Consider the following 72,089-nt stretch of genomic DNA (forward strand, 5'->3'; position numbering starts at 1 on the left):
AAAAAAAGAAGAAAGAAAAGAAAAAGTATTATTATTATTTATTACATTTCCAAAGCTAGACGTGCAAGCTTGGGAATGGGGGACAACTGATAGAGAAAAATATAAACCTATGCTACCCTCGATAAGATTGATTATATTTCATTATCAAAAATAATGAAATCAAATCTGACGTGGTTCAACAAGTAAGAATAATCCTACTATAATTAGAGAAGGTCAAAAGGATTAAATCATATCCAGACAAATCTGATAATAAATCTCCTATGATTTTGCACAAGCGGAAGATAAGGTCAACCATCGATATCAGCGGAACGATTTTGATTCCAATCGACAGCCATAAATAGGGCATCAAGCCATTAAAGAAGGTACGACGTAAAAACTATTATTAATCCCTGCCTTCTTTTTAAACCTCCGTGACTAATTTGATCGTCGGAGAGCTCTTGGCAGGCACCACACCGGTGCCGTCAAGGTTTATCGATCTTCTCCTCTCTTCCTTGCAGGAAAACGGTATCATATCGGACTGCGCAAATTTCAGCCTCAACAGTAGTATATGGGAAAACATTACATATCCAACAAAATAATACAATAGGAAAGACTAACAGATTAAGCTCTTCCAATAAATTAAAAACAAGCTACCAATGGGTCGATTAGTTCTACAAATAATAAAAATAAACAAAAACTAATCCAATCCAAACATGCAACTTTGCCATAATATTTCTTGCTCTGCTTCTTTGCCGAATTTTGGAACTTCCATCCTTTAATTTGGATCTGAGATAGAGCCGAATTTTGGAACTTCCATCCTCTAGTTTGGGTCTTAGAGAGGCGTAAATATATAGAATATTTTTGGAGGAAATGAATTCAGATTTTGGGGGAAGTTTAAATTTCAGTCAAACTCAATTGAATAAAGCATTTCGTATAAAAATGGTCTACAAGTAATATGTATTATACAAAAGTCTAGTAAGTACCATTTTAACTAAAAGTGCCATATCAGCCTTTCACGTTCCAGTGAGAGAAGACGAGGAGAGGATTTTTTCCCCTTTTTAAGAAGCACACCATCCACTTACCTTTGTTTTTATTTTTATATTTTTTGTGTGTATAAAATCAGAGAGTATACAGAGAATAAAACGAAAATTACAAGGGCAAAATCGTACTTTCAGTGTCCTCACCGTGTCCTGTTGTGGGGGTCAATTTCAACTTCATCGTGATCAATGGGTCTGATTGAACCTCCCGAAATCCGCAAGCTTTCTTGATCTGTTTGCACAGAACGACGCCGCCGTCGACGGGTGAGGCTTCACCGGAACCCTGATCTCGCCGGGAAAGGATATCTCTGGCGGCATTCCCTTCTGACTCCACTGCCGACTAGGGCTCTCACGCACCAGCGGGACTCAAACAAAATGCCAATCCGGAGACATTTCGGGAGTGAGTCGCCCGCCCACCGCCGCCTCGCCGGACCTGTGGCGTCGCTTTTATCGGCGTCTGCTTCAACCTCTGAGGTGACTCTAACGCGAACCCGCTCGATCCATTGCAGCATTCCTCGAGTGAAAATAGCCGCGGCTACTTTTTCCGGCGAAACGTGAGATTGCTCGAAAACCACAACGAAGACGCCAAATCTGCAGAGTTCGAATCGGAAACCCTACTATCCAAGTCGAGTTTCTCTGATTTGGATCTGAAGAGATTAAAGAAGCGAGTTGTGCTTCTTCTTGTATGAGCTGGCAATGACGATGGCACCCGTGGGGCCACTTGTGGAGTGCTATAGAACCGTTAATCCGGCAGGCTGTGATGCTGGTGGACGTGGTGGTTCGAGACGGCGTTGTCAGATTTTCGGCGACTCATACAAGGCGAAACAGAATGCCGAATTAGGCAACAAAGGGTTTTAACTTTTACTTATATTCCAAATTATTTTTTTGTGCTCTAACACATACGAAATGACTTATTTACCCCCACTTGTTTAAATATAATTTAATATAAAATATCTATAACATTAATTTTCAAAAATACCCCTACAACAAAACCCACCTAATCAGACTCTCTTTCTCCTCTCCCTCAATCAAAAGTCATCTGCCAAATCCATTACACAGTAATAAAATCATCATGGATTGCGGCTATTACAGTGCCACCTCAAAACCGCCACCACCATCCCTATAACAAGTGAAAAAATTCATAAATAAATTCCTAATCTAATGTATAACACCATGTACACAGATATTTGGATCAATATGGATTGCCATTAAGGTGGGATATGGGGTTGTATGGTTGTTGACTGGAGGTGGCGGTAGCGGGGCGAGGTGGAAAGGGGGTTGTAGTCGAAGACTGAGCAGGTGGTGCCGGATGCTGGCATTGATGGCGAGGATCTAGGCCATGCTGAGGACTGTGGCGGTACCGGCTTGGAGCTCCGTCGTGATGGTGGTGTTCCGTCGGCCATTGCGCGTCACCTTAACGCATCACCATTTCAGCAAGAATCACCATCGGAGTCGCAGCAGACAGACGTCCACCATCACTAACGACTTTTTCTCTTAGACCACAGTGGAATGTCAGATCTACTTGCACTAACACTAAGGGCGCGTTTCTTCACACGTCGCCTATGGAGCTGTAAATTATGGTCTCGCTCTGGTCAAATCCTGAAGTGTCGGTGGTCTCTCTATCTCATAGTGCTAACGTAGTTGTGGTTTCTCATAGTGCCGCCACCGTCGTGAACCTCCACAAGCCGCCGTCGCGCCGCTTCCTAAACCTTGCCGTCGTCTCAGCTGTGAACCACCTTTCTTTTTCCACCGCTGAGTTAGTGTCGCCACCGCAACCGCCGTTCCAATAGATGAAACATAGGATCAGGAGTTTTAATTGGTATCGAAATCTCACTGCAGTACCAGTGGCCACACTCAGCTCGGGCAGGAACGATGAAGGCAGGCGTCGAAACAAATTGAACAACAGTCGTCAGAAGGAGGAGTGTTGGAGTCTCTGTAACTAGGATAGGGTTTGGATCGAAACTTCTCATTCTTTCACCTCATTGTTTCTCTCACTAGATCGTCCCTCCACAGCCTCCACCCCACTCAATTCATCCACCACCTCACTCTTTCTCTCTCTAAAAATGAAATTTTTATAATTAGGAACAAGAACGAAATAAAGGATCTAATAAACCCATCACAATTTTAATTTGGCTCCTCTGGCTATTTTGTATGTGTGTGTATATATCTATATACATATATGTGTGTAATTTTGTATATATATACATATAATAAGTTTGGCTGTTTCCTATATCTATATAGATTGGGGACGATAATGGTATAATGAGGAGGAGGAAGTGGAAGTAGAAATTGTATGTGGGGGTAGTTTAGTCACAAAAATAGTAAATGGAAGAGCAAAGGGCAACATAGTCATTTAACAGTTCAAAAGTATTATAGCCCGCCAAAAATTGACAATTGGGGTCTAAGTGAAATGTAAAATCACTAATTCAAATATAAGTGAAATCTAAAACCAAAATGTTAATCTAACTGTAAAATGACCTAACCTCAGGGGGTCTTAATGTAATTTACTCTAATAAAAATTAAAAATTAAAGGATAAATGCAGAATCGTGTGCACGAAGTGGGAGACGGGGAAAAGGGGCTGGAGTTTTAAATAATAATAAATAAATAGCGGGAGTTCAGTGCGCTAAAATTCAATAAAACATTAATAAGGATCTTAAAAACATTATAGACTAAAATAATAAGGAACACGTAGCAAAAAGTAACTAATTAACAACATTTTATTGTGTAGCTTGTAAATACAATGTTGTTAATCGTCATTTTTCTTGTAGTGGTTGTATTGTTTCTTACTTTCGCATCTGAATCCGCTATCGGGTCAATCTTCAGTTCAACACAGGATGCACTGACTTGAAAAAGCAGGGCGTCCGGGTTTGAATACCTTGGACGACGAGTTTTAGGTGCATATCGTGCTTGTGTTGCCATGCTCTATTTAAATACTTCTTGATAACATATTTTGATTTGATAACATGTTTGTTTGCTTATGTGGTAACTTGTTTAGAAGCTTACTTTGACTGTCTAAGTATATGATGTTTACTCGTTTACCTTAGCACGTAGTACCTGCTCGTTATTTTAGCATATAGTATATGCTCGTCTGTCTGAGTACATTATATACGCTTGTTTATCTTGACATAATTATATACAGCATATCGTCATGCTTTACGTTCTTCTCCTGTATACACTGACATGTCTTACGTGATTTTTACTACTTGTGTGAGTAGATAGTCCGTTGCTATGTTGTATATTAGTTGTTTCCTTTTATGTCTGGTTTTGACATTATCACTTGGGGTTTGTCGCATCCCTTGGATGCATTCTTGTTTTACGAGTTTCTTCCTTGAATAGGAGAAATTCATTCTGTAAGGGCTCACGTCGGGAGCCTTCTTGTCTTTTTTGTTGGTTGGGTGTTTCAAGACCTTAGTCTGACGGTTGATGCGAGTAAGGCTCATGTGAGCGTAGAATTGCAGTCCTTGTCCGGTGGAGTGAAACACGGGCTAGGGAGGCCCCGTTTCATTTCCTTTTCTTTCGTGGCTTCACGACGTGGTCGGGGAGTGTCATGGGTGTTTTGCAATGTAGGAGCTGCTGGCTCTACTTGTACTATGGATTTAAGGCCTTAAGCGTAGCGGTGCCTATGACATTGTTTTCAGAGTTCTGGGATTAGCTACCCCAACTCTCGCAGATGCCTGGTTCCCGTAGTGCTTTTGGTAATAATCATTTTCGACATTGATGTCTTCGTATCGATAGGTTTTCCGAGTTAACCTGGTTGGGGCAGGTTATGAACTAGTGCCTTATACTGTCACGCTACCTTACCAAATAGTGTGTTGTGGGCTGGTGCTAGCTGCCGTCGATGTTACCTTACTGACGAGTAAGTGTGGGCGGGCGCTAGGCATTGTCATTGCTACCACGCATTTGAGTACGTTGTGGGCAGGTTCTGGTCGTTGTTCGTACTGCCTTGTCACTCTCTTCTTTTATTGTGTTTCAACGTTTCGTTGTCTTGGGATTCTCTCAGTGGTTGATGTTGAGTTAACTTGTCGATTCGTATGAGGTGTTGTCTAGGTTCGTGGTTTCGCGTTTCTTTAGTTGATCTTAAAACTTTTGTAATTGTCCTTCAGTGCTTTCTGAGCTGTCCTTTGGTTTGAACTTGTGTTCGGTCCTTGTTCTATTCTTTTTTCGATATGTTCCTAATTTCGGGGACGAAATTCCTTTAAGGAGGGAAGGTTGGAATAACCCAGTCATTTTCCCTCATTTCCTTTTTCTCAAATTTTACAGATAAATTTTTTCCGTTTAATTTTCTTTTCTGAATTCTGTTTCTCATCACTGGGTGTCTTCTTGAGTGCTTGGAAATGGTTTTCGAAACTCTTTCATTTGAATTGACAACTTCCTTTAACGATCGAGTCATTTCTACATTTTCACTTTTTGGACACTATTCACTTTTCGTCTTTTGCCCCGTTTGTCACTTTTTGGCACAACCTCACTTTTTGTGCTCGGAGTTGATTTCCGACTTTACGTACCTTCATCCTCAGTGGTTTCCACGAAATACGTACCTTTACTTTTGTAGAAAAGTACTTTGGTTGCTCCCGGTGTTCATAGGGGCATGGGTGCATAGTTCTTCAAAAATATTTTCTTTTCTTGGGGTGTTTTTCATAAATATCTTTTGACGATATTTTATTTTAGGGGTTTTTAAGAAAATATTTTTCGGAAGATATTTTCATTTTGGGCCAGTTTTGTAATTAACTCTTTTTTGTAGGGGCCATTGTGCAATTAGTGAAAGTTATTGTAAAATACCTCGTTTTGAGCCTAGATTCTCATACGGGATTCATTTTCACATTTCGTCGAGTCATGTACTCTTAGAATTTCCTCTCGGTCATTTTCCCCAGTTTTAGGGATTTCTAACCCCGATTGCCGCCGAACTTGTTCGGGGCATATCTCTCTACTCGGTACTCAGTTTTCGATGTTGTTTCTTCCGTTATTCATATTTTCTTATTTCGGTTCTTTTTTGTTCACGGAGTTTTGTTGTTTAGGTGCGTCTGCTCAAATTCCACTTTTCCGGACCCGGCGGGGCATTTTTAGCGTTTTACTATAAATAGAATGTCTTAAAGTGAAAAATCATTTTTTCATCGTCTTCTTCCTCTCTTTGGCCGATAGCCATGGGAGCCTAAGGGGCTACCACTACTCTTTCTTTTTCTCCACTTGATTTCCTTTGTATTTTGCCTTCCGCCTTACCGTTTATCGTAGGCCTCGTCGTGCTCTACCTTTCCCCCTTATTAGAATCCATTTCCGACCACTTTTGAGTTCGGGTTTCAAGTTCAGGTTTGTATTTTCATGGTACCTCAAAGGTTAAAGTTGTTCCTCTCATTGTCCCCGACATAACCCCGCAGTATCGTCGAGTCAGAGTACTTTTCTTTCGGTGGGGAATTGAGATTTGCATCTCAAATTAAGGTAAGGGATGTCTTAGGTTTATATCTTGGTTATATTGAGTGCATTTCATGCTTATACAACTTAATCACATGCCTTTGTATTAAATCTAGAAACTTTATTATTTATTTTTCTCGTATGAGATTTCATTCTCCTGGTTGGTTATAATTTGGTTTAAACATGTGGCATGATATTAAATTACACCTTGATATGATCATTGACATATATTAAATTGAGAGCATTTGGACAAGTCTTGAAGCTTTTATTTAATATTTTTCTTGAATGAAAATTTAATTCATGTGGCCTTATCTAGCTTGAAATCAATATGTGATATCATATTATATTAGGCCCTAGTATACTCTTTAACATATGTGAATTTGAGAGTAATCGGAGGTGTTTTAAAATGTAGAGATAATTATTTAATTTGATTAATTAATTTATTCCAAGTGTACTATTCACTCTATTGGATTTCCGACTTGATATTATTGATGTGCATGCCATATACTTTCACATATATTAAATAGGGAATATTTTATTAGGTTTTGAAATCTTTCATTTATTATTTTTCTTATATGAAGGTTTAATTATCATGGTTGTAGCTTGCATGGAAATTACTTATATCATGTTATTAAATCAAGTCTTGGCATGTTTTATAACATACTTTAATTTGAGAACATTTGGATGAGTTTTAAAATCTAGAGATTTTAATTAAAAGAATTAATTAAAACATATTCAATGGTTCCATGAGCTTGATTAAGTTTCTAACTTGGTATTCATGATTTCCTTGACAAGTTCCTTCACGTGTATCAAATTGAGAATAATCGGATAAGTTTTGAAATTTATATTTAATTATTTTCTTTGTATAGAACTTAATTCACATGGTTGTAACTTGTATTTCATGAGACTTTTAGTTTTTTTTATCATATATCGAGACTTTTTGTAACTTGACTTCATTAATGTGTTTAATGAACTAGCAAAATTGTCTTGAATGATTTAATTATCCATGTATTACTTAGTAAATAATTAAATCATTAATCTTATACTTGTGGTATATTTACATCAATGGGTTCCTTGTGCTATAAATACTAGTTGTAGTCTATGTAGATGCATATTACGATTTCTTGACATTTCACGTGCCATTATAGTTGAGGACTTAAGGCATGACTTGTGTGTTCCAAAATCTTGGTTGTGCATGGAATGTGGTTTAATGCATTACTTGTATCTTGCATTCTTGGTTGCACAACTTGTTAATTTTGGAACTTAGGATATCAATCAAGAATTGACATGGCTAAGACTTGGTTCTAGTACGGGAGATAGAGAGCTCTTTATATTATAGTGCGCACTAGGGGAAGGTACCCATGGGTTAGTAGCCCTAAAGTGATCCCAAGAGTACGGTTTTAATCCGGGTGATATCCGAGTATCCACATTATTTGATTTAAACCCTTAGATTTCAAGTGTTCTCTCTTGAAGTTCTAAGATCTTGTCGTATTTTATGGAATATTCCAACCTTGTTTCATTGCATAGATTTTATGCTTCATCTTTGATTTCACTCCTTAAATGTCAAGTGTTGTATTCCTTAAAGATTTAAGACCTTTTCGTGTTATATGGAATATTCTAACCTTTTTAATTGCATAGACTTTATGCTTTACCTTGATTTCATTCTTTAAATTTCTAGTGTTGTATTCCTTGAAGATTTAAAACATTTTCGTGTTATATGGAATATTCTAACCTTGTTTAAATTACATAGACATCATGCTTTGCTCTTGATTTCCCTCTTTAAATTTCAAGTAGTATTTCTTGAAGATTTAAATCTTGTCGTGTTATATGGAATGTCCTAACCTTGTTCAATTTCATAGATATCTTGATTCATGTTGCTTCATGTTGATACGATTTAGGAATGATCCTATGTAAGCATCTTGACTTAGATTCTAGGTGGCATGAGCCCCTTTAACATGTTTCACATTAAGGTGATATTATTGTAAAATGCTAGGTCTATGCATACTCATTTCCTATGGATAGCTTTATATTACTCACCCCAAAGTTACCGAGGACATATTTCAGGTACAAAGACTTGGTTCATGATACTCATCATTCCTTGGATGACTTGTAGCTTTTAAGTTTCCATTTCATGCAAATGTTAGCATGAATGTCATTTTGTAGCCTTATATATCAAAACTTGTATATTTGATTCCATATATATAATGTGTACATAAGTACACCTTTTATGATGCATTTGACTTGTATGAGATGAGGCCGGAGGCCAATGACATTTATATTACATCTTATATAATTCTTGATTACATGAAATGTTATAAAAACCTTAAAAATTCATAAGTCATTGCTTCCTTTCTTTTGCATCGGGTGTGGGAATTCTGTTTTTATTCTTCCATAGAGTCTCATTAATCATGTATGAAGTGTGACTAAGGGCTAAAAGGTAATTTGACTCTATTTTATATTTTTAGCTTTCAAAATTCCGATTCCAAGTTCATTTTTATCATTTTGGCCGTCGGGGGGTCGGATTTTGAGTCAGGGCTTCTCGGGAGCCGCGGACCATTCCCGTGCGCTTAGAATCATTTATTACACTTGCGTACAGATTCGTTTCAACCTAAAATGCATTTAGGGTCAAATACATACTTGGTGCAAAGTTGTATTTTCAGAGTTTTTAGCCCTCTTCTGATCTAGGGGAATTTTGGCCATTTCACAGTGTGTTTTTTTAATTTTTTTCTGAGTGACTGGGTAAAAAATTTTATTTTGGGAGGGGTTTCTTCTTCGTGTTTTTCCAGAAAAATTCATTTGATAGTCCGTTTTTGCTCTCAGATGTGGACATATACTGTAGCAGCTTTTTGGCCCTCTTGACCTCTTCTGATCTAGGGGTATTTTAAAGATTTGCAGTGAGTTTTTTTCGTTTCTTTTCGCGCTGTCAGATAGAAAATTCGATTTTAGGGGGGGGGGGGGGTTTCTTCTTCGTGTTTTACCATAAAAATTCATTTCGGCTCTCAGTTCTAGCTGAATCTTTTTGTTCCCTAGCATGTCATGGTGCTTGTCAGGATGCTCGTGGTGCCTCGTCTCGACGTCTTGGCGTCAATTTTTGTTTTCACTCGTTCTCTTTCTTCCGAACTCCAAATCGGATGAACTTTTTTTTGGACTTGACTAATTTTTCGCTTTCTTTCCAACGATGTACTCGGTTGCACCCGGATCTTTCTGGATAATTACCAATTTACCCTTTTAGCCTTAAATGCTCATTTTTCTTTGTCATGTCGTTTTTCCTTCGTCCGGACTCCAAATCATGCTATTCTTGAGTCCATCTTGATTAGTTTTTCACTGTCTTTCTAGCGGTGTACTCAATGGCACCCGAATCCATATTTTCAAAAATGACTATTTTGCCATTGGGGCTATTTTTGTCAAGTTTTTCTTGCTTTTCGCTTCCGCTACATTCTTTTTATGAAGTCACGGATGTGTTTCGGGAATGATATACATTCTAGGTACGTCATCTTCATATAAAATGACTATTTTGCTCCTGGGAGCTTAATTGTTAATTTTTCGATCTCTTACTTACGCATCAATACTCATTGAGTTCCACGACCTCATGGAAGGTCATCAAAGTGTCTTAGAGGTGTGTTATGCCTTGGGAGACCGTTCAGTACATACCAGCGCTTTTAAAGAAGCGCTGGTAAAGGGTTATTTAATATATTTTTTTTTCCCCATATTGTTTTTGGGAAAAAAAAATCTTTACGGCTACTAATGTCATCCCAATAACACAAGTCTATAAAAATACCATCCAAATTGTTTTTACATAGTACAACCACAAGTTAAACCTACTGCCAATATGAAAAATACTATCGAAATTGGCTAGTAAATGTCAACCAAAAAGCGAAAATGTTATACAACCACAAGTTAACCTGCCAATATGAAGATACAATCCAAATTGTCTAGATAAAGCTACTAAATGTCACACAAAAGAATTAAGAATTTTTGACAAATGTAGTACAAGTTTTTCAAAAAGAACCCATCCACGGCGAAAGAAATTCAGAAAGCACATCCACTCCCCCATCTTCAGCTTCAACTTCAACAAGTCTTCTTTCCCATTTGATTTGAATTACCCTACATTTTTTATAAATTCATTAAGCGCACATTATAATAAATGGAAACTTAACATATAAGAGAAATTAAAAAAGTTCATAACCTTAATTGAATTGGCATCACGATAGAAAATGAATTTGGAGGTCTAGGAGGAGCATTTAAAGAATCAGAATCCTTCAAAATAACAAAACAAAATACATAAAATCTTGGCATAAGTAAACATATATTTAGTAAAGAGTAAAACTAATAATAAATATACCTGTCTACTACAATTTTGTTGTTGCATCTGCATTAGTCCAACCATTAGTTCTCACTGTAAAAGATTGTTCATTATTAAACTTTCCCTATTTCTCCTATCACGTCCTTGGATTCTAATTATAGAGAAAAACTAGAAAACCGGGAGTAGTTAACATTTACTAAAATGTTTTGTTCTATGATCTGTATTGAAATTTTAGGTTCACTGGTTTTTGCTCTTTCAGTTTTACCTTTTTCTATATATGATAGATTTCTAGAATGATCTGCAAGTCAATGGAAAAGCCTAACACAATAGAAGTAAAACACTAGTTTTGAGTTCTTTGATCAACAGCAGCACGACTACTTTGGCAATAATGTATTGTTCATTGATTGTTGACGGTTCTAAGATGAAATGTTATGTACTATCTGAGTACGAGATAGAGTTGCTAACTGATGCTTTTTTTTTTCTTTTTTTCTAAGCTTAAGGCTTTTCTGGGAGTAATTATTGCTCATGTATGAATTAATTGTGTTTGATGTGTAGTCAGCTCTATGGATTTATCTATGTCCTTCTAACATAACCCTGGTGTTTTCAATATAAGAAAATTCTAAATCCTACTAAATAGAGGAGCCATTGTTTTAAGCTTAAAATATAGTCATTGAAGTTTGCTCATGACTCTGCATACCAGTCAACGTGTTACACACACACACACATTAGCAGTCAGATTTTGCATCTTGGACTATAAAGGATGAATTGATGAACATGTGAGAAATAAAGGAATGAACAATGATTATTGATATATATGTGTGTGTGTGTGTGTAAAGATTTATGTTCTGATATAGAGAATCAGAATTTGACTACAAAGAGGAAGTTCCTCCTTACATGAAGGGGCATGGACAAGTGACAAGGCTAGCACAAAATCCATGGAGAAACTTTAAACCTACCTACCAATGATCCAAATCCATCCACTGCCCCACTAGTTCTCCCCACAAATGAAAGAAAAGAAAAGAAAAGGATTTAGATTTTCATGCCAACTAAACAATCATAGGAACATGAACACTTCGAAAGTAAAATGCAAACAAAGGAGCCCCATCGATCCTATATGATAATAAAATTTCAAGAAACAAAATTAAAAAAATCCTTTTCTCTTACATCAAAGGGTCCCACCCCAAGTCCCCATTTTGGCCCCTATCAATCCCATTTTTAGGTTAATGGCTGATATTCAGCTATGTCATATTTTTTCATCAAATAAACAATGACTAGAGATTTTTTTATTTTTTTATTTTTTTTTTTCAGTATACAGTTGAATGTTCTGTATCTCAGCCGTAGCATTTTATGATCTGTCATGTAAATTTTTCAGTGTCTGAGAATTGTGGAGTAGTAGCATGTATTTTCTTATTTTGTCCTGCCATCATTTTTGGATAGTTTTGTTTTTTTGTTCTACACTTTTAGAGAATGATATGTAATGAAACACCCAAAATTTATTATTTCTTTCTATAACTAAAGATGCTGAGAAAGTTATATCTGCAAGATTCATCATGTTTATTTATGCATTTCCAAATGATGAAATATGAGAGTGCAGTAAGTTACAGTGATTAGAAAATATTTCCTTCTTAAAGACTATGTTTCAAAAGTGCTGGAAGCATAAAATTGTAACTTTTTTTTTTTCCCAATAAGCCATAAAATTGTAACTTCATTGCTTCATTGTGCATGTGTGTGTGAGAGACACAAAGAGTGATTGAGAGAAAAGTAGTTAATGTCACAATCTGAAGTCAACTAAGAATAGAGAAGCAAAGTATAGATTTTAAAAGTGAATTCATAGGAGCGAACATGAAAATTTCTGTTGGATACTTGAAGTATAGATTTTAAGAATAGAGAGGGGAATTTAAATGAAAATTTTTGAACTGAATATTGGATTTGGTCAATACAGGTTGGGGCTAGAAACCTACTTTCAAAGGTTAATGGCTGCTCAGAATTACTTCCGTCTATTACTTATGGTACAACTTTTTAATGTACTTTTCAGAAAAGGAAAAAAGAAACAGAAAAAACATGTTTCTTGGTAGTATGACTTGTATTTTGGCTTTATAAACCTAGCAAATGTTATCAGTGTATGGTGTAACATGGGGATGACCAGTTCTTTTATGGACGTTCAGTCAGTATGGTGGTGCATGAAAACATGTATGTGCTATGTATAAACTGCAACACATAAAATTAAAACCCAAAAATTAACATCACAATACTAATATGTTTGTTGTAAATGCATTTTATATGATTATAGATTTCAATCAACAAGAAGCCTCCACATAAAATGATCCTATACTCCCATGCTTTTCAACAAATGCAAGAAAGTAAATTGCCTCCACACGGGCCGATGATAAATAATGAAATTAAAATGCCTCCACACGGGCCGATGATTTAAAAATTGGTCACTTCAAGGCATGTGACCCCCTAATACACCGCAAAGAGTTTAAAAATTGGTCACTTCAAGGCACGTGTTCTTTTTGCAAAATGGAAGCATGAAAACTTACAATTATCTCTGAAGCAGCAGCATCAGTAGCACGTGACCCCTTTTTTGTTCACTCACTTTTTCCACTTCACTAACCATTCGTTTCATTGTCAGCTTATTATTTATCCCTCCTGGAAAAGCAAACAAAAAAGTGAGAATTCATTTAAGAGAATGCAATCAAATTGTTAAAAAAAGGCAGTGCACAATCCAAGAATCTTTTTAGGTTTGTACAACTTAACCATCTTGAATTTTTTCATCATTTTTATGGATTTTTAATAGCATAAGCTTTAGTGCTTCACCACTTCTGCAAAATTACATGATGGATTTTACTATTTTTACTATTTCTATAGGTGAGTAAAAATAGGTGATCAAGGTGAAATTCACCATCCTGTGAAATTTCACACGGCATGAAACTGGAAAAAAAAAATTAATAAAAAAATTAATAATAATAATAATTTCTTGGAGAGAATTTTGATTCTTTGATGTATTAATCTTTTAAAAGCCTAAAAAAAAACATATATATAAAAAGAAGCAAAGCTTCTAATGTACTCTGTCCGTCCCACAATAGTTGTCCACATTGGGAGGGAAGGAGATAGTAATAGAGAAGTTAGTTACAGAGTGTGAACAACATGATTCGTGTTAGTTATATAAGTAATTATTATTTTAAAAAAACCAAATTTTATATAAGTAATTATTTACTTTCCTTATCTTGTCTTGCAATAGTATTATATTTCTCCCATTTTCCTGTAGGAACTCTTATGCAATTTAACAAAAAAAATAATAATAAATAAATAAATAACATTCTTATGCAGTAACAGAGACTGATCAGACTAGTCCCGTCAACTCTAGAGAATTGTTCGTAAAATGTTAGGAAAGTGAAAGGTTGCTTCAGTTGGAGATACTTGTGTTGAGAAAGGAAAGGAAAAGAAAAGGGAAAAGGAAAAGGAAGAAAATAAAATAAAATGATTCCATCTATTTTTTCAACATTTGCTTTAATGTCCTTTCTTGTCATGGGTCCCTTCTCTTTAGGAGAATGTCTTACATAGATATATAGAAAACTTGCATTCTTTTGTTGAGGTGACCCCAATGCATGAAGCCATAAATTGAGCTTGTTAAGTCAAGAATGAATAAGCAAAAGAAGAAAGAAAAAAAAAAGAAAAAGAAAAGGGATACCAACTAATGATATCCTTATGTGAGAAATCATGAAGTGGGTATGTGTCTATGTTGTATGTGTGTGTGTGTGTGTTGGGAGAGATGGAAATTAGAAGGTGAATGCCAAAAATTTTTAAATCTTTTCATTTTTTCATTTATGTTCAATAAGCACATAAAACACAAACAGATTCTAATATTCAATAAGAAATTAGTATATAGTTTATTTTAGCAAGCATAAATATTACTCGAAAAAGATATAAAATGCTGAATTCATGCGATTTTTCATGATGAGAAAAATATCATAGTAAAATATAAATGTTAAAAACGTGCACACATACTACCTGACATTTTAATGGTGGAAAAATGAATTGTTATAGAAGATGGACACGAAGATTCATCTACACATGATAATGTCATAACGAACCAACAAATGCTCTGTTGCAAGGAAAGAACATTTATAGGGAGTAAGTAACAATGTTTGCGCAAGACATTTTTGTTTTGGTTTTTTTAGGTAAGGATACATGTGATATGAACAATAAAAAAGTATGTACAAGTTCAGGTATATCATTCTTTCCATGAGATTTTTTTACATGAAAAACATTTTCTGATATAAAAACATTTTATACCAAAACCAATGGGGATGAGAGAGAGAATCTGGAAAGCAATAAACAAATTCAACTTCTCCCTCTATATATACACATATATATATATATAATATAATCACTAAAAAAGATATACTACTCTTTTATAACATGATATTAATCTAAAAACAAAGCCTTCAGAAATCCTATGAAATGGACAGACCCTACAATAATTTGGTCATGACTGGAAAAGTCCCAATACATTTCACTTCATCCTTCACAACCTCTGTCAAAGTTCAAGTTCAACAAGCATTTCGGAATGAATTTATTTTTCGTAATATTTTAATAAACTAAGAGAAAGTGAAATCCAATGTTAACAGGCAACTATCTAAATTGTCAGGTATAAAGGATAGGAATGGTAAAAAGAACAGATCTCTAATAATACTCATTAATGTTGGAGCTTCTGAACAATATATATCTAGAATAATTGTCAAAGATTAGAACAATTTAACCAGCTAATGTGTCTGGCATGCGATGGATTGCGATATTGTTGGTAGTACCAAAGGATTGCGTTCCAAATCAGGGCACGATGAGAAGTCAAATTAAACTTTCAGATCAACAGATTCCCAAAAAAAAAAAAATAGAGAAAAGTAAAGAAAAATTCAAAGTCCAAAACAAAAAAGTTCAAACAATCAAACATAGGAAGTTAGGAGCACACCTTGTTTAGACTTCAGAAAGCTGTAAGGAGGAGGCAAGGAGCTCCAAGGCTTTTGCGATGTCCAGTGGTTGGGGGCAAGGAGCTAGGGCTTTTGCGAAGAGAGTCGTCTGCCGACTTTGCAGAAATAAAGCTAGGGCTTTGTAACTTTCCTACTAGTGCACGTTGACAAATATGGTAATTTCATAATTTAAATTTTAAAAAAATATATACAAAGGTAATCAAAATCAGAAGGCGAACAGTTACTAACCTAAAAAAATTCTTGTCCGATCTGTTAGTGTAGACGAGGTTTTGGAAACCCCAACGACGACTCTTTCTCTCTGTGTGTGTGACTTTGTCTCTCTAAACCAAGCCACCAGTTTTGGAACGCTGACCGGTGATGGAAGGAGAGACCGGTGACGGAAGGGCGAGAGAGCGGCTGAAGGTGTTAGGGTTATTGCAAAATGAAATGGGAAAGGGGAATAAAGTGTTAATTGGCTCTCAAAAACAAAGTAGTTTAGGGCCCAAAATCAACGGAGGGAAAAAAATGGAGGGAAGGGAAAAAAAAAAAAAAGGAGGGAAGGGAAAAAAAGGCTAAAGACTCAATACTAGCGCTCCTAAAAAGAGCGCTGGTACAAAAGACCCAATACCAACGCTCATTTTAAGAACGCTGCTACTAAAAACCCAATACCAGCGCTCCTTTTAAGAGCGCTGGTACTAAAGACCCAATACCAGCACTCCTACAAAGAGCGCTGGTACTAAAGACCCAATACCAGCACTCCTAATGAGAGCGCTGGTACTAAAGACCCTATACACCCTATACCAGCGCTCCTAAAAAGAGCGCTGGTAATAGTGCACCTACACCAGCGTTCTTTGAACGCTGGTAAAACCCCAATCTGTTGTAGTGGTTGTCTTGTTTCTTACTTCCGCATCTGGATCCACTATCAGGTCAATCTTCGATTCAACACAGGACACACTGGCTTGAAAAACCAGGGCCGTCACAAGATTTTTTTTTTTTTTTTTACCTGTAAAATTTTTTACCAAATAGTATTTAGTTTGCAAAACAAGAATTACTGACCTTGATTAGTTGATTTAGAAAAAAATTTAAAACAAAACCCATACATACTAGTTAGCAGTTGCAAAGAGAGGGGGGTAAGCTTGAGAGTTGAGAGACAGCGGCTGAAGCTTGCAAACTACGAACCCGAACTGGAACAATCAATTGTCTAAAGAAACGTTGTTGTATATGGGTTTTGAACTTTTGATTCTTGTAGATTTTGTAGTTTGTGATTGGAGAGAGAGAGAGAGAGAGAGAGAGAGGGGGGGGGGGGGCAAGTTCAGAGTTGAGAATGAGAATAAAGATGGAGGCTGAAATGATTAGCCCTAACAATTTTTTTTTTTTTTTTTTTCCTGGTGGTCCATCATCCATTGAAAGGCTAAGCAAAAAAAAAAAAAAAAAAGTATGGTGTTTCTTCTGGAAGCAAAGCAAAATAAAATTAAAAAACTATTTTGTCAGTGAAACCCATTTCAGTTGGGTAATATCCAACTTAAGATGAATAGGGGTTGAATGACACTTGGCATGCCATTATTGGGCCACGTATGGACAAACTTCATCGAACCTAGGTTGGATGCAAGTATTGTCCTCTTTTGCACAACTTTTTTATTTCTATAATATATTTGACTTACCAAGAAAAGAAAATAGAAATTAATTTGTCCTTTGGTTTCATTTTGGAAATAATTCCCCGCTTTCAGTTATTATGGTTACAGTCTTTAACCAATATAAGCCAGCATATAGGTCGCAAGATTTATCAAGGTCTTTAAGGCTCCATTTGGTTAAATGGAAATAGAAATAAATTAAAGAAATGAAATGAAAACTTTTTGAATACTTTAGTTTGGTTAAAAGGAAAAGAAAAATATATAGGAAAAATTACTTTTCATAACCACCTAACTTTCTTATAAAAATTTTCTACAAAAAAATTAATAAAAAATTTTGATTTCTTGAGAAAATGTTATGAACTTAGAATAATGTCATTTCTTCTATAGTAAGTTTCAATGTTATTGTAACCATAAAATGTTTATTTCCCATAATTTTCTTTAAAAAAAAATCATGTTGATCAAATGCACAATGAAAAATTTTCACTTTCATTTTTTTGAATACTTTTTATGCTAATCAAATATTGCAAGATGAAAATTTTAATTTTCTTTCATTCACTTCACTTCACTTTTTTTTTCCCTTGGTGCTTAATGCTGATCATCGACAACAAACATACACAATAAAATGCTTTTTACCTTCCAAATATAATAATAATATAAAAAGCTTATAGTTTGAACATGGATACTTGCTGATCAATTGAGTAGAAGGATTAATTTGCACACTGATTCATTGTAATTGGGAAGACCTCAGCTTCCACGTGTTCATTTTATTTTTAAATTTCTAAATTATTTTAGTTACCACTAAACAAAAATTTCCCCCTTGTCTGTCCTATTTCTCATGGACGGAATGTAATAGCATAGTTAGGTCCACCATTGCAAGTGAAAGCACTAGTTGGGCCATCATAGGCATAGCTACAAGCCAAAGGACACTTCCCTTCAAAGTACTGAGTGTAGTTCGTTGGTGGACAAATCGCTTCTGTGTTATAAGCTCCAGTGCAACAATACTGTGGCTGATCAAATGCTAGGCATGCAGTCTTGCAACTAATTGTGGCACCAGCCAAAGGACACTTCCCTTCAAAGTACTGAGTGTAGTTCGTTGGTGGACAAATCGCTTGTGTTATAAGCTCCAGTGCAACAATACTGTGGCTTATCAAATGCTAGGCATGCAGTCTTGCAACTAATTGTGGCACCATCTGAATTTTTCACCGCAAGATCCGCTGGATAATCAGCATTGACGTCGGCTGGGCAGGAAGAGGGGCTGCAGATGCCGGATCCACCTTGTGGGGTGATGGAAACCGGCAAGTTGAACCCATCTACTACGCTAATGTCGTAAAAATCTTGTCCATTGTTAGTTGCTAGGGCTAATTCTATTAGGGTTGCTGGAGGAATTGCACTGGCACCATTGCAACCTATCTGACCGGAGGCACAGTCGGCAGTCTGACAGCTGAACTTCCCACTTGCGTCCGTGGGGCAAAAAGTCCGTGCCCAAAACTGGCCGGTCCACGGGGCGGGCACATTGAGAGACGATGAGACTTTAGATGCTAATTCGAACCCCGTTGACAATAATTGAGCGCCGCCACCGCAATGAGGGTTCCGGGCCAAATAGTGTAAGAGCAGTTGTTTGTGAATGTGAATGTGGTTGAGTGAGCCTCTGTAATACAATATATATAGTTAAATCTTTTACCTTTAAAAAAAGACGCTAAATAAAAATACTATGTAGAGCATCAATGCAGTCAGTTCAAATCAAAACTATTTAGGTAAATACTTAATAGGCTTCACATAAATATTTTTTTTAAGACAGAAATATATGTGTACCTATAAATCAATATTTACACACATCAAGCATTTGAGTTCATAAAAGATTTCTTATAATACAGAATAAAAAGGTTAAAGGGTTCAACTCCTTTATAAGTTTGAATGTGTGAGTTTTTCATATAAAATGTGGATGAGATTAATTTTGGTCCACAAGTTGGAATCCTTCTTCTTCTTCTTCTTTCTTTTTTTTTTTTTTTTTTTTTCGCCGAGTCCACAAGTTTGGAATCCATAACAAGAAATATCAACTTTTTCATACAAATTAATTTTGGACTTAATGTTTGAGAGATAATGACACACATCATGAATGTGCACCTACTACAATATTATTCACACACGAATATATGTATATATATATAAATAAGTCTTGATCTCTTGCTCTCCGTGCAGCAAAAAAATTAATTTACACTTTTTATATAGATTGTTCGATTAAATTTAACAGTCATTTTTCAAACTCACTCATATTCTTTGTTTTAACACAAAACCACTCTCACCCTATTCGTAGGTTTCATATTTAATTTGACCATTACTACCTTTGTAGCCATAAAAGGTAATTACCAAAATAAAAATAGAAATCTTTGAAAGAAAGATAATATCAATATATATTACTAAAATTTGTTTTTCTGTAGCTGTTTATTTGAAAAAATAATAATAATATCTATTTATTACCAACTTTTAATTTTGCAATCAAACTTAAGCAGAATGCAGTAGTTTGATATTAGAACATTTTCCCAAGAAACATCTTGTTGTCATGCTTACTGTATATCTTAGTGTTCAATGGTATGTGCACTATTTTGCATATGCACATATTAAAATTCAAATAAATATACTTGTCCAATATAAGTAAATTTACAAACAAATATAGTTTCTGGAATATTGAATTGATAGTTGGAATTGAAATTGAATAAATTTTCATTTAAAGTTTGAACAAATTTTTTTTTTCTATTTCAATTTTAAAATGTCTCGGTGTCCTCAAACTAGCTCAATTAGATTTTGAGGAGTTGCGTTTGGCAAAAACTCTTGTGTTCAAAGATATAAAAATTGGATAATGCAATAGCAAAGATTTTTCTATTTTTATTTTGGTAATTACATTTTATTGCTACGGTGGTAATATAAAATTAAATATGAAAATTAAAAATAGAGTGAGAGTGGTTTTGTGGTAATAAGAAATGATATAGTTGGGTTAGAAAAACGACCATTAAATTTAATCTAATGCTCCATATAAAAAGTGTGGATTAATTTTCTTGCTGCACGAGGAGCAAGAGATCAAGACTTATATATAAATATAAATATATACATATATACATATATATATATATATATATATGTATGTATAATATCTGAAGAGGAAATATAAAATAACTTAAAAAATAAGAAAACAAAACTTACAGGAATCAAAAAATGGTGACAAGGGCAAGTACGCCGAGAAAAACTCTAGCATTCATCATTTTATTTAAAAAATGTAATAGTGAGTTCTGTTTTGTGTAGTAGTAGTATAGGGTTATAGTGTTATAAATATAGGGTTTGTTTTTGGATATTTTAATTTGGCATTGATTTTTTGTACAAGATTATTAATGTAATTCGTGACCGTGATCTAGGAAGAGTTCAATTATGACTGGAATTTGAAATTTTGGTCATGCGTGAACCAAGTGGTTCTCATTTTGTCAAAAATACTAAATTTGACCAATTAATATAATTTTTTTTTAACATATTAGCTTGATTTGCGGAAGAAATTCCAGCACAAGCCATGCGATGTGATACGTTCATGAATTAATGGAAATATGTCGAAAACAGCAGACAATTTTCTATTTTTTTGCCAACAAAAAAAATATAAATATATAGATTTTATGATATTGTTAAAGTTTAAAATAAGATATTATTTAATTTAATGCAAATATATATATTTAAAATAATAATGTGTTATTGTTTTATAACTCTTTTAATGTTGGATGTATTAATCCATTGAGCTATCGCTCTTTATATTGCATAACATGTTTTTCAGAAAAATAAAATAAAAAATAATATATATTTATTTTTGTATAAATAACAATAAGCTATTATTAAATGCACCTAAACTTTTTAAGTTGGTTAGACACATGCTTCTCCCCACATTATTTTTATTTTTTATATAATATTATTTAAAGGGATAAACACTTGTGTTATACAAAATGTAATAGTGAGTTCTGTTTTGTGTAGCAGTAGTATAGTGTACTTATAGTGTTAATATATATAGGGTTTGTTTTTGGATATTTTAATTTAGCATTGATTTTTTTGTACAAGATTAATATGTAATTGGAAAACTTGACCGTGATCTAGGAAGAGTTCAATTTTGACTGGAATTTGAAATTTTGGTCATGCATGAACCAAGTACGTGGTCCTCATTTGCGCGGAAGAAATTCCAGCACCAAGCCATCGTAGTAGACGTGAGGAAAATCTTTAAACATATTAATTCAAATGGAGAAATAATACCAAGAAACCACATGCCTTAGTGAATAGTGAGGAACATCATTTTCAAGAAGTGTTTTAAGATTATCTATATTTATATTTATACTATGTTAGATGTATTTAGAGGGCATACTTGGTTAAAGTTTATGATATTGTTAAAGTTTAAAATAACATATTATTTAATTCATGTGTTATTATTTCTTCGAAGATTATAACTTTTTTTATGCTATGTTTGGTTGGTAGGAGGGACGAGAGAGGGAATAAAATAATATTTTCTTATTTGGTTGGAAGTAAGAGAAAAGAGGGAGGAAATAAAGAAGGATCCCTCCTTTATATTTTTGTATCGGCCCAAAATTGGGTGGAAGAGGAGAAAGAAAAAAAGTAATAAGTGATAAATAAGTATTTTTCATTTCTAAGCTCTCTAAAAATTTGGAATAGATATAGAATTTTTAAAATTTTAAATAATAAGGTTATATTAATAAAAATAATATAAATATCATATTTCCGTCCTTCCAACCAAAAAAGAAAAATTATCACCCCTCCCATCTAACCAAATAAAGAGTGAGGAAACATTATCGCTTCCCCTCTCCCCTCAACCATTTTTCCTTTCCTCCAATCCAACAGAGTATTAATGGCGATTGTGTGTCAGTGGTAGAGATGAGAATTAAACATTTATATGTAATAATTGGTTGCATATTCAATGAAATATAAAGAACATATCATGTATTGATCAAACTTTTCTTCGTTTGTTTTTTGTTCTCTCGAAGATGGAACCTTAATTAACCATTGGATATGGTAGTTTGCAATTATATTTTGAAATTCTTAAATAAGGTGACTGATAAGGGACCATTTAATAAAATAAAAAAATTGGAGGTAAGAAAAATAATTATTTAAATGTTTGCACTATGTTACCCTGCATATTGCATGACATGTTTTTTTCTGCATATTGCATGACATGTTTTTTGCAATTATATTTTGAAAAAATAAAATAAAGCACATGATAGAATTTCTAGGCAATTGAAAAATATTACCGGTGTAGTAAGCAATGGTTCTCGGAGCAGATAGAACTTAGCACCAAATTGGATGACTTGTTAAGAGTAAACTATTTTATTAGAGTAAACTATGGTATTTTATTAAAAGTAAACTATTTTTCCTTTTGTTTAATTTTTTTCCCTTTGGTTTACAGAGTTTTCATCACAAATTACATATAGTATTTTGATCAATAACCAAGATGTCCCAAATTTCTCAAACTATTGTGATTTTGTTGTGATAACTACACGTATGCGTTGAATGGTCTTGCTTTCTGAAAAATAAACCTAGAGATGAATGTTCATCATAGTCCAGTCAATTAATGAGGTATTACAAAAACTCTAATGTTTGGCCAAATATACAATAAGACAAGATTTACGAGGCGACTACAAAGTCACACAGGAAAGCAACTAATGAAAAAAAAAAAAAAAAAAAACAAAAATCAAATTTTAAGAATCAAATTAGAAAATACAATAATTATTTTCACACTATTAATTCAGGCCGGTTCAATATAATTTGAGGCTTAAAACTGAAATTTTTAGCTATTATTTTTTAAGAATGATATGATCTTGTGGGTTGGACTCCTATATTGTAAATTTTACTTATCTTCTTAGATATCAAAAATAATAACATAAAAATTAATGCATGTTTGTCCTAAAATTATGTGATAAAACTAATTGAATTTTAAACTAAAGGACAAGAATTGAAAACTAAACTGAAAGTTTAATGCAAACTTTTCATAAATTTAATAAAGGCTAGTTTGACTAAAAATGAAGACTAAGAATTTTAAGAAAAATGGCCTTATTTTTTAAGCCAAGTGATGCTAATATATTTCTTATTTTTTTATTAAATAACAAATAGTTATTAATTTCAATAGGATTTATTGTGTCATGGCATTTGATTTACATTGGTGTTATTAATATTTTATTTTAATTTTTTATTGGTTACAATTGTTCATTTTTCTGAAACAAACTAGTTTTTATTCTTAAAATAAGTTATCATTTAACTTAATTTGAAAATATATAAAAATAAGAAATTATTTTATTTAAGTCAAAGTTATATACAAAGTACAAAAAAAAATTATGATAAATACAAACTCCCTCTAAGACATGTTTGAGACCATCTAATAATTTTTTGTAATATACTAACAGTGTAATTACAAACTCTCTTTAAGATAAGATGTATTACGTGACTATTTTATAATTTATCGATTATGTAATAAATTTAAATTTTGATCGAGAACCAAGATATCTTAAATTTCTTAAATTATTCTGACTTTGTCGTGATACGTAACAATACAGGAAATTAACGTCGTCTTCTAGTAAGAGGTAACAATAATTTGGTGGCTGTGGCTTTGCGGTCGGTGTTGGTTGAGAGAAGCAACTCATGATGACTTCTTCTTCTTCTTTTAATTGTTATCAAACTAACCGTCACTTGCTTGGCCATGTGTTAAGTTAATGTCAATAATGTCCTTATCAGATTAGCTCAAGTCTTGGTTCTCTTTGGGCTGTTGTGGCTTCAACTTTTACATTAATTTTTTGACTACGGATAATTTAGAGCGAATTTTTTAGTTGAGTTTTTTTTTTTGTTACTCTCAATCTTGATGTACTTTATTATTTTTTTGTTTCATAAAATTTTTCATATAAATTTTTTTTAGATAATTATTTTTTATTAGTCAATTATGTCATTTATTTTTTTTAAAGACAATTACATTAATTTCTTAATAAAATTATTATTATCAAATATTATTGTAAAATTAATAATAAAAATATTTAAAAATTATTGCGATAAATTAAAAATAATTTATTTATGAAAAATATTTACTATAATATATCACCAAATACTTAGTATATTTTTTATGTATCGTAATTTTTTTAAAGCTCTAATAATAAAAATGTTTTCTTATTCCAAAGGCAAGCAACCCAAAACTACACAACACAAATGAACCAACCAATCTACCGGGGCATATTGGCATTAACTTAACTAACAACTTACAAATGCAAAGAAGTCAACATTGTTGGTTATATCAACCAACAGGAACAACGGCAGCAAAATTTAGCTACCAGTCCTCTTCCTTAGGCTATCTGAGCCGGTCTCTTTCAGATTTAAACTCTTTAAAAATGTCACTTCAACTTTTTTAATAAATACGTCAATAATTTAAGAGTCACGTCAGCAATTTTCACTCTCCAAAAATTGCACTCCATCAGGCTTTCCGAATTTTCACTCTCTCCAAAAAATATATATATATAAAATTATTATTATTATTATTTTAATTTTCCTAACGGATATATTTTTAACCGCAATATTCTTAACAGTTATATTTGTAACAGCTATATTTCATATACTATAATTTTATTGCGTAATGGTTTTTTAATATTTAAAATGATGAAATTGTTTCTTAACGGCAATATTTTTCAATCAAGCAATATTTTTGCAAATGATTAAAAAAAACTAAGATTGATATTATAATTTTAAACGATACATTCTTCATTATGGATTAAAAAAATAAATAAATTATATTAAACAAAACAATTAAAAATAACTTAAACAATTCAAAATCCTAAATTGGAATAAGAAAATAAAAAGACTAAGGATTACAAAATCCTATTGGAACTTTAGGAAGGACTATGAATGCAAAGATACCAATATTTCATTTGGTCGTGCAATAATCCAAGCTTTCCCCGCTTCTGTTGGTGCGGAATTTGGATCTGTTAACATGATCTCCTTCTCTTCAGCTCTTTGTTTCTCTAGAATCTCTAACTGCCTCGTCTTCTCTTTCTCCGCTTTTCTTACCTCTCATGCCACTCAGGCATCCTTCATTTTCTCCTGACAACTCTTATAACGGCATTTGAAATCATTAAAATTGGAAACGAATGAATTTTACTATTCAAATGTTGAATTAATTTTTGTTCGGCGTTGCTTCGCCGCTTTTCTTCCTGCTAGTCGTTGTAGTTGTTGATATTCTTCCACACTGGATGAATTATTTTCCCCCATGTATGGTGATTCTTCAGTTGAAGCTCCATCTGTCGTGACTGCATGACTTGACGGAATAGATGGTAATGAGTGTCCAACAGACTTATTAATGTTAAAGTGAAATCCACTCTTCTTCGTTTTTTTTTTTTTTTTTTGTCTTTATCTACTTGTTCGACACAATGTAAATGTCATTTATTGTTATGCTTCAAGATCTCCCAGTAACTTTCTAACTTAAATTCACCACCTGTTTGGCTACGAAATAAGTCCTTAGCTATTATCATCTACACGAAAAAATTAACAAAAAATTAAAAGCCGACTGTTTAAAATATTTATGAGTTATATTTAAACAATAAATAACTCACAATATCACCAGTGCTGAAGCCTCTGGGACGATTCCTTTCGATGTTAGTCATGCACCGAAAAAATTTGCTGATTTTTTTTTGGATCACCAACCAACAATTCATCAAACCTCCTGCATTTCGGTCAGTGGAGAAAAACCAATATGTTGTACATATTGTTCCAAGATTTGCTCCAATAACTTCTTCTTACTTTGGTCTGTCCACGTAATCACATCAGAGGTAATGGACATCCACGCCCAACATAAAGCCTCATCTTCAGCTTTGGGTCCAATTTATATTTCAAAAATAGGTTGTTTTGGCAAAGGTTTTGAGTTACTTGATTATGAAACACTAGTATCACAATATTGATGAGAGGTTTTGGTAAATATCCATACCCATTAAACCTCCTATCCAAGTAGTCCATGTGACCCAAATAGTTGGCCCATTACTACTATCCATATTTAACTCCTTAAAATAAAATAAAACAAACAAATAATTTAAATACAACTAAACACATAACATTTAAACAATTAAATTCACATCCTTTTAAACAATAAAAATCATACAAATAAATTTAAATTAAAAATACATCATTTAAGCACATAATTAATTTAAATAAATAATTCAATTAAAAGTGTAATACCCCTAATTTTAAAATGATAGTCTTGGTATTATTTTAAAATTTTAAATTAATATTTTATTTATTTACTTGATTATTTGGCTATTTGATTACGTGTTTAATTGAATTGGTTAATTAAAAATTTATTTGCTTAAATATTTTATTTGACTTAACTGATTAATTGGAAGTATGCGCTTGAATGTTATTTGAATTAGTTGATTTAATTGATATGTTGTTTATTTGTAATTAATTGTAGATTAAATAATTAACTGTTTATTTTGTTTTATTTTATTTTATGGATATGGTTAGTAATAATGAGCCAACCAATTGGGTCCCATGGACTACTTAGATAAGGGGTTTGATGGGTACGGATAATTATGGATAGTTGTATATGTGTGTGTGTGTGTGTGTGTGTATATATATATATAAGGAAGATAATTTATTAATTAATATTATTATAACATTAGTATTAATAATAAATAATCTGATATATATTTATACAGTAAGAATATTTATAGATTATATATATGACATATATTTAGTTACCTTTCTACTATTTTATATTTAGATTAACTTTTATATTTTTCTTTTCTTTTCTTTTTCTTTTAATTATACTTGTATTGGGAAAATGATTAGGGTTATTTATTTCTCTATAAATATATAACTATAGTTAGTAAAAAGGGACTAGAAATTAAATCACTTAGTATATTTTGGAGGAAAAAGGCAGAGAGTTTAGAGAGAGAAAGAAGGAAGAAAAAGAAAGAGAAAGAGGAAGAAGGAGGTTAGGGTTTTTATCAAAATCCTTAAGGCAAGTTCTTTTCTTCTCTTTTCCTTTGATTCTGATTATATACATGCTAGAATAGTTTCAGGTTATTTAATTTAAATTAATTGAACCTATTTGCATGATTAAAACTAATATTACAGTGTATGTATATATGTAATGGGTTTGCGTATATGCTTGGTAATTTGGACAAATTAACGCGTGATATGTATTCTACAATATTTAAATAATGTTTAAGAACTGTGATGGATTATTGGGACGTTCTGGGAGGTTGAATTAGAGATTTGAAGCTCTAACAATGGAGGGTCGAAGGAGGAAGTTCGCTGAAGAAGGAGAAGAATAGCACAGTGTTCGGCCGACCAATTCAGGGCTTCGGTTGATCGAAGTAAGGCCATCGGTTGACCGATGGAGCTATTTCGGCAGACCAGAATAGGATTTCGGTCTACCGATTTAGTACTATAGTTTGGGTTTGTTTGGGACTTTGCCTACTGTTCACTATGTGTTATTAAATCTATTTTAATAATTTTTAAATTGTTAAATTAGATTTATGGAGGATTTTAAAAGCATGATTTAAAGTACATACTCTAAGTAAGAAATTTAGTTAATTTAAAAGGTTAAATTAATTAAATATGATTGGATTAAATTGCTTTAAACAATTATTTGGATTTAAATTAATTTAATCAGATTGTGGAGGAGTACAATTGATTAAGATGCATGTTAATTTCCTATTAGAATTTCTTATGAGGTAAATTGAATGCATGCTAATTAGAATTGTTGTTTTGCTCAATTAAATGCAAAGAATATCTATATGATTTATGTCATGTTTATTTGGATTATGGGATGTAAAAATAATATTTGCATCTTTACTGATAATGGAAATATTTATATGGTTATTATTTGGATTAGTGCACTATTATGGGATGGGGGCACTTTAAGAATGGATTAACAGAATAGTTAAATCCAACCTATTTATATTTATAAGGGAATGGATTAACCATAGAGTTAAGTCATATTTATTCATGTCAGGTCAATGGAACAGTTGGATGACATATTATTACAATAATACTTGAATAGTTTTATTTTTATTTGGATAGGATGGACATTATATATCTATAGTAAATGCTATGATATGAGTTTGAGTCTCAGAATCAGTAGTTAAGGTACGTATATTACCAAGGATGTGTAGCTAGATATAGTATGGTAGTGTGCCCTGGTAAGTCTGGGTACTCATGCCCACTATATGTGCATTTTGCATGTTACCTACTATTCAAGTTGAGGCAACCCTATAGTCTAGTGAGGTTCCTTTAGTGTGTGTGTGTGTGTATGTGTGTATATATATATATGAACTATTAGTTATTGTTGAATTAATTAGGATGTATGAGTTCTGAGTCTCTGTTAGGGATATAGTAGATTAAAAATTGTTTGTGAGCTTGACCCACCATTATTTTTCAGGTGTTCATCAGTTCCAGATTTAGGGATTGTTCGTGCCGAGCAGAAACAATCTATTCACTCTTCCGACTTAACATAGGATTTCCTCCTTTATGTTTTAGTTGGATATTACGTATTTCAGTTGGATTTTGGATTAGGGGTCCACATGATGTATTTTCAAGTTTGATGAGCACTGAAAAGTGCGCATTTAAACCCGTTAAGCTTAAGCATTCTAGTACATTTATCTATCTTACTTTGCCGTTTTAGACTTATTACGTGTTATTTATATTTTCAGGCACTAATCCCAAAATTGAGCTAACTCAGCCAAATAAGAGCTTAATTGAAGCAATCCTGAGATAAACCAAAGGAGGGAGCAAAGTGGAGAAAGAAAATAGCAAAAAGGAATCAAGTTATGCAGCTGAAAAGTTCGATCGATCCAACTTAGAGTTCGATCGATCGAACATCTATGATCATCACAGTACTTCTCGATAGATCCAACCTTGGCCTTTGCTGAAATTCCAAGTTCGATCAATCCAACATCACCTTCGATCGATTGAACCCTATTTTGTCCTATTCAAATGATTGATCTTATCCACAGCTGTACGCCTACCAACCACTTTTGTCTTTTTTTCCATAAATATCTTGAAAATATCCCAGCCTTGTTATTATCCGGAGGAGTCAGACCACTTCGATCGATCCAAGATGCAGTTCGATCGATCGAACCCATTTTCAATCGATCCAAGTTAAGGTTCGATCGATCGAACTTCCTCCAGCGAGAAAAAGTTAAAGTCCAGCTCATTTATTCCGTCCTTCATCCAATCATTGGAGAATATGCCTTGCACGACCACAGCTCATCATGGGGTGTATTTGACCTACCTATATAAGGAATATGATACACTTTTTGAGTAAGTCTCTTGTCACATATTGAAAATCATCTTGGAGGCTATTCTTGGAGAGGAAGAAGGGAGGGAAGCTAGAGCACCATTGGAGGAGATCTTCACCAACAAGGAGCAGCCATGGAGTTAGCCCTTGAGGGTTGGATCATCACTCCCATGAGTGGCTAGACATCCTCTTGGGGCTAGAGTTAGCCCCAAGCATGCTTTCTATACTCTAATCTTGTGTATTATTAAGGGATTAGTGTTGTATGATACATCTTGATATTCATGTATATATAAATCTTGATTATTTCATGGTTTGTATGGCTTAATGCTTCCAATTGACTATTCTATTCTATCCATATGTCTATGTATGCTAGAGTAGGATATTCATGTGCTTATCCCTAGATTTAGTGTTTTTGATGCATGTCTATGTGTATTGATGCTATAGATCTAGAGATTATCAAGATGATATGCTTAATGAATGCTATTTTGGTTCATTTGATGGTTTATGCCTATTCTTGATGGTTTGTGCCTCTCCCCTAGTCTAGATAGCTTTATTTTCATGCTAGTTGTGTAGATTTAGTGTAGTGGTAGTGTAATGTTAGATGGGAGGACAATCTACTCTTGATGTTTGATGTTCCATGCTTGTGAGTCCAAATGGCATATTTCTCTAATATTGTGTTGTATGTGGATTGTGAGCTTAATGAAGGATTAATGACTAGTTATGATATGTTGTATCTTTCACATGTGTTTAGACAATTTATTCCTCTCCCAATAGATATTTTGTACCTCTCACATGATGTTTAGATAATGCATGTTTAACTAAGTCATCCTTATGGATTGCTTGGACTATGAGCTTAATGAAAGGTTCAATGACTTGAATTGTTATTTTGTTATCTTCACATGATGTTTAGACAATATATTCCTCTACCAATAGATGTATTGTGGCCTCACACATGTTGATTGAGACAATTTGCACTTGTTGAGTCACCCTTACCAATTGAATGTCTTTTACACACACAACATTGTTGCAACACATTCATTTCCCTCATCAGTCACTTGATTATGGTTTGGAATAGTATTGTTTGGTGGTGATCTCTACACCCCAAGACCTTTCCTTCTTACTTACTCTTTATCTTATTGCATTGCTTTATTATAGTTTAGCTCATTTAGTATAATCAACCATCCCAATTCTCTTTTGTAATCATTTGGTACGCTAGAGTCGAAGTCGAAATTCCAACACGTATAATCCCTTGGGACGATCCCTACTCACCCTATCTATATTTTATATAGAGAAAGGTAGTAGTGGCTTTCTATAAATGTAAAACTTGGCCACCTCCTAAATTCACAACTCTTCAAGCTTGACTTGGTATCGCGACCCTTGTAAAGGACCGGTCAGTTTTTGGCGCCGTTGCCGGGGATTAACGGTTTTGTTGGAATTAAACTAGACAATAGTGTTCATTAGATTGCTTCTATTTTTATTTTATTTTCCATTGTATATTCTTTTCTCTTGATTCTCATTATTATTTGTTCAATTAGGTACTTGACTACAAGGAAGGCGAACTTTGGAACTTAAAGCAATCATTGGAGCTTAAAAGCTAAATTTGGAGTTGAAGTGCTAAAGGACCATTGTGAGCAATTCTTGGCACTCTTGTATTTTAATTGTTTCACTTCTTTGTATGCTTGTGATAGCCCTTGTTGAGGCTCATTTTATTGCTAAATTTTTGTCCAAGCATAGGCCCTTGTTGAGGCCAATTTTTTCTTGCATTTGGGTTTTAATTGTGAATGGAGGAATTGTTTGATCCAAGTTTGGGGGGTTCCCTTCACCTTATGCTCCTCCATCACATTTTAATCCTTATGAGATCGAGTCCAATTCATTTCATGCATCATCTTATTATGGACTTGATCACTCATTTAATCCTTCTTATGACTATTGCCCTCCACCACCATTTTATGATGAATCAATTCCACCACCTTCTAAGTACTCACCCGGATTTGAAGAAAAAGTGTTAGCTTTACTTGATGTGCATATTTCACACACTTCACTTATTAATTCTCATTCTCAAACTTTAGCCAACTTAGAAGCTCAAGTTGAGCAAATTGCAAGTACTCTCTCTCATCAAGAGGATGAGGAAGAGGCAAATGAAAAAATGGCAAGAACTTCAATGTATATAGATGAGGATGATGAGAGTGAGGAGAATGAAATAAGTGAGCTAATGCCTAGCACTCTATCTTGTATAGAGGAGGAAGTGACAAGTGAGTTAGTGGCTAATCCAATAGAACATAACATGATTAATGAGGACTTTCCTTGTTTTGATTATGATTTTATCTATGATATGGCTACTCTAGAGAGTGAGGAGATGTTGACCACACTTGAGGTAGGAGAGAAGGAGGAGGAACTTGTTGAAGAGGGCCTTCCTTCTATTATCTCTAATGACCCTCTTGAGGAATGTCTTTTGGAAATGTATAAAAATTGTGGTTTTGACTTTAAAAGCTCTAAAAATGAAATAAACTCTCTAATGGACTCCTTAGCTTACTTAGAAGGTGAGGAAATGGTAATTTATGAGGAGGAGAAGAGGGATGAAGAGAGGGTGTTTCTTATTAATCCAAATGAGTCTTTGAAAGACAATGCCTCACCAATTATCAATATGGATGATCATTTGAATGTGTTTCAAGAACACAACAAAGAGGCAAGCCTAACCATGATTGATTTTGTTCTCAAGACCGTGGATGAAAGGAACAATATCATCTCTTTTATTTCTTTTCAAGTCATTCTTTTGGAGGATGATTTTATTGTCATAAGTGGGACATTAAATGAGAAAAGTGAAAAGAGGGTCAATAAGGATGTTTCATATCCAGTTTTTGATTCATTTGATTAGTGAGTTGACCTAACGTCTTGCTAGAGACGTTAAACACTAGTATTCGTAGAGTTTCACAACTCTACTCCTCCCTCATTTCTTTTTATTTTTCATTCTTGTGTACATTCTTCCATCTATTTTTCAAATTTTCATTCTTGTTACCATCATTGGGGCTTAGCATAGGATTTTCTGCACTTTCAGTTCAAAATTAGGCATTTGGTGCCAGTTCGATCGATCACAAGATCACCTTCGATCGATCGAATTGTTCTTCGATCGATCCAACTATGGATTCGATCGATCGAAATCCACATGAGTCCCAACACTTAGAAAAATTTTGGGCCTGCATCCAAATTCCAAAATGCATGCTCTCGGGATCTCCAAATTTTCAAAAGTTCGATCGATCGTAAACCATTTCGATCGATCGAACTACCTTTCGATCGATCCAACATGTGGTTCGATCGATCATGAGTCCCAACACTTAGAAAAATTTTGGACCTGCATCCAAATTCCAAAATGCATGCTTTCGGGATCTCCAAAATTTTACATGTTCGATCGATCGAATTTCATCTCGGATCGATCACAGCTATATTCGATCGATTGAACTTCATCTTCGATCGATCACAACTTTGCCCCTTTGACCCTTTCACTTTTTGACTTTTTCCTATTTCTATTTTTATTTTATTTTATTTCATTTAGTTACCTCTCTCTTAACTAAAAAAAAAAAAAAAAAAAAGAGAAGTTTTTGGAAATTTGTTAAAAACACAAAAATATTTTTGTTAATTTTATTTTATTTTCAAAAATTCCAAAAAGATTTTTATTTTATTTTTATTTTTACTTTTATTTCCAAGCTTTATTTTTATTTTTATTTCAAATATTTAAAATTAAAAAAAAAATCAAATCCCAAAAACATTTTTCTTTTATTTTATTTTATTTCCTTTTATCTTATTTCCAAAAATCCAAAAATATTTTGTTTAACTTTAATTTTTAATTCTTCTAACTTATCAAAAAAAAAAAAAAAAAAATCTTTGCATTCCTTATTTTCTTACATTTTTATTTATTTGTCTTTTTATTTTTATTTGTGTACATATTTGTTTTGTCTAAAAAAATAAAAAATAAAAAAATGAGACGATTTTTCAAAGAAGCATTCCGTCTTGCTAGAGACGTTAAACTTAGCACCCATTTTGCATATTTCTTACATTTTTCATTTTTCTTTGCATGTTTTCGCATATATATTAAAAAAATATATATATATGAAAAACAAAAAGTAAGAAAATTTTGTATATTCTTGCATTGTACATATTCTTTCCATTTTTTTTTTTTGCATTGTACATGTTCCTTTTCATTTCTTGCATTGCACATATTGTTTTTCATTTCTTACATTGAACATATTTCTTCATTACATTTTGCCTTATTTAATTTTCTTTTTATATTTTGTTCATGCATTTTATTCTTTATTTTTCTTGCATTTTGTATATACTTGCTTTCATTAAATGAAAAATATAAAAAGATTCATCATTGTGCCCTTATGTGTAGTCATGCATACTTTATGCTTTAGTTAGGGCTTGATCTTATATCTCTCTTGCATCATGTGTTACATTGCCTTAGAATGCTTGATTTGATTATTCTTATCCCATTTGATATTTGATGTGAGTTTGCTAGCGTGGTTATTCAAGTAGGTTATTGATTCCAAGTTTGGGGGAGACGTCTTTCGAATTGGATCATGACCGGGCTTCATGTCTACACCACCACGGTATACTCTTTCCACTTTTTTTTCCATTGTTCTCATTGCACATTGAGGACAATGTGCGGTTTAAGTTTGGGGGTAAGGTCTTTTGTTGCATTCTACTTAAGATTTGAGCTTTAAATGCATGATTGAGATTTGAGATTGATGTTAGCTATGATTTTGATCTTTTGAGGACTATATTGCTTAAAATTTAAAAAATGCTTGACTTGAGAGTCCAATACTCCTTGTATGCCTTGAGGATGCCATTTAGGAGTAAATTTTTTCAAAAGATTGATATCTTGCTTGCATTTGTGGTCCACATCATCCTGAATTTGTGATTGTTTTGAGATTCATTCTAGGATTGTACACTAGCACCGGTGCACATTAGCATTCATTTGTGGGGTACATGTTTTGTTGATTATTGAATTGGTTATATCCCAATTGGGCTAGTAGTGCATTGAAAGCTTTCATTCTTGATAAAGGTGGATAACAACCCCTTTTCATTGAGTAGCCGGGATTCTTGCCTCATTAAGCAGTGAACTTCTCGCGCCGAAAGGTGGAGGGCCCAAACTCTAGGTTAATAATTGATTAAAAAAAAAAAAAAAAGAGGAAGTTGCAAAAGCAATAAAAGTGAGGACTTCTCCCAAAAGGCGAGAAGTGGGAAATGATTAGATGGTTGTTGTCTTGATTTGTAGCCTAGTTGATTTGAGTTTGTAAGTCCGTTGGGGTGTCTTAACACCTAATGCCCTAAAGCCATCTGGTTTGGGAGTCATTGACCTAAAGCTCGCTACATGAATCTTCTAGAAAGCTTAAGAGATCAACACATTGCACAATATTTCCATCTTTGATCCTCAATAAAAATAAAAAATAAAAAAAATAATAGAGTGAAAAGAATAAGCGCACCTAGAAGAATAAAGCTTTAATAAAAGGTCCACTCTCTTATCTTGATGATCGGTACTAGATTTGTGTGCTAGTTTGATGGTAAGGATGTGATTACTTTTCTAGTTGGCTAAGATAGCAACACACTTGATGCCGGACCTTTCACATGGATTCTAGACTTGTTTCGATTTTCATGATCATTTTCTTGATGTGTGGAGGACCATGCTTGCTTGCTTCATATTGAAATTTTGGGAGATTGCTTGGAAATGGTTGAAAAATTGCATACTTGAGGTAGTTTTCTCCAATGCTTGTTTGTAACATTGGTGCCTCTTTTGAAAGAATGAGCTTAATGTTTATGGGTATCATTTCTGGAAACCCTCACGAGACTTCACTCGTCCACTAGGGGTAACCTAGGGGTTTAAAAGACTTGTTGCATATGCTAAATGCAATCGTGTTCCCTACGAAAATGGTGTTATCATTTTACTTGCTTTCCAGTTTATACTTGTATAGTTGTTTATTTCATTCCTTTACTTCTTAGTTCATTGCTAGGGACTAGCAATATTTAAGTTTAGGGGTGTGATGAGCACTGAAAAGTGCGCATTTAAACCCGTTAAGCTTAAGCATTCTAGTACCTTTATCTATCTTACTTTGCCGTTTTAGACTTATTACGTGTTATTTATATTTTCAGGCACTAATCCCAAAATTGAGCTAACTCAGCCAAATAAGAGATTAATTGAAGCAATCTTGAGATAAACCAAAGGAGGGAGCAAAGTGGAGAAAGAAAGGGGCAAAAAGGAATCAAGTTGTGCAGCTGAAAAGTTCGATCGATCCAACTTAGAGTTCGATCGATCGAACATCTATGATCGATCACAGTACTTCTCGATAGATCCAACCTTGGCCTTTGCTGAAATTCCAAGTTCGATCGATCCAACATCACCTTCGATCGATCGAACCCTATTTTGTCCTATTCAAATGATTGATCTTATCCACAGTTGTACGCCTACCAACCACTTTTGTCTTTTCCCCATAAATATCTTGAAAATATCCCAGCCTTGTCATTATCCGGAGGAGTCAGACCACTTCGATCGATCCAAGATGCAGTTCGATCGATCGAACCCATTTTCGATTGATCCAAGTTAAGGTTCGATCGATCGAACTTCCTCCAGCGAGAAAAAGTTAAAGTCCAGCTCATTTATTCCGTCCTTCATCCAATCATTGGAGAATATGCCTTGCACGACCACAGCTCATCATGGGGTGTATTTGACCTACCTATATAAGGAATATGATACACTTTTTGAGTAAGTCTCTTGTCACACATTGAAAATCATCTTGGAGGCTATTCTTGGAGAGGAAGAAGGGAGGGAAGCTAGAGCACCATTGGAGGAGATCTTCACTAACAAGGAGCAGCCATGGAGTTAGCCCTTGAGAGTTGGATCATCACTACCATGAGTGGCTAGACATCCTCTTGGGGTTAGAGTTAGCCCTAAGCATGCTTTCTATACTCTAATCTTGTGTATTATTGAGGGATTAGTGTTGTATGATACATCTTGATATTCATGTATATATAAATCTTGATTATTTCATGGTTTGTATGGCTTAATGCTTCCAATTGACTATTCTATTCTATCCATATGTCTATGTATGCTAGAGTAGGATATTCATGTGCTTATCCTTAGATTTAGTGTTTTTGATGCATGTCTATGTGTATTGATGCTATAGATCTAGAGATTATCAAGATGATATGCTTAATGAATGCTATTTTGGTTCATTTGATGGTTTATGCCTATTCTTGATGGTTTGTGCCTCTCCCCTAGTCTAGATAGCTTTATTTTCATGCTAGTAGTGTAGATTTAGTGTAGTGGTAGTGTAATGTTAGATGGGAGGACAATCTACTCTTGATGTTTGATGTTCTATGCTTGTGAGTCCAAATGGCATATTTCTCTAATATTGTGTTGTATGTGAATTGTGAGCTTAATGAAGGATTAATGACTAGTTATGATATGTTGTATCTTTCACATGTGTTTAGACAATTTATTCCTCTCCCAATAGATATTTTGTACCTCTCACATGATGTTTAGATAATACATGTTTAACTAAGTCATCCTTATGGATTGCTTGGACTATGAGCTTAATGAAAGGTTCAATGACTTGAATTGTTATTTTGTTATCTTCACATGATGTTTAGACAATATATTCCTCTACCAATAGATGTATTGTGGCCTCACACATGTTGATTGAGACAATTTGCACTTGTTGAGTCACCCTTACCAATTGAATGTCTTTTACACACACAACATTGTTGCAACACATTCATTTCCCTCATCAGTCACTTGATTATGGTTTGGAATAGTATTGTTTGGTGGTGATCTCTACACCCTAAGACCTTTTTTTCTTACTTACTCTTTATCTTATTGCATTGCTTTATTATAATTTAGCTCATTTAGTATAATCAACCATCCCAATTCTCTTTTGCAATCATTTGGTACGCTAGAGTCGAAGTCGAAATTCCAACACGTATAATCCCTTGGGACGATCCCTACTCACCCTATCTATATTTTATATAGAGAAAGGTAGTAGTGGCTTTCTATAAATGTAAAACTTGGCCACCTCCTAAATTCACAACTCTTCAAGCTTGACTTGGTATCGCGACCCTTGTAAAGGACCGGTCAAAGTTGTAATTTTAATTAATTACTAGTATCAGATGATTTATTTATTGGAGAATTATTATTGGATTAATTAATGAGGATTTATTATTTAGTATTCTTTCAATTTTATTCTTTATTCTTAATTCATTTTGTATTCCATGCTTGTTAAATACTTTAGTTGTTTGATATTTCCCTTGGGTTTTGGCTTGGGCCTGGGCCTGATCAACCCATGTCTCGGAGTCGAGGGGTATCACAAAAAACACATAAACAAATAGCCACCTCACCAAACAATCAATTAATCAATTAAAAAAATGAAATAAAATAATTTATTAAATTTCGAGACTATCCTTTTAAAATTAGGGGTATTACAGTAGCTTGCTCATTTGCAATATAGGAGGCAGTTTGGTTACGTAGATTCTTGCTGTGCTTTGACATAATGCTGTGCAAGCAAGATGTTGTAGTCATTTATTTTGATAATATGGTAACTTTGGCATATGCAATGGATCCTAAGTATCATGGGAAGACCAAACACATAAGCATTCGTTTTTATAACGTTCGAGATAAAGTTACAGAAGGGGTGGTGATCCTAAGGCATACATCCATAGCCAGTATAATGGCTTACCCATTGATAAAACCCATCTCATGATATGTTTTTACATCCCATGTTAGGAGTCTGTTACTTAGGAATTGATGTATTGGACACCACATGACATTTCCTTTATCAATAAATGATTTTATGTTCATATTGAAATGATTATTTTATTGTGTAAGCATACATTTCTTGAAAAATGTCATCAGGTTTAGATTGGCTCTCTCACACAAGCAATCACCTTGGCGCTTAGATAGCGAGCAAGATGAGACATGCAATTCTTAATGAGTGGGAGAATTTATTTTGAGATATATGTCACCTTGACAAGGTTAAAATAAGGTTCTTATAAGAACTGAACATGAAGGTAGTAATCCATATACTTCATGTAGCCTGAAGATAGCCGAATGCGAACATTCAAACAAGCACTAAGAGAGTGACTATTGACCGGTCTCGTGTGTCGGCACTACCGTCAAGCTTGAGAGTGTGCATTATAAGGCGAGGGCCAAGAGTTTTACATTTATAGAAGCCACTACTACCTTTCACTATAAATATAGCTAAAGCGAGTAGGGATCGTCCCAAGGGATTGTGACTATTGAAAAAGGTCGTGGAATCGTTATTAGGGCTAGTAGGTCGAGTGATCAAACAATTGGTTGGTTGGTTGATTAGAGAGCAACTAAATTAAACTAAGTGATAACAAAAGAATGCAATTAAGAGTAAGTAAGAGAGAGAGAGATATTGGGGTTTAGAGATCACCACCAAGCAATGCATTTCTATACTATTGACAAGTGACTAATGAAGGCAAATGGTGTGTTGCAAAATTGGTGTGTGTGTGTGTTTGGTTGATTCAACAAGCAAGGATGACTAGTTAGCATGTAATGTCTAAACATCATGTGAAAGGCATAATATATCTAAGCAATGAAGCATATATTGTCTAAACAACATGTGAAAGGCACAATAGATCAAAATAAGTCATTAATCCTTTTATTAAGCTCACAATCCAAATACAACACAAGGTTAGAGACATATGCTACTTGTATTCAAAAGCTTGGATCATTAAAGATTGTCCTCCCATTTAACACTACACTACAACTACACTATATTTACATTACTAACATAAAAATAAGCTAGGGGAGAGGCACAATCCATCAAGGAATAAGTATGAACCATCAAAAAAATCACAAGAGCATTCTTTTAGGCACTATGTTTTGACAAGATTAATACACATAGACATGCATCAATAACGCAAAATCTAAAGACATGCACATGAACATCTATTCTAGCATACATAGACATATGGATAGAATGAAATGATCAATTGAAAGCATTAAATCACATAAATCATTGAATAAACAAGATCTATATATATATAAGTATCAAAACATGTATTACAACACTAATCCCTCAATAATACACAAGATTAAGATATAGAAAGCATGCTTGGGGCTAACTCTAGCCCTAAGAGGATGTCTAGCCACTCATGGTGATGTTGCTCTAACCCTCAAGGGCTAACTCCATGGAAGAAATCTGCTCATTGTTGATGAAAAACTCCAATGGTGTCTCTAGCCTCCTCCTCCTCTAAGCTTGCTCTCCAAGAGATGATATGAAAATGATATTGGCTCCGCTTTGTAAAAAGGCAATCCTTATCCTTATATAGGTAGGTCAAATAACACCCAAAATGAGTTGGGGTCGTGCACACAATATTCCCTAATGATTGGATAAAGGACAATTTTCAATGAGATGGAAATTTAAATTTTTCACACTAAAGGAAGTTCGATCGATCGAACCTTGGACTTGGATCGATCGAACTGGTTGAGATCCATCGAACTTAGGCTGGATCGATCCAACTGGTTGAGCTTTTTGGGAAAAGACAAATCTGAGATATTTTGGGGAGATATTTTTGGGAAAAAGACAAAGTGGTTAGTGGGTGGTACGGCTGTGGATAGGATCAATCATTTGAATAAGGACAAAAGTGTTGGATCGATCGAAAGGTGGTGTTGGATCGATCGAACTTTTGGACTTTATGCTTTTGGGCCAAGGCTTGGATCTATCTTAAGTGCTGAGATCGATCATTGTTCGATTGATCGAACCTTGATGTTGGATCAATCGAACTTTGCTGCTTCGCACCTTTGGCTTCATTTGCTTCTTTTTTCTCCACTTTGCTTCTTTCTTTGTTTAATCCTAGAATTGCTTCAATTAAGCTCTTATTTGGCTGAGTTAGCTTATTTGCGGGATAAGTGCCTGAAAATGGAAATAATACGAAATCAATCTAAAACGGTAACGTAAGATAGATAAAGGTACTAGAATGCCTAAGCTTAAGGGATTTAAATACGCACTTTTCAGCGCTCATCACACCCCCAAACTTACATATTGCTAGTCCCTAGCAATGAACTAGAAAGTAAAGGAATGAAATGAACAACTATACAAGTATGAACTCGAAAACAATAAATAGATAACGCCACTTTCATAGGGAATACGATTGCACTTAGCATATGCAACAAGCCTTTTAAACCCCTAGGTTACCCCTAGTGGACGAGTGAAGTCTCGTGAGGTGTGATACCCCTCGGATCCGAGACACGGGTTGATCAGGCCCAGGCCCAAACCCGAGGGGGTATTACATGAGGGTTTCCAGAAATGGTACCCACAAACATTAAGCTCATTCTTTCAAAAGAGGTACCAATATTGCAAACAAATATTAGGAAAAACTACCTCAAGTATACAATTTTTCAAACATTTCCAAGCAATCTTCCAAAATCTCAACATCAAACAAACAAGTATGGTCCTCCACATATCAAAAAAATGATCATGTAAATCAAAACAACTCTAAAATTCTTTTGAGTGGACCGGCATCAAATGTGTTGCTATCTAAGCCAACTAAAGAATTAATCACATCCTTACCCTCAAACTAGCACACAAATCTAGTACTAATTATCAAGACAAAAAGTGGACCTTTTATTAAAGCTTTATTATTCTAAGTGCGTTTATTTTTTTCACTCGATTTTTTTTTATAGGATTGAAGATGGAAGCATGGTGCAATGTGTTGATCATTAAGCTTTCTAGTGATTCATGAGGTCGAGCGTTAGGTCAATGACTCCCAAACTAGACGGCTTTAGGGCATTAGGCATTTAAATACCTCTACGGACTTACAAGCTCAAATCAACTAGGCTACAAATCAAGACAACCTCCATCTAATCATTTTCCACTTCTCACCTTTTTGGGAGAAGTCCTCACTTTTTATTGCTTTTGCAACTTTTTTTTTTTTTTTTTTTTGAATAAACAAGTTCAATTATTAACCTAGAGTTTGGGCCCTCCACCTTTCGGCGCGAGAAGTTCAATACTTGATGAGGTTAGAATCCCGGCTATTTAGTGAAAAGGGGTTGACAACCAATTCAATAATCAACAAAGCATGTACCCCACAAATGAATGCTAGTGTGCGCCTGTGCTAGTGTAGAATTCTAAAATGAATCTCAAAGTAATCACAAAATCAAGATGATGTGGACCACAAGTGCAAGCAAGATATCAATCTTTCGAAAAATTTACTCCTAAATAGCATCCCTAAGGCATACAAAGAGTATTGGACTCTCAAGTCAAGCAATTTTTAAATTTTAAGCAATATAGTTCTCAAAAGATCAAAATCATAGCTAGATATGGACCAATCATAGAAATATCCCTCAATTACACAAGTCATGCTCAAAATTTTGAATTTAAAACTAACACTACAAAGCACCATTTGATTAGCAGTGAAAAGTCCGTATTTAAACCCCTTAAGCTTAGGCATTCTAGTACCTTTATCTATCTTACTTTACCGTTTTAGATTGATTTCGTATTATTTTCATTTTCAGGCACTTATCCCAAAAATAAGCTAACTCAGCCAAATAAGAGCTTAATTGAAGCAATTCTGAGATTGAACAAAGAAAGGAGCAAAGTGGAGAAAGAAAGAAGCAAAATGAAGTAAAGCAGTAAGTTTGATCGATGCAAGTCCAAGGTTCGATCGATCGAACATCGATCGATCTCAGCACTTCAAGACAGATCCAAGCCTTGACCCAAAGCAGTTAAGTCCAAAAGTTCGATCGATCCAACATCATTCTTCGATCGATCGAACACCTCTGTCCTTATCCAAATGATTGATCCTATCCACAACTGTACCACCCACTAACCACTTTTGTCCTTTTCCCACAAATATCTCCCACAAATATCTCAGATTTGTCTTTTTCCAAAAAAGCTCAGCCAGATGGATCGATCCAGCCTAAGTTCGATCGATCTCACTTACTTTCGATCGATCTCACTTATTTTCGATCGATCGAACTTCCTCCAGTGCGAAAAAGTTAAAATTCCATCTCATTGAAAGTTGTCCTTTATCCAATCATTAGGGAATATTATGTGCACGACCCCAGCTCATTTTAGGTGTCATTTTGACCTACCTATATAAGGATAAGGATTGCTTTTTCAAAATGGGATTATTATTACTTTCATATCATCTCTTGGAGAGGAAGTTTAGAGGAGGAGGAGGCTAGAGACACCATTTGGGGATCTTCATCAACAAAGAGCAAACCTCTTCCATGGAGTTAGCCCTTGAGGGTTGGAGCATCATCACAATGAGTGGCTAGACATCCTCTTAGGGCTAGAGTTAGCCCCAAGCATACTTTCTATATCTTAATCTTGTGTACTATTGAGGGATTAGTGTTGTAATTGATGTTTTGACACTTTGATATGTATAGATCTTGTTTATTCAATGATTTATGTGGTTTAATGCTTCCAATTGGTCATTTCATTCTATCCATATGTCTATGTATGCTAAAATAGATGTTCATGTGTTTATCTCTATATTTTGTGTTATTGACGCATGTCTATGTGTGTTGATGCTATAGATTTAGAGATTGTCAAAACATTGTGCTTAAAAGAATGCTTTTGTGATTCTCTTGATGGTTCATGCTTACCTCTTGATGGATTGTGCCTCTCCCCTAGTTTATTTTCATGCTAGTAGTGTAGATGTAGTGTAGTTGTAGTGTAGTGTTAAATGGGAGGACAATCTATGCTTGTTGTTTGATGATCCAAGCTTGTGAATGCAATTAACATATGTCTCTATCCTTGTGTTGTATTTGGATTGTGAGCTTAATGAAATGATTAATAACTTTTTTTGATTTATTGTGCTTTTCACATGTTGTTTAGACAATATATGCTTCATAGCTTAGATATATTGTGCCTTTCACATGATGTTTAGACAATACATGCTTAACTAGTCATCCTTACTTATTGAATCAACCAAATACATACACACCACTATTGCAACCCACTATTTGCCCTCATTAATCACTTGTCAATGATATAGAAATGCATTGCTTGGTGGTGATCTCTAAACCTCAAGATCTCTCTCTCCCTTACTTACTCTCTTTAGCATTGCATTCTTACTTAATTTAATTTAGTTGCTCTTTAGTTTAAACAACCAACCAATCACTTGTTTGATCATTCGACTTACTAACCGTAGTTGCAATTTCACATTTAAGTATGACTCCAATCTCTTGGGACGATCCCTTCTCACTCATACTACATAGTATAGGTGTTAAGCGGTTTATAAATTTAAAGTATGATGCCCACTTAACACCAATTTCCAAACTCAAAGTGTTATGCATTGTTTTGTGCAAACCCTCCCCAAAGTCATCATAGTTTTTGGCACCGTTGTAGGGATTAGGCAACGTCGTATTTGTGGAATTCATTAGGTATTAATACTCTTTTGATCATGTCTTTTCTTTACTTTGATTTCACTTTTCTTTTTGGTTACTTATTGTGTTTGTTTTCACTTGACTAGGTGTATTGTTGGAAGGAAGCCAAGCAAAGGAGCATCCAAGCTAAGGAGCAATGCAAAGCAAAATAAGGGAAAAAGCTAAAAAAATTCTAAAAAATTGCTAAGCTTAGCTAAATTTGGAGTTGAAGTGCTATAGGACCTTTGTGAGACTTTCTTGACTCATTCTCCTTAGTTAAATCGTGAGTCCGCGTGGAGGCATTTTTCTTGTCAATGCATTATTACTGTTTCAAACATGGGAATTGTGTTTGTGGAGGAAGTTTAATTGTATTGTTGTGAAGGCAAAGTGTTTGTTCATTTGTTGTGCTTGCTTATTGGTTATTGTGCATGCATGGTCGTCGTTCATTGAGACCAACTCTTGTCCCTTTTAATTTGCATCTCGAATCCATTGTTAGAAATCCTAGGGGAAGGGGAGGTTCAAATAGAACCCGCCTATCAATGGATGACCATAATGATGATCATGTTGAGGACCTTGGTCACATAAACCAACAAGGCATCCTTCATCCAAATGTGCACAATGAGAACATTCAAGTACCATTAGGCATGCCTAGGCTATACATTCACCCACCACCACAACAACAAGGCCAAGTTCCATTCGGAATGCCAAGGCCAATGTATGCTCCATAACCTCCCATTGTCAATTGAGGAATTCAAAATCAAGGTGTTCATGTTGCACCTCAAGTTGCTAACCCACCACTTGCTTTGAGAGACCATTATGTGCCAAATGAATATAATGCACCCACATGCATTGAATTTCCACCATTTTGAGCACACCATTATGAAATTAAAGCACAAACCATTCAAATGCTTCCTAACTTTCATGGACTTCCAAGTGAAGAACCCTATAAGCATTTGGATGAGTTTCTTGAAGTTTGTTCTACCGTGAAATACACGGACATGCTAGAAGAAGTCTTAAGGCTTAAAGTTTTTCCATTCACCCTTAAGGACAAAGCAAAGTATTGGTTTAACAATCTTAGGCCTTTTTCAATCACTTCTTGGGCAGAAATGCAACAAGAGTTTTTGAAGAAGTACTATTCGGTTTCTAAGACCAATGCCATGAGAACTTCAATTAGAGAATTTACACATGGGGATGGGGAGACATTCCAAGAGGCATGGGAACGCTTCAATGAATTGCTAAGGAAATGTCCACACCATGACATGCCTAAATGGCAATTAGTTCAATATTTTTTTGAGAGCTTATCGGATAATTATAAGGGCATGGTTGATGCTTCTATGGGTGGCTCTTACATTGATAGGCATGAGGATGACGTATGACGTCTCTATGAAAGCATGAGTGAAAATTCTTTGCATAGAACACTATCATCCAAGAATGGTAGAAATACACAAGGTAGGAAGAGTGTTGGCTTACTTCAAGTTGACAATTCTAATGAGATAGCCGCCGAAATGAAGTCTTTGTCTCAAAGGTTTGATCAATTTTTGATTAACCAAAACTCGGCGAACCAAGTATCTTCCTTTCCTAACCATTCTCATCGTGTATCAAATAAAACATGTATGACTTGTTCTAGTGTTCTTCATTCTACTTCTCATTGTCCTCATGGACAAGTGCAAAGTGAACCTAATGAACAAGTCAATGCGGCTTTTGTGAACCAAGGGACAATCCTTTTAGTACTCATTACAATCCAAGTTGGAGAAATCATCCGAACTTCTCATGGAAAAACCAAGGGGAAGGCTCAAACCCTCCCCAAGGCGGTTTTCAAGGGAAATATATTCCACCTCCAATCCAAAACCAAGGATCCCAAGGTTGTAGGCCATACCAATCACAAGGGAATCAATTCTCTAATTCTCATTTTCCCAACCAATCATATTCTCAAGGTAATTCTCGAAGTCCCACTTTTGAAGAGAAAGTTTTAAATGCTTTGGGCACTTTAGAGGCTAACACACAATTGCTTCATTCTCACTCTCAATCTATTGCAAAGCTAGAAACCCAAGTAGGGCAAATAGCTAGCACTCTTAATGCTAGAGAGAAGGAAAAGATGCCTATTAATGCCCCACCTAAGCAACAATGTGTTGTGGAAACCCAATCTTTATCGGAGGGGTGTACCATAGAACATGTTAATGCGGTGACCACCTTACGGAGTGGTAGAGTTGTAGATAATCAAGTAGAAATGACCAATGAAGAGAGTGAACCGGTGCAACCACAAGTTGTCACCCGTCCCGTTTCACATTCTATTCCTCCTTCATTGCATGTGCATGATCTTATAAATGAGAAAGCTGAAAAATGTGATTTAAAAAGCGATCTTGAAAATGATCCATTGAAAAAAGTTTTGAAGAATGATGTTGAGAAAATTTTGTTGAAAAGTGAATTGAAAAATGATTTGAAAATTTCTTGTCTTGAAGAGGCTTTAAAAGAAAATTCTCAAAATGTTTTCGAGCCAAGTGCTTCATTTCCGGATGCCTTGAAAGGGTCCATTTTGAAAGAAAACAAAAAGTCAAGACCAATGAGATTTTGGAGATGTTTAGGCAAGTAAAAGTTAATCTCCCACTTTTGGATGCAATCAAGCAAATTCCGGCTTATGCCAAGTTTTTAAAAGATCTTTGCACCCAAAAGCGAAAGAACAAAAGCCAAGCACAAAAAAAAAGTGGTTTTGACCAAGCAAGTAAGCTCAATTTTGCAACATAACACTCTTCCAAAGTTTAAGGACCCCAGTTCACCCACTACATCGTGCATCATTGGTGAACATATCATTAATCGGGCGCTTCTTGACTTAGGAGTAAGTGTTAACCTTCTTCCTTACTCGGTTTATGTCAAACTAGGCTTAGGTGAATTGAAACCGATGTCGGTAGTTTTGCAACTTGCCAACCGATCCATTAAAAAGCCTAGAGGTGTCATTGAAGATGTTTTGATTAAGATTGACAAATTCTTCTTTCCCATTGATTTCGTTGTCATAGACACGGAACCGGTTTCCAATCCTGAGAGCCAAATACTTGTTATTCTTGGCCGTCCTTTCTTGGCAACCGTAAATGCCAACATCAATTGTAGGACGGGGATAATGAAGATCTCTTTTGGCCACATGAAGGTGAAATTGAACATATTCAATCCAACACCCAATTCATTTGACAAGTATGAAGGAGAGATCAATGTTGTGGAAAAATGTCATGAATTCAATAGTGAAGGAAATGAGTTTTTATGTGACTCAAGGGTTTCTAAAGCTTCATCTTCAACCTTGCATTCTAAAAGTCTTGTTTCAAACTCTTGTTTTGAAAGGGCGTGGAAGCCCAAAGGTTGTAATTGTATAGACAAAGGATCAAAAACTTCTTTTAAGTTTGATCCAGCAAGTTCTTCCAAGAACAATTTGTTGGGTGGGGCTCAAGATATTCATCACCCCAACAAGGAGGGGATGCATTATAAGATCTTTGATCCAGGCTAAAAGAGCCCAATGTCTTGCTAGAGACGTTAAATACTAGCAAAAGCATTCGTAGGGTGTCAAAACCCTATTTCTCTCTCATTTCTATCTTACATTTCATTTCTTGCGAAGTCTAGATACCTGTTTTTGGTTCATATGCATTTCAAGGAATTTTGGTGAGGGTTGCATAAGCTTGCATGTTAATTTTGAGCATTCTGCATAAGTTCGATCGATCTGATCGATCGAACTTTCATCTGAATCCAACACTTAGAAAATTTTCAAGCCTGCATCCAAATAGGCTCTCTATCCCATCGATCTAAGAAAAATCTGCGATCTTAGTTCTCAGTTGGATCGATCATAGGAAATTCGATCGATCCAACTATCCTGTTCGATCGATCTTAAGTGTTGACACTTACAAAAATTTTGAGCCTGCAAAACCTGCATCCAAATCACCTCTCTGTCCCATCTTTCGAACTAATTCTCAGATCGATTAAGAGATATTCGATCGATCCAACTTCCAAGTTCGATCGATCTCATGATTCAACACTTAGAAAAATTTTGAGCCTGCATCCACCTGCATATTTTTAGCTCTCTGTCTGATCGTTCGAAACATTCCAAGATCGATCTGAAAGTTCTTCGATCGATCCAACTTTCCAGTTCGATCGATCTCATGTTCCAACACTTAGCCAAATTTTTAAACCAAAAACCTACATATTTTTGCCCTCTGTGAGATCGATCTCACTTACTTTCGATCGATCACAAATCTTCATTTTATTGTTTTAACTTTAGTTTGACTTTTCAAATTTCAAAAATCCAAAAATATTTTTATTATTTTATTTTTATTTTTCAAAAATAACAAAAAGATTTTCTATTTTCCAATTTTAATTTTAATTTTCCAATTCAATGATTAAAAAAAAAAAAAAAAAACTTTGAGAGAGAAAGTTCGATCGATCTCAGCTGAGTTCGATTGATCGAACTAATCGGGGAATGTTTTTAAAAATCGAGGGTTCTCATGATCAATCATTTAGATCAATCTAACTCACCCTTAACCTCAAAACCCCCCTTTTTCTCTTTCGCCGCCGTCGCTGCACCTACTCACATCTTCCATCTCCGGCGAGATCTCCGGCGCGAACCAAGCTTCTCTTACTCTCTCTCATCTCGGTTTCATCCCTCCCTCTTTGCATCCACATCTCCCTTCGATTTGGGTAAGATCCGAGACCTCACTAGTTGATTTCAAGCTTCAATCTCGTGCATACATGGTTTATATGTTTGATTCATGCTTTATATATGATTGAACCTCCATTGTTGATGCTTGAAATATGTATATATATATGTATATCGTTGCATATATTTTTGATATTTTTGTTTGATTTGGGAGTATGGGCCATATTTGGGTGATGGGAGTTGTTGATTTGATGTGTTATAGGGCCCACGAACACGTTCGTGTAGGCCCCGTTCTTCAAAAGTCACAGATATGTGGCCTTTCAGTTTTCATCGTCACACAGTTCGATCGATCGAACTTGTTTCTCAGATCGATCTTGAGAGATCGATCGAACTCTTGTCTCAGATCGATCGAAGTTGTGAGATCGATCTCACTTACTTTCGATCGATCCAACTTTTGTGATCGATCTCACTTCTTTTCATGATCGATCGAACTTCACAGATCTCACACACACACTTCATTCATCATATCTTATTTTCATGCTATCTTATTTATGTCCAATGCCTGTGATATTCCACATTGGATGCATGTCATACTTATATTGCTTAGTATGATTAATATCCAGTCACCTGCATAGATCCATGTTATATCTATTTTGTCTATCTTATTTGACATGCATGATTCTATATTATGTTTAACAATTCTTTATTCTGGCACTAACTTCCATTGCAAGTTTTTCTTTGCAGATCATGGTTAAGCGCAAGATTGTTGCCAACAGGCAACACGGACCACAGAGACCTCATAGACAGCAGAGGCATGTTAGGCCTAGGGTAGAGGAGCCAGCCGAGCCCTCTCATACTCAGGAGCTAGTATAGCCTACACCACCTCAGTCACCTGCTCCTGAGGCTGAGGATGATCATATCCCATCTCCTTCCTAGGCTCATCCTACTTTTACACCTTCGCTATCTCCACCGCATGCTAGCACTGAGCGTACACCAGTACCACCTCCATCACGCTAGCCAGCTCACCAGGCGCGTGATAGGCCCACGCCTCGATATGAGAGTATGCCAGTCGACCATGAGTCTGTCTTTGACACAGATTTCTTCTCCCGATTGGTGTTGACCCGATCAGCTTACCGTGATATTATTCAGAGAGGCCTAGCCGCTATTCTTGCCCCTATCATAAAGTCGGTCTACCCGCAGCTGGTACGGTTGTTCTACCAGAACCTCCGACCATCCCCGCGTCACACAGCCGAGCTAGTCACTTCTGTAAATGGCCATATGATCACCATCACTATGGACACATTTTCCAGATCAAGCCACTGCCCACACCGTTGTCCTTTAGAGCTTCAGGAGACCTATCCGAGGCTACACAAGCCTTCTTATGCCGCCATGGCAGTTTATTTGACAGGTCACCATGCTGCTGGCGAGCCTTTTGCCACCCGCACATATCTTCCAGACGACCTTTGGTTCATCGATTCCATGCTTTTCCGGAACATATACATGGCCAGACACAAGATCTCGAGAAGGAGCGATTATCTGACAGCCCTCTATGCTTTTTACACTGGGCATTGGGTGTTCATTCCCGTGCTCATCTGGAGCGTGATGAGGAAGCTCTATGACAAGTACATCTGCAAAGAGACGCCCGGACGGGCTAAGTCTCTTCCATTCGGCCACCTCATCACCCAGATTCTCATTGACCAGCATTATCCCATCCACCCGCAGGAGGACCCCGAGCCCGGTACCTGTCACTTCCTCAAGAAGGACTGGGACAAGAGCTACTGCTCTATTAGTACCAGACTCTAGGACCACGCAGCACTGGCTGCAGAGGAGTTAGAGCTAAAGTGGGCACAGGCACCGGCAGAGGCAGCAGCAGTAGATCCCGTAGCAGACGACGTAGAGCAGCACTCTCCAGCTGGGTCGCCTATTCACGAGCAGGATCACACTCAGGACCTCTCTTCTGATTTATCTATGCCTGAGACTCCTGATATGAACCCTGGTTTTGGAGTACGGCTGCAGACGCTTGAGGATGCTGTTGCTGCTATTCGAGCTGATCCTACTGCCCACAGAGCTGATCTTGTTGCCCATCAAGCTGATTTTGCCACCTTCTGCACGGATGTCGAGACCATGTTTCGAGATTTATCCAGAGACATCTGCGGCGCCAGACCTGCCCGTCCTACCTCATCTTCATAAGCTCCCAGTCTTTTCTATCTCATTATCTCTCTCATAGATACTTTATTTTTATCACTGTACAGTGCTATTATTTTTACAGCCGGTCTATCGGCTCTGATATTTTTGTTGTACCTGCACTTTATTTATTTTATATATCTGTTTTTGCTATGGATGTCATATGATTATATTCTCATATCTGTATGTTTGACTCCATCAGGTGCATCACAGTGACTTTAGTAAGAGAGTGCTACCCAATTTTCAGGACCACCCATATATCTCTTTCATTTCTTTATCTGTTTATCCCATTTACACTTGCATGACCACTGTGCACTGATTATCCCATTTTGTTATCTGATGAGTTTATCCAAGTGCTAATTTACAGGACCATAGTTAATCCTAAGTTTGGGGAGGCCATGCCACCCACTTCGGATATTTCAATCTCGATCATTCTTGCTTAGTTGCACTGGTATACTCTTTCCTTTATTCTCTTTGCACATTGAGGACATTGTGCAATTTAAGTTTGGGGGGGAATGGTGCTTTGCAGTGTTAGTTTTAAATTGCATATCTTTTGAGCATGACTTGTGTATTTGAGGGATATTTCTATGATTGGTCCATATCTAGCCATGATTTTGATCTTTTGAGGACTATATTGCTTATAATTTAAAATTTGCTTGACTTGAGAGTTCAATACTTCTTATATGCCCTTTGGAAGCCATTTAGGTGTAAATTTTTCGAAAGATTGATATCTTGCTTGCATTTGTGGTCCACATCATCTTGATTTTGTGATTATTTTGAGATTCACTCTAGTCTTCTACACTAGCACCGACGCACACTAGCATTCATTTGTAAGGTACATGCTTTGTTAATTATTGAATTGGTTATATCCCAATTGAGCTAGTAGTGCATTGAAAGCTTTCATTCTTGATAAAGGTAGATAACAAACCCTTTTCACTAAGTAGCCAGGATTCTAGCCTCATCAAGCATTGAACTTCTCGTACCGACAGGTAGAGGGCCCAAACTCTAGGTTAATAATTGAACTTCATCCAAAAAACAAAAAAAAACAAAAAAAAAAAAAGAGTAAAAGCAAAAGCAATAAAAAGTGAGGATTTCTCCCAAATGGTGAGAAGTGGGAAATGATTAGATGGTTGTTGTCTTGATTTGTAGCCTAGTTGATTTGAGTTTGTAAGTCCGTAGGGGTGCCTTAACGCCTAATGCCCTAAAGTCGTTTGGTTTGGGAGTTATTGACCTAACGCTCGACCTCATGAATCGTTCGAAAGCTTAATAGATCAACACATTGCACTATACTTCCATCTTTGATCCTATAAATATATATATATATATATATCCGAGTGAAAAGAATAAGCGCACCTAGATGAATAAAGCTTTAATAAAAGGTCCACTTTTTGTCTTGATGATCAGTACTAGATTTGTGTGCTAGTTTGAGGGTAAGGATGTGATTAATTCTTTAGTTGGCTTAGATAGCAACACATTTGATGCCGGTCCACTTAAAAAAGATTCTAGAGTTGTTTAGATTTGCATGATCATTTTCTCGATTTGTGGGGGACCATACTTACTTGCTTGATGTTGAGATTTTGGGAGATTGCTTAAAAATGTTTGAAAAATTACATACTTGAGGTAGTTTTCTCCCAATGCTTGTTTGCAATATTGGTGTCTCTTTTGAAAGAATGAACTTAATGTTTGTGGCTACCATTTCTAGAAACCCTCATGAGACTTCACTCGTCCACTAGGGGTAACCTAAGGGTTTAAAAGGCTTATTGCATATGCTAAATGCAATCGTGCTCCCTACGAAAGTGGTGTTATCTATTTATTGTTTTCTAGTTTATAGTTGTATAGTTGTTCATTTCATTCATTTACTTTCTAGTTCATTGATAGGGACTAGCAATATTTAAGTTTGGGGGTGTGATGAGCACTGAAAAGTGCGTATTTAAACCCCTTAAGCTTAGGCATTCTAGTACTTTTATCTATCTTATTTTACCGTTTTAGATTGATTTCATATTATTTCTATTTTCAGGCACTTATCCCAAAAATAAGCTAACTCAGCCAAATAAGAGCTTAATTGAAGCAATTCTGAGATTGAACAAAGAAAGGAGCAAAGTGGAGAAAGAAAGAAGCAAAATGAAGCAAAACAGCAAGTTTGATCGATCCAAGTCCAAGGTTCGATCGATCGAACATCGATCGATCTCAGCACTTCAAGACAAATCCAAGCTTTGACCCAAAGCACTTAATTCCAAAAGTTTGATCGATCCAACATCATTCTTCAATCGATCGAACACCTTTGTCCTTATCCAAATGATTGATCCTATCCACAGCTGTACCACCTACTAACCACTTTTGTCCTTTTCCCATAAATATCTCCCACAAATATCTCGGATTTGTCTTTTTCCAAAAAAGCTCAGTCAGATGGATCGATCCAGCTTAAGTTCGATCGATCGAACTTCCTCCAGTGCGAAAAAGTTAAAATTCCATCTCATTGAAAGTTGTCCTTTATCCAATCATTAGGGAATATTGTGTGCACGACCCCAGTTCATTTTGGGTGTCATCTTGACCTACCTATATAAGGATAAGGATTGCTTTTTCAAAAGGGGATTATTATTACTTTCATATCATCTCTTGGAGAGGAAGTTTAGTGGAGGAGGAGGCTAGAGACACCATTTGGGGATCTTCATCAATAAGGAGCAAACCTCTTCCATGGAGTTAGCCCTTGAGGGTTGGAGCATCATCACTATGAGTGGCTAGACATCCTCTTGGGGCTAGAGTTTGCCCCAAGCATGCTTTCTATATCTTAATCTTGTGTATTATTGAGGGATTAGTGTTGTAATTGATGTTTTGACACTCTGATATGTATAAATCTTGTTTATTCAATGATTTATGTGGTTTAGTGCTTCCAATTGGTCATTTCATTCTATCCATATGTCTATGTATGCTAGAATAGATGTTCATGTGTTTATCTCTAGATTTTGTGTTATTGACGCATGTCTATGTGTATTGATACTATAGATTTAAAGATTGTCAAAACATTGTGCTTAAAAGAATACTTTTGTGATTCTCTTGATGGTTCATGCTTACCTCTTGATGGATTGTGCCTCTCCCCTAGTTTATTTTCATGCTAGTAGTGTAGATGTAGTGTAGTTGTAGTGTAGTGTTAAATGGGAAGACAATCTATGCTTGTTGTTTGATGATCCAAGCTTGTGAATGCAATTAGCATATGTCTCTATCCTTGTGTTGTATTTGGATTGTGAGCTTAATGAAAGGATTAATAACTTGTTTTGATTTATTGTGCCTTTCACATGTTGTTTAGACAATATATGCTTCATAGCTTAGATATATTATGCCTTTCACATGATGTTTAGACAATACATGCTTAACTAGTCATCCTTGCTTATTGAATCAACCAAATACATACACACCACTATTGCAACCTACTATTTGCCCTCATTAATCACTTGTCAATGATATAGAAATGCATTGCTTGGTGGTGATCTCTAAACCTCGAGATCTCTCTCTCCCTTACTTACTCTCTTTAGCATTGCATTCTTACTTAATTTAATTTAGTTGCTCTCTAATTTAAACAACCAACCAATCACTTGTTTGATCATTCGACTTACTAACCCTAGTTGCAATTTCACATTTAAGTACGACTCTAATCTCTTGGGACGATCCCTTCTCACTCATACTACATAGTATAGGTGTTAAGCGGTTTATAAATTTAAAGTCTGATGCCCACTTGACACCAATTTCCAAACTCAAAGTGTTGTGCATTGTTTTGTGCAAACCCTCCCCAAAGTCATCACCATTCCCCGCAAACTTAAATGGCACAATGTCCTCAATGTGCAAAGAGAACAAAGGAAAGAGTATACCAGTGCAACTAAGGCATAGAATGATCGAGACTGAAGTATCCAAAGTGGGTGGTATGGCCCCCCCAAATTTGGGATGAACTGTGGTCCTGAAAATTGGCACTTGGATAAACTCATCAGATAACAAAATGGGATAATTAGTGCACAGTGGACATGCAAGTGTAAATGGGATAAACAGATAAATAGATGAGAGAGGTGTAAGGGTGGTCCTGAAAATCGGGAAGTACTTTCTCACTGAAGTCACTGTGATGCACCTGATGGAGTCAAACATACAGATATGAGAATATAATATATGACATCCATAGCAAAAATAGATATATATAATAGATAAAGTGCAGGTGCAACAAAAATATCAAAGCCGACAGGCCGGCTGCAAAAATAATAGTACTGTATAGTGACAAAAATAAAGTATCAATAGGAGAGAGGGATCATGAGATAGAAGGAACTAGGAACTCAGGAGGATGAAGTAGGATGGGCAGGTCGGGCTCCGCGGATATCTCTGGAAAGATCTCGGAACATAGTCGCGACATCCGTGCGGAAGGCAACAAAATCAGCTTTGTGGGCTGTAAGATCAGCTCGTATGGCAACAACAGCATCCTCAAGAGTTTACAGACGTAGTCCAAAGCCGGGGGTCAGATCTGGAGCCTCAGGCATAGAAGAATCAGAAGAAAACTCCTTAGTCTGCTCCTGGTCGTGAAAGGGCGACCCAGCTGGAGAGTACTACTCTGTGGCGTCTGCAGGGCGCTCTAAGTTAATATCTATATGATCAGCAGTTGGATCGACTGGTGCGTCGTCCGCTGCGGGATCTGCTGCTGCTACTTGTGCCTCCTCCTCTGCCTCTAGCTCCTCTGCAACCACTACTGTAATACCCCTAATTTTAAAAGGATAGTCCTACCATTTAATTTAATTATTAATTTTTTTTATTTATTAATTTAATTGATTATTTGTTTATTTTAATTAATTAATTATTTGCTTATTTGATTTACTTTATTTTAATTCAATTAAATTGTGTTTTCTTTAATTAATTGCTTAATTTTTATTTTCGTTTGTTTCATTAATTTAAATGTATTTCTCAAGTTAATTAATTACATGCTTATGTGAATTCACTGTTTTGGTAATTAGGGTTTCATGTTTTACATCGTGTCTAGGATTGGAGCCGACATATAATTGGTTTAGGATTTACTTTAGGGTTTCATTTATGGTTTAATTTAGGGTTTCAAATAAAGCCTATAAATATATAAGTATACGTCTGCCAAGGGTTTTGAAAACCCCATTGACCATATTCACGTACCTAAGATACAGAGAGAATACAGAGAGCAACCGAGTGTGTTTTGTGAGACAAAATACTTTGAGAACCTTAAGAAATTAAGGGAGGGATTCAAGGAGGAGTTCTGGATTGAACTGGGAGCAACAAAGGTCGTGTAACACAACCGACATTGCCAGAGTCGATAGAGACGATAGTTAGAGATTTTAAACCAAAGTCTCGAAGGTAAGAGTCTGTTCTATTATTTCCCTTTAATTCGTGTTCTGTGCATGCCAAGGTAGACTCCAGGGATTAAAGAAAAACTAAAATGGATTAAACAAACATATAACAAGTCTTTTATACATGAATGAATTTTATTTGCCTCGTTGAATTAATTGGTTTGCAAAATTCGTGATGCTCTGTTATTTGCTTCCTTTTGTTGATACGTTTTAGTTTTGATTAATTGAGATCATAATGGATGCCTTGTAATTGATCTGAGTTTAAGATTAAACTCTAGAACAGGATTTTAAAACATTTTTTATTTTTACCAAATTAATCTATTGTGGGTTGCTTACAATTTCAGACTAAGTTTCTGTGATCAGTGCTTCAAAACCTATGTTCTATGCATGCTATCATTGCATATCAGTGATTTAAAATTTATCTAGGATTGAGTTTGAACCTAGAACAAAGATTTAAAAACATCACAGAGGCACCGTTAATCACCGGAGTTGGAGAAGAAGACACAGAAACAGTCGACGGCATCTAAGGGAGTGAGAGCAGGCTCAAAAAGGGGACAAAGCCGGCTCCCTAAGGTTAGAGCCAGCTCTTGGCAGCCTTAGAGCTGGCTCTTAGTAGCCTTAGAGCTGGCTCTTAGAGCAATAGAGCCGGCTCAATTAATAAAAGAGCAGGCTCAATTTTTTTAGAGCCTGCTCTTGCCCAGTTTTGCAAACAGTATGTGATTTGGGCGTGGGTTTGGACTATACAGTGTATTGGCATGGCTTTTAAACTGTTTTAAATGTGGTTTGAGATTGTAATATACCTATAATACTTTGTAAAACATTAATTCCCAACTGGACTAAGAAAAGAATCAGGATGAACCTATGGAAAATTTGAAGGTTGCGCACGGTTTTGAATACTTAAATTTAGTTCTGGAACTTGGATTTTCTGTGGTATATAATTTATTTCTGTTAACTATATTTCAACAGATTTTTAAATATGGTAAGTTCCTGAAATCATTTGTGCTTGATTTAAAATAAATTGATATGTACATTCTGTTAATTTTATCAATTTATGGATTTCATGAGAATTTAAATACTATGACTGAGTCTAGCTATTTAAATTTGTTGGGGCATGATATTTAGGTTTTGCTGTGATTACCTTACATTGTTATATATGTATGTATATATATTGCTGCATATTTTGGAGGATGGATGTTGATTATATAGTGTGGTTTAATTAACTACGCAATTCGGAGGAGTTAAATGATCAGTTATTCTTGATCAGTTTAAAGGGTCGGTTTAGAACTTCTAAACCTTATATTGAGTGCATAATTCAATCCTACACCTGTTAGATTGTTATGTATGTTTATACTGCAGTATGGTTGGTTTGCATCTAATATTCTTTTATCAACTACGTTAACTGGAGGGTTGTATGTACCAGTATGGGATAGTGACATACTAGGTATGAATTAGTTCAAATGCTAAATCCTATCTAATTTGGAATGAGTTGGATTAACCATGAAAAGGTTAAGTCCTACTTATATGGGTACATATATATGTACCGATATGGGACGGTGTCATATTAGGGATAGCTTAAGTCCATCACCTACATGTGTCATATCAATTGTGAATTGAAAGACTTACTATGGTTTCAGGATGGAGTGTTTACATGTATCAAACCACTACATAGATGGCTGATATTTTTTATTGGAAGTACGAACTTTATATATATATTTTATGCGCCATGGTATAAGCCTGAGTCTCAAGACCATGGTTAGGGCGCGTATATCGCCTAGGATGGATAACTGGACATAGGTGTTGTTCCCTGGTAGGTCTAGGTACTCATGCCCACCTTAGGGTGCGTATTTGCATGTTGCCTTCTATTTAGGCTGAGACAGACCTATTGGACTAACGAACGTCCTATAGTGTATACTATATATACATGTATGGACTACTCTAGATATTATTGAGTCTTCCTAGGATGTATCTACGTATCGGATTACTGTATGGATCGTAATACAATAGGACTTGCATGTGGGCCTGACCCACTCTCTTATTTTTCAGGTGGTCGTCAGTTCCAGGGTGAGAGCTTGGACGTGCAGAGCAGATACAGATATTCATTCCTCCGACTACGTAGGAATCTTCTCTATATTAGCTTTAGAATTTATTTCAGTCATTTCAGTTTTGGATTGAGAATGTTAATAAAAGGTCCACTGGATGGATTCCCGAGTTGTAAACTTATGGAGTTTTGGATTATTGGGTTTGGATAAATTTATGTATTTAAGGATTTTAAATTAGTTTTCATTTATCTTTTAATTTTATTTCTTCAATTCATTTTGTGTTCCGTGTTCGATTTGAAATACTTTAATTGTTTGATATCCCTCGGGTTTGGGCTCGGACTTGATCAACCCATGTCTCGGATCCGAGGGGTATTACAATTTGTATCAGAGCACTCCAGGTTCAAGTGTCTCTAGGATATTTCGTATTAAGACTTTCGCGTAGCATTTTCTCTTAATTAGAGCTTAAGTTTAGGATTCGTTGAATTCCTTTACGGTTCGTTTAAACTCATACTGATGTATGTCTTTCTATGTTAACAGTATGGTTAACACTGGGAGAGGACAGAACATGAATAGTCCACAGAGGAGTGTGGCACATAGGCATCAGGAATGCCTACAATGTCAGCAAGCGGAGGAAGAACAGTAAATGCCTGGGTTTCAAGAAGAGGGTGAATAGTTTCGTGACGAGCATGAGGAAGTTCAGCATACTCAGGAGTCTCAGGCACGGGCTTACAATCTGAATAGGAATCCAGTGTATTCTCCTCAGTTAGTTTTTATCATTACTCAGGCTGTAGCTGAAGGCGTAGCAACTGTATTTCAGAGTCAGTCACACGTTCAGCAGACACCCGAAGCAATACCAGTGGTGCAGAATGTGTTACAAAGTCAATGTTTTGCCTGTGGAGAGTTCGGGCATACATTCAACCAGTGTACCAGGCCAGCTTAGAAACAGCCAAATGGAGGACCACAGGCAGTCCGGGATCAGCCACAGTCAAACCAGCAGAGGAGGCCATTTGGCACTTTTAGAGGTACTTGCTATACCTGCAGCGAGTTTGGTCACACTTCCAGGCAGTGTCCTAAATGAAAGAATACCTGGCTGTCCAAGCAAAAGAGTACCGAATCACAAAGAGGATGGTTCTTTTAAGAGTCATTTTAATTACTAATAGTAGTGGAGGTATTACTAAAAACATGGTACAGATTTAATCACGTACACTAGTGTTTTTGTTAAACAATATTTTATAGTTATTCGTTTGACAATAATGGTTTGGGAAAGTTCTTAATAAAGTAAACAAGTGGTTTTGGCTATCTCTTTTGTGGTTTATGATGGTATTGTTGGATTTATACACATGGTTTATTTAAATTATGTTGGATTGTGTGCGAGGTGATGATTAAAGAGTTTCACAATAGAGTGATTGTATAGAGCAAGCACACAAAGCTTTATTTATAGGTTCATTGTGTTAAAACGGAATGATTACCGAGGAGTTTATAAGAGATCTTGTGTAATCAATATGGTAGGTACGGTTTCAAAGGCGGAATTCCTAGGATAGAACAATAATCTAAAAATGGGTCATTTTCTGATTATTTTGTTTACTTTACATGTTTTAATTTACGGGGTATTTCGCGTACCTTCTGTGTTTTGCTCTACGGAGTTTTTTAGAATTTTGGTTTGGATAGTTTGGATTGGGACACTAGATTTTTGCAAGCTCAGGTTTCTAGCCAGTCTTTTAGTTCTAGATATGCACCCATATGATGTGATGCATAGGATGGATTGGTTATCGCGTTACCATGCCCAAGTTAACTGTTATGATAGGTCTATTGGGTTCACCATACCTGGTCAGGAGTTGTACGTTGTAACTATGCCACGTTCTCATGGAGGCACTAGCACGTATTTGTTCCATGTGGAGAAGGAAACAGAGGAAAAGGTTACTGCACGATTGGATCATATACCAATCGTGGTGACTATTCGGAATAAGTACCCTCTATCCAGGATCGATAATTTGTTTGATCAGTTAAGGGGAACCACATACTTCTCCAAGATTAATCTGCGTTCTGGGTATCATCAGCTTAGGGTTAGGGAGCAGGATATTTCCTAAGTCAGGGTTTTCACGAGATATGATTTTTATGAGTTTCGGGTCATACCGTTTGGGACGACTAATGCACCAACAGTGTTCATGGATTTAATGAACAGAGTTTTCCAGGTTTATTTGGATCAGTTGTCATTGTTTTCATTGATGATATCTTGATCTATTCTCGGTCGGAGGATGATTATGCACGACATCTTTGAATAATGTTGCAGACGCTTCGTGCACACCAGTTATATGCCAAGTTCGAGAAGTGTGTATTTTCGCTGCGGGAAGTGAAGTTTCTGGGTCACGTAGTGTCAGAAAGGGGGATCGCAGTAGATCCAGCCATGGTTTCCGCAGTAGTTGAGTGGGGACAACCTACTTCACCTACTGAGATTCGGAGTTTCCTCGGTTTGGCAGGATATTATTATCGGTTCATCCAGGGGTTCTCCAAGATAGCTGGACCACTCACGCACCTAACTAAAAAGGGTGTACAGTTCGTGTGGGATGAGTATTGTCAACGAGCTTTTGAGGAGCTCAAAAGAAAGTTAACTTCTGCACCAGTTCTTGCTACTCCACAGAGCGGGATCGAGTAACTTATTTACACGGATGCTTCATTACAGGGTCTTGGATGTGTTTTGATGCAGGAGGAGCGACCGATTTCGTATGGATCTTGAAAGCTTAAGCTTCATGAGCTTAATTATCCGATACATGATTTAGAGTTGGTAGCCGTGGTCTTTGCCTTATGTATTTGGAGGCATTATCTGTTGGGTGAGTCCTTCAGATTATTTAGCGATCACAAGAGTTTGCAGTATTTGTTCACTCAGCGGGAGCTAAATATGAGACAGCGCAGATGGTTGGAGTTTGTGAAAGACTATCACTTCTTTATACAGTACCATCCAGGGAAAGCGAATGTGGTGGCGGATGCACTCAGTCGCCGACCTGTTGGTAGTCTTTCTGCCTTATTCACCACTGAGTGGAATGCTTTGAAGAATGTAGATGAGTTGTCGGACGTTTTTCTGGCTTGCATGGTGGTTACACCTTCCATTATTCACAAGGTTTTGCGAGCACAACTCACCGGTCAGTAGTGTATCGACAAAGTTGCAGAGATAGCATCTGGGGAAGTTCCATTTTACTATGTTATGACTGACGGATGCTTGCGATACAAGGGACGTTTAGTGGTACCTTCTGCTGACAATTTGAGGAAGGACGTGATGACGGAGACTCATCATTCTGAGTTTTCGGTTCATCTAAGCAGAGGCCAGGTAGGCACTTCCGAGACGATTACTCTTCTTAGGGATTGTATGCGCACTGTTCAGAGTAGGCAGCAGGGTTATGCTAATTGGTGTACTCGTGCTTTGGAATTTAGGGTTGGAGATCAGGTTCTACTAAAAGTATCACCTATGAAAGGTGTTATGCGCTTTGGGTAGAAAGGGAAGCTAGCACCGCGGTTTGTCGGTCCATTCATGATCACGGATCGAATTGGAGCTATTGCTTATAGGTTAGCACTTCCAAATAATTTGGATCACGTACATAATGTGTTTCATGTTTCCATGTTATGGATATTTCTACGTGATGAGGATCGGTATTAGCATATCGATGTTGAAGAGATTGAGTTGCAGCCGGATGCAACTTCTTTGGAGTCACCATGTCGTATTGTCGACCGTCGGGATCAAATCCTTCATACTAAGGTTATCCCTTTAGTTTGTGTTCAGTGGAGTCATCACAATGAGGCTAAGTCCACTTGGGAAGGGGAGAATGTCATTCGCTTACAGTTTCTTGAATTTTGGGAAGAAGGTAAGAGCGAATTCCGAGGACGGAATTCCTTTTATTTGGGGGGGGGGGGGGGGGAAAGAATGTAATACCCCTAATTTTAAAAGGACAGTCCTAGCATTTAATTTAATTATTTATTATTTTTTTTATTAATTTAATTGATTATTTGTTTATTTTAATTAATTAATTATTTGCTTATTTGATTTACTTTATTTTAATTCAATTAAATTGTGTTTTCTTTAATTAATTGCTTAATTTGTATTTTGGTTTGTTTCATTAATTTAAATGTATTTCTCAAGTTAATTAATTACGTGCTTATGTGAATTCACTGTTTTGGTAATCAGGGTTTCATGTTTTACATCGTGTCTAGGATTGGAGCCGACATATAATTGGTTTAGGATTTACTTTAGGGTATGGTTTAGGGTTTAATTTAGGGTTTCAAATAAAGCCTATAAATATATAAGTATACGTCTACCAAGGGTTTTGAAAACCCCATTGACCATATTCACGTACCTAAGATATAGAGAGAATACAGAGAGCAACCGAGTGTGTTTTATGAGACAAAATACTTTGAGAACCTTAAGAGATTAAGGGAGGGATTCAAGGAGGAGTTCTGGACTGAACTAGGAGCAGCAAGGGTCGTGTAACACAACCGACGTTGCCGGAGTCGATAGAGACGATAGTTAGAGATTTTAAACCAAAGTCTCGAAGGCAAGTCTCTGTTCTATTCTTTCCCTTTAATTCATGTTCTGTGCATGCTAAGGTAGACTCTAGGGATTAAAGAAAAACTAAAATGGATTAAACAAACATATAACAAGTCTTTTATGCATGAATGAATTTTATTTGCCTCGTTGAATTAATTGGTTTGCAAAATTCGTGATGCTCTGTTATTTGCTTCCTTTTGTTGATACGTTTTAGTTTTGATTAATTGAGATCATAATGGATACCTTGTAATTGATTTGAGTTTAAGATTAAACTCTAGAACAGGATTTTAAAACATTTTTGATTTTTTCCAAATTAATTTATTGTGGGTTGCTTACAATTTCAGACTAAGTTTCTGTGATCAGTGCTTCAAAACCTATGTTCTATGCATGCTATCATTGCATATCAGTGATTTAAAATTTATCTAGGATTGAGTTTGAACCTAGAATAAAGATTTAAAAACATCACAGAGGCACCGTTAATCACCGGAGTTGGAGAAGAAGACACAGAAACAGTCGACGGCGTCTAAGGGAGTGAGAGCAGGCTTAAAAAGGGTACAGAGCCGGCTCCCTAAGGTTGGAGCCAGCTCTTGGTAGCCTTAAAGCCGGCTCTTGGTAGCCTTAGAGCCGGCTCTTAGAGCAATAGAGCCGGCTCAATTAATAAAAGAGCAGGCTCAATTTTTTTAGAGCCTGCTCTTGCCCAGTTTTGCATACAGTATGTGATTTGGGCGTGGGTTTGGACTATACAGTGTATTGGCATGGTTTTTAAACTGTTTTAAATGTGGTTTGAGATTGTAATATACCTATAATACTTTGGAAAACATTAATTCCCAACTGGACTAATAAAAGAATCAGGATGAACCTATGGAAAATTCGAAGGTTGCGCACGGTTTTGAATACTTAAATTTAGTTCTGGAACTTGGATTTTCTGTGGTATATAATTTATTTCTGTTAACTATATTTAAAAAAATTTATAAATATGGTAAGTTCTTGAAATCATTTGTGCTTGATTTAAAATAAATTGATATGTACATTCTGTTAATTTTATCAATTTATGGATTTCATGAGAATTTAGATGTTATGACTGATTCTAGCTATTTAAATTTGTTGGAGCATGATATTAAGGTTCTGTTGTGATTACCTTACATTGTTATATATGTATGTATATATATTGCTGCATATTTTGGAGTATGGATGTTAATTATATAGTGTGGTTTAATTAACTACGTAATTTGGAGGAGTTAAATGATCAGTTATTCTTGATCAGTTTAAAGGGTTGGTTTAGAACTTCTAAACCTTATATTGAGTGCATAATTCGATCCTACACCAGTTAGATTGTTATGTACGCTTATACTGGAGTATGGTTGGTTTGCATCTAATACTGTTTTATCAACTATGTTAACTAGAGGGTTGTATGTACCGGTATGGGACGGTGACATATTAGGTATGAATTAGTTCAAACGTTAAATCCTACCTAATTTGGAATGAGTTGGATTAACCATGAAAAGGTTAAGTCCTACTTATATGGATACATATATATGAACCGGTATGGGACGGTGTCATATTAGGGATGGCTTAGTTCAAAATACTAAGACCTACCTATATTGGTAATGGATTAGTTCAAAACACTAAATCCTACCCAAATTGGATTAAGGTATGGATTAACCATAAGGGTTAAATTCATCACCTACATGTGTCATATCAATTGTGAGTTGAAAGACTTACTACGGTTTTAGGATGGAGTGTTTACATGTATCAGACCACTATATAGATGGCTGATATTTTGTATTGGGAGTACAGATTTTATATATATATATTTTATGTGCCATGGTATGAGCCTGAGTCTCAGGACCATGGTTAGAGCTCGTATATCGCCTAGGATGGATAACTGGACATTGGTGTTGTTCCCTGGTAGGTCTAGGTACTTATGCCCACCTTAGGGTGCGTATTTGCATGTTGCCTTCTATTCAGGCTGAGACAGACCTATTGGACTAGCGAGCGTCCTATAGTGTGTACTATATATACATGTATGGACTACTCTAGATATTTTTGAGTCTTCCTAGGATGTATCTGCGTATCGGATTACTGTATGGATCGTAGTAGAATAGGACTTGCATGTGGGCCTGACCCACTCTCTTATTTTTCAGGTGGTCATCAGTTCCAGGGTTAGAGCTTGGATGTGCAGAGCAGATACAGATATTCATTCCTCTGACTACGTAGGAATCTTCTCTATATTAGCTTTAGACTTTATTTCAGTCATTTTAGTTTTGGATTGAGAATGTTAATAAGGGGTCCACTGGATGGATTCCCGAGTTGTAAACTTATGGAGTTTTGGATTATTGGGTTTGGATAATTTTATGTATTTGAGGATTTTAAATTAGTTTTCATTCAACTTTTAATTTTATTTCTTCAATTCATTTTGTGTTCCGTGTTCGATTTAAAATACTTTAATCATTTGATATCCTTCAGGTTTAGGCTCGAACCTGATCAACCCGCTTCTCGGATCCGAGGGGTATCACAACTACCACATGGTCCTGCAGTCTAGTAATAATGGCGATATAGCTCTTGGTCTAGTCCTTCTTCAGAAAGTGACTGGAACCTCTCTTGGGGTGCTCCCGAGGATGAATAGGGTAGCGCTGGTCTATAAGAATCTAGGTGATGAGGTGGCCGAATGGAAGAGACTTATCCCGTCTGGGCGTCTCCTTGCTGATGTACTCATTATAAAGCTTCCTCATCATGCTCCAGATGAGCGCGAGAATGGACACCCAGTGCCCGGTGTAGATGGCGTAAAGGGCTGTTAGATAATCCCCCCTCAGCTGAATCTTGTGCCCGGCCATATAAATGTTCCAGAAGAGCACGGAATCAGTGAACCACAGGTCATCTAGAAGGAATGTCCGGGTGGCGAAGGTCTCGCCATCGGCATGGTGACCTGTAAGAAAAACTGCCATGTCAGCATATGAAGGCCTGTACAGCCTCGGATATGTCTTCTGAAGCTCTGGAGGACAGCAGTGTGGGCAATGGCAAGAGCGGGCTAGCGAGTCCACTGTGATGGTGATCTGATGGCCAACTATAGAAGTGACTAGCTTTGCTGTGGTACGCGAAAATGGTCGGAGGTTCTGGTAGAACAATCGTACTAGCCGCGGGTAGACTGGCTCTATAGCTAGGGCAAGAATAGTGGCCAAGCCCCTCTGAATGATATCATGGTAAGCTAATCGGGTCAGCACCGATCTAGAGAAGAAGGCCGTGTCGAACACTGACTCATGGTCAACCGTCATATGCGTATATCTAGGCGCGGGCCTATCACGCTCTAGATGAGCTGGCTTAGCTGGTATAGGTGAATGTTCAACTCCAGTATGCGGTGAAGATGGTGATGGTGTAAATGCAGGATGAGCTGCATAGGTGGATGGCATATGGTCATCCTCAGCCTCATGAGATGGTGGCTAAGGTGGGGTAGCCTGTGCTGGCTCCTCTTGTGCATGAGAGGGCTCTGCTGGCTCCTCTGTAGGTGGTCTAATGTGTCGGTGGGGCCTGTGTTGCCTGTTGGCAGCGGTCTTCCTCTTAACCATGGCCTGCAAAAAGAAAAATAAAAACTTGCAATGGGAGTTAGTGCCAAAATAAGAAATTTTAAGCATAATATAGAAACATGAATGTCAAGTAAAATAGACAAAACAAATATGACATGAATCTATGCAAGTGGCAGGATATGAAACAGGCTAAACAATGTAAGTATGAAATGCATTCAATGTGGAATATCACAGGCATTGGGCATATTAAGATAGCATGAACATAAGATATGATAAATGAAGTGTGTGTGTAAGATCTGTGAAGTTCGATCGATCACAAAAAAAAGTGAGATCGATCACAAAAGTTGGATCGATCGAAAATAACTGAAATCAATCTCACAACTTCGATCGATCTGAGACATGAGTTCGATCGATCTCTCAAGATCAATCTGAGGTACAAGTTCGATCGATCGAACTATGCGATGAATATAAACAGTCACAGATTTGTGACTTTGGAAGCATGGGGCCCACACGAACGTGTTCGTAGGCCCATCAACACGACAAAACAACAAATATCATCACTTTTTCAAAGCCCAAACTCCCAAAATAGATCAAACACATATATATATATACGAAGCATATACACATATATATATACATGGAAACTCAATGCTTCGAAGCTTCAAAAATGGAGATTCAATCATATATAAAGCAAGAATGCAACATATAAAGCATCTAATCATCGTATTGAAGCTTAAATCATAAGTGAGATCTCGGATCTTACCCAAATCGAAGGGAGAGAAGTGGATGCGAAGAGTAGGTGAGAAATCCGAGATGAGAGAGGTAGATGTGAGCTTGGATCTTGTCGGAGAACTCGCCGGAGATGAGGAAGATGAGAGTGGATGCGGCGGCGATGAGGGGAGTAAGGATTTGGAGGGTTGGATCGATCTAAATGATCGATCTTGAAACCCTCCAGGTCTATTTTAAAAACATTCCCGACAGAGTTCGATCGATCGAACTTCAACTGAGATCGATCGAACTTTGATGAACTCTCTTCAAAGTATTTTTGGATTTTTAAAATTTTTGAAAAATGCAAAACTAAAATTAAAAATTAGAATTAAAATAAAATAAAATAAACTAGAATAAAATAGTTTTGGGTTTTTTTTTTTAATTTAATTGAATAAACAATAATAATTAAAAACTAATTAAAATATTTTTGAATTTTTGAAAAACTTTTTTTTAAAAATAAAATAAAATGAAAATAAAATAAAATAAAAATAAAAAAAAATTTGGATTTTTAAAATTTGAAAAGTCAAAACAAAGTCAAAATAATGAAATGGAGAACTGAGATCGATTGAAACAAGAGTTCGATTGATCAGACAGAGAGCAAAAATATGCAGGTTTTTGGCTCAGAAAATTAGCTAAGTGTTGGAACTTGAAGATCGATCGAACTTGGAAGTTGGATCGATCGAAGAAGTTCAGATCGATTTTGGAATGTTTCGATCGATCAGATAGAGAGCTGAAGTATGCAGGTTGATGCAGGCTCAAAATTTTTCTAAGTGTTGAATCATGAGATTGATCGAACTTGGAAGTTGGATCGATCGAAGGTCTCCTGATCGATCTAAGAATTAGTTCGAACGATGGGACAGAGAGGTGATTTGGATGCAGGTTTCTACAGGTCGAAAAATTTTCTAAGTGTTGGATGCAGAATGGAGTTTGATCGATCAAACTCAGGTTTGAGATTGATCGAACTATGCAAAATGCTCAATAATGACATGAAAGCTCATGCAATCCTCACCAAAGTTCCTTTCAATGCATATGAGAACCAAAAACAAATATCTAGACTTCGCAGGAAATGAAATGAAAGATAGAAATGAGGGAGGAATAGTGTTTTGACACCCTACGAAATGTCGTTGCTAGTCTTTAACGTCTCTAACAAGACATTGGGCTCTTTTAGCCCAGATCAAAGATCTTATAATGCATCCCCTCCTTGTTGGGGTGATAGATGCTTTGAACTCCACCCAACAAATGGTTCTTTGAAGAACTTGTTGGATTAAGCTCAAAAGAAACTTTTGATCCTTTGTCTATGCAATTACAACCTTTGGGCTTCCATGCCCTTTTAAAGCAAGAATTTGAAACAAGATTTTGAGAATGCAAGGTTGAAGATGATTCTTTGGACGTTTTGGTCTTACACAAAAGCTCATTTCCTTGACATTGAAGATCATGACATTTATCTACAACATTAACCTCTCCTTCATATTTGTCAAATGAATTGGGCATGGGATTAAAGATATTCAACTTCACCTTCATGTGGCCAAATGAGATCTTCATTATCCCCGTCCTACAATTGATGTTGGAATTAGCGGTTGCCAAGAAAGGACGGTCAAGGATAACGGGAATTTGGCTCTTAGGATTAGGGACCGGTTCCGTGTCAATGACAACGAAATCAACGGGAAAGAAGAATATGTCAATTTTAATCAAAACATCCTCAATTATACCCCTAGGCTTTTTAATGGATCGGTCGGCAAGTTGCAAAACTACCGACGTCGATTTCAATTCACCTAGGCCCAATTTGACATAAACCGAGTATGGAAGAAGGTTAACACTTGCTCCTAAGTCAAGAAGCGCCCGATTAATGATATGATCACCAATAATGCATGATGTAGTGGGTGAACCGGGGTCTTTAAACTTTGGAAGAGTGTTATGTTGCAAAATTGAGCTTACTTGCTCGGTTAAAACCACTTTTCTTGGTGCTTAGCTCTTGTTCTTCCGCTTTTGGGTGCACAAGTCTTTCAAGAATTTGGCATAAGTCGGAATTTTCTTGATTGCATCCAATAGTGGAAGATTAACTTTCACTTGCCTAAACATTTCCATAATTTCATTGGTTTTTGCCTTTTGCTTTCTTTTGAAATGGATCATTTTAAGGCATCTGGAAATGGAACTTTTGGTTCAAACACTTTTTCAGAATTTTCTTTTGAACTCTCTTCAACACAAGAAGTTTTTAAATCATTTTGTTCCAAATCGCTTTTCAACAAAACCTTTTCAACATCATTTTTCAAAACTTCTTTTTCAAACACATTTTTCAAGACTTTCTCATTTACAAGATCATGTATATGCAATAAAGGAGGAATGGGATGTGAAACGGGACGGGTGACAACTTGAGGTTGCACCGATTCACTCTCTTCATTGGACATTTCAACTTGATTGTCCACAATCCTATCACCCCGCAAGGTAGTCACCGCATTAACATGTTCAATGGTGTGGCCTTCCGATGAGGAATGGGTTTCCACAACACATTGTTGCTTAAGTGGGACATTAATAGGCATCTTTCCCTTCTCTCTTGCATTGAGAGTGCTTGTTATTTGCCCTACTTGGGTTTCTAGCTTCGCAATAGATTGAAAGTGAGAATGAAGCAATTGTGTGTTAGCCTCTAAAGTGCCCAAAGCATTCAAAACTTTTTCTTCAAAGGTGGGACTTCTAGTATTTCCTTGGGAATAAGATTGGTTAGGAAAATGAGAATTAACAAATTGATTCCTTTGTGATTGATAAGGTCTATAACCTTGGGATCCTTGGTTTTGAAGTGGAGGTGGAATGTACTTCCCTTGAAAACCGCCTTGGGAAGGGTTTGAGCCCTCTCCTTGGTTTTTCCAAGAGAAATTCGAATGATTCCTCCAACTTAGATTATAGTGAGTGCCATAAGGACTGTTCCCTTAGTTCACAAAAGCTGCATTGGCTTATTCATTAGGTTCATTTTGCACTTGTCCGTGAGGACAATGAGAAGTAGAATGAAGAACACTAGAACAAGTCATACATGTTTCATTTGATGCACGATGAAAATGGTTAGGGAAAAAAGATACTTGGTTCGCCGAGTTTTGGTTAATCAAAAATTGATCAAACCTTTGAGATAAAGACTTCATTCTGCGGCTATTTCATTTGAATGGTCGATTTGATGTAAGCCAACACTCTTCCTACCTTGTGAATTTCTACCATTCTTGGATGATAGTATTCTATGCAAAGAATTTTCACTCATGCTCTCATAAAGACGCCACACGTCATCCTCATGCCTATCAATGTATGAACCACCCATGGAAGCATCAACCATACCCTTATAGTTGTCCGATAAACTCTCAAAGAAGTATTGAACTAATTGCCATTTGGGCATGTCATGATGTGCACACTTCCTAAGCAATTCATTGAAGCGTTCCCATACCTCATGAAAAGTTTCTCCATCCCCATATGAAAATTCTCGAATTGAGGTTCCCATGGCATTGGTCTTTGAAACCGAATAGTACTTCTTCAAGAACTCTTGTTGCATTTCTGCCCAAGAAGTGATTGAAAAATGTAATACCCCTAATTTTAAAAGGATAGTCTCGGCATTTTATTTATTATTTTTATTGTTTTTGGGTGATTATTTGGTTTAATTATTTTTATTTATTATTTTGATTTAATTGTTTACCTATGTGTTATTTTTGTTTATTAATTTTATTTAATTGTTTATCTATGTGACATGTATTTAAATTGAATTAAGTAATCAATCCTTTATTATTTAATTGGCATTTATTGTTAAGTGTTTTTAATTGTTTAATTGAGTTATTTAATTGGAATTAATTGGTTAAGTGTATTTAACTGTTTAATTGGATTTTTGTTAATTTAATTATGGTTTAAGTTACAGTTAGCTCTGGGTTACAATTCACGTATAGGTAAGCCGCAATTTGGTAACAGAGATAGGTTCATGGGCCAACTAGGCTTAGAGTTAGGGCTCTGACTCTAATTGAACAAGGATTAGGGTTTAAGATTTTTACGCCTATATATATACGGTTATAATCTGTATCAAGGGTTGGAAAAACCTATTTAACGTACCAAAGATACAGAGAGAGAAACAGAGAACAGTTGTGGGAAAACAGAGTGAGGCTTAAGAAGAATTGTACAGAGAGGACCAAGGAGGTTGAGTAAGGATTAGAGACGGAGTTATAGGAAGCTTGACAGCGTTCAGAATTGCCGGAAAACTTAGAGACGACACAGGAATTTCATAATTGAAATCACAGGCAAGTTCTTCTCTTTCTCCTTCTCTTTGGCTCGTGTTCTGTGCACCTAGCTAATCTCTAGGGTTTAATCAATCAATAACTGGAAGATATATGTTTGATATATGTCGTATGAATGATCTATTTATGTTGAAAACCATTCTGTTACAGTTCATGCATGGCTCATTATAGTTTTCTGTTCTTTATGCATGTTGCTCTGTTGTAACTCTAGTTTTTGGAATTATTTTTAATCTCTGTGACTGAACCATGGGGATGTTATTAGGATTGATATAAGATCCTTAGGTTTAGTGGTGAAGAGGAACAGAGGGTTTGGTAGTGAACTGAAGTTTTCTTAAACTTGTTCCAGTGTTGTTTTCCAAGCATGCTAGTTTAATGGTTTTGTTTAAACTCTGTAATTGTTTTCAAATTTATTGTAAGCAACCTTGGGAATGCTTCTAGACTCAATTAAGACTCCTTAGATTAGTTTTAGAAACCAACAGAGTGGTAGAAATTGATCAGAGAGGGAGCAAACGGACTTAAACGAAGCAACGGGGACAGGGGCTCTCAAAGGAGGTGGGAGCCGGCTCCATGGATGTGGGAGCCGGCTCCCACAACAAGTAGAGCTGGCTCTAAGGACTCCTAGAGCTGGCTCTAGGCTGAAGGAGCCTGCTCCCAAAATTTGGAGCAGGCTCCATCTTCAATTTTTATTTTCTGTTTGTTTTTTTTTTTAGTTTTCTACGTACTGGTTAATACTATTGGAGCATGGGATTTAATCTATTGGTTCTGGGGTTCCACAGAGAGATTAGAAGGTTGAATTTGGGTGTTAAT

The 72,089-nt window shown here is 35.8% G+C and overlaps 1 long non-coding RNA gene and 2 pseudogenes across 3 annotated transcripts; all 3 read right to left on the reverse strand.

Annotated features, from left to right (window-relative positions):
• Positions 1-10,234: 10,234 nt before the first annotated feature.
• On the reverse strand, positions 10,235-16,337 carry LOC132311520 (uncharacterized). 3 transcript variants are annotated; one of them, XR_009483037.1, is made up of 5 exons: positions 15,940-16,337; positions 15,693-15,841; positions 13,264-13,372; positions 10,607-10,677; positions 10,235-10,524 (listed from the first exon to the last, which is right to left on the reverse strand). It is a non-coding gene; the product is annotated as an uncharacterized LOC132311520 (long non-coding RNA). The 3 variants fall into 3 exon arrangements; XR_009483035.1 differs by having other exon boundaries at positions 15,693-15,844; positions 15,940-16,336; XR_009483036.1 differs by lacking the exon at positions 10,607-10,677 and having other exon boundaries at positions 15,693-15,844; positions 15,940-16,328.
• A 1,939-nt stretch (positions 16,338-18,276) lies between these two features.
• On the reverse strand, positions 18,277-49,457 carry LOC132314102 (thaumatin-like protein 1; annotated as a pseudogene).
• Positions 45,174-45,272, reverse strand: LOC132315216 (small nucleolar RNA R71; annotated as a pseudogene).
• Positions 49,458-72,089: the final 22,632 nt, after the last annotated feature.

This window comes from Cornus florida, unplaced genomic scaffold (assembly GCF_030987335.1).
Source record: "Cornus florida cultivar Cherokee Brave unplaced genomic scaffold, ASM3098733v1 CherokeeBrave_3.0.0_Hap2_Chr06, whole genome shotgun sequence".
Lineage (NCBI taxonomy): Eukaryota > Viridiplantae > Streptophyta > Magnoliopsida > Cornales > Cornaceae > Cornus > Cornus florida.